The 72,089-nt window shown below is 36.2% G+C and overlaps 2 protein-coding genes across 3 annotated transcripts; both read left to right on the forward strand.

Moving 5' to 3' along the window:
* Positions 1–9,659: 9,659 nt before the first annotated feature.
* LOC117328136 lies at positions 9,660–16,828 on the forward strand. Of its 2 annotated transcripts, XR_004532870.1 has the most exons (5): positions 9,660–9,694; positions 10,536–11,205; positions 11,820–12,015; positions 12,379–13,918; positions 14,247–14,531. XR_004532870.1 is itself a non-coding variant. In XM_033885524.1 (2 exons), the coding sequence occupies exons 1-2, from the start codon at positions 13,643–13,645 to the stop codon at positions 16,731–16,733; spliced, it is 2,763 nt and encodes a 920-aa protein (XP_033741415.1). In that variant the 5' UTR covers positions 13,374–13,642; the 3' UTR covers positions 16,734–16,828. The 2 variants fall into 2 exon arrangements, 1 of the variants encoding a protein (XP_033741415.1); XM_033885524.1 differs by lacking the exons at positions 9,660–9,694; positions 10,536–11,205; positions 11,820–12,015 and having other exon boundaries at positions 13,374–13,918; positions 14,247–16,828.
* Positions 16,829–29,021: 12,193 nt separating this feature from the next.
* On the forward strand, positions 29,022–41,150 carry LOC117328137 (chromatin modification-related protein MEAF6-like). Its single transcript, XM_033885525.1, has 7 exons — positions 29,022–29,124; positions 32,036–32,151; positions 35,233–35,320; positions 35,746–35,782; positions 37,502–37,688; positions 39,063–39,093; positions 39,986–41,150. Exons 1-7 carry the CDS (start codon positions 29,044–29,046, stop codon positions 39,998–40,000), a joined length of 555 nt encoding a protein of 184 aa, XP_033741416.1. The 5' UTR covers positions 29,022–29,043; the 3' UTR covers positions 40,001–41,150.
* Positions 41,151–72,089: the final 30,939 nt, after the last annotated feature.

Raw genomic sequence — 72,089 nt, forward strand, 5'->3', positions numbered from 1 at the left:
TGGTGTTTGTAATACAAATATTCGGACCGTGGGGTTAGTAATACAAATATTAGGACCGTGGGGTTTGTAATACAAATATTTATTATTATTAGGACCGTGGGGTTAGTAATACAAATACTTGGACCGTGGTGTTTATAATACAAATATTAGGACCGTGGTGTTTGTAATACAAATATTAGGACCGTGGTGTTTGTAATACAAATATTCGGACCGTGGGGTTAGTAATACAAATATTAGGACCGTGGGGTTTGTAATACAAATATTTATTATTATTAGGACCGTGGGGTTAGTAATACAAATACTCGGACCGTGGGGTTAGTAATAGAAATATTCGGACCGTGGGGTTAGTAATACAAATACTCAGACCGTGGGGTTAGTAATAGAAATATTCGGACCGTGGGGTTAGTAATACAAATACTCAGACCGTGGGGTTAGTAATACAAATATTCGGACCGTGGTGTTTGTAATACACATATTCGGACCGTGGGGTTAGTAATACAAATATTCGGACCGTGGTGTTAGTAATACAAATATTAGGACCGTGGGGTTAGTAATACAAATATTCGGACCGTGGGGTTAGTAATACAAATATTAGGACCGTGGGGTTTGTAATACAAATATTAGGACCGTGGGATTAGTAATACAAATATTCGGACCGTGGGGTTTGTAATACAAATATTAGGACCGTGGGGTTTGTAATACAAATATTAGGACCGTGGGGTTTGTAATACAAATACTTGGACCGTGGGGTTTGTAATACAAATATTCGGACCGTGGGGTTAGTAATACAAATATTAGGACCGTGGGGTTTGTAATACAAATATTAGGACCGTGGGGTTTGTAATACAAATACTTGGACCGTGGGGTTAGTAATACAAATATTCGGACCGTGGTGTTTGTAATACAAATATTAGGACCGTGGGGTTAGTAATACACATATTAGGACCGTGGGGTTTGTAATACAAATATTAGGACCGTGGGGTTTATTTTACAAATACTTGGACCGTGGGGTTTGTAATACAAATATTAGGACCGTGGGGTTTGTAATACACATATTAGGACCGTGGGGTTAGTAATACACATATTAGGACCGTGGGGTTAGTAATACAAATATTCGGACCGTGGGGTTAGTAATACAAATATTAGGACCGTGGTGTTTGTAATACAAATATTAGGACCGTGGGGTTTGTAATACAAATATTAGGACCGTGGTGTTTGTAATACAAATATTAGGACCGTGGGGTTAGTAATACAAATATTAGGACCGTGGTGTTTGTAATACAAATATTAGGACCGTGGGGTTAGTAATACAAATATTAGGACCGTGGTGTTTGTAATACAAATATTAGGACCGTGGGGTTAGTAATACAAATATTCGGACCGTGGGGTTAGTAATACAAATATTAGGACCGTGGTGTTTGTAATACAAATATTAGGACCGTGGGGTTAGTAATACAAATATTCGGACCGTGGGGTTAGTAATACACATATTAGGACCGTGGGGTTAGTAATACAAATATTCGGACCGTAGGGTTAGTAATACAAATATTAGGACCGTGGTGTTTGTAATACAAATATTAGGACCGTGGGGTTAGTAATACAAATATTAGGACCGTGGTGTTTGTAATACAAATATTAGGACCGTGGGGTTAGTAATACAAATATTAGGACCGTGGTGTTTGTAATACAAATATTAGGACCGTGGTGTTTGTAATACAAATATTAGGACCGTGGGGTTTGTAATACAAATATTTGGACCGTGGTGTTTGTAATACAAATATTAGGACCGTGGGGTTTATTATACAAATACTTGGACCGTGGGGTTTGTAATACAAATATTAGGACCGTGGGGTTTGTAATACACATATTAGGACCGTGGGGTTAGTAATACACATATTAGGACCGTGGGGTTAGTAATACAAATATTAGGACCGTGGGGTTTGTAATACACATATTAGGACCGTGGGGTTAGTAATACAAATATTAGGACCGTGGGGTTAGTAATACAAATACTTGGACTATAGGGTTAGTAATACAAATATTCGGACCGTGGGGTTAGTAATACAAATATTAGGACCGTGGGGTTAGTAATACAAATATTCGGACCGTGGGGTTAGTAATACAAATATTAGGACCGTGGGGTTAGTAATACAAATATTCGGACCGTGGGGTTAGTAATACAAATATTCGGACCGTGGGGTTTGTAATACAAATATTCGGACCGTGGGGTTAGTAATACAAATATTCCGACCGTGGGGTTTGTAATACAAATATTAGGACCGTGGGGTTAGTAATACAAATATTAGGACCGTGGGGTTAGTAATACAAATATTAGGACCGTGGGGTTAGTAATACAAATATTCGGACCGTGGGGTTTGTAATACAAATACTTGGACCGTGGGGTTAGTAATACAAATATTAGGACCGTGGGGTTAGTAATACAAATATTAGGACCGTGGTGTTTGTAATACAAATATTAGGACCGTGGGGTTAGTAATACAAATATTAGGACGGTGGGGTTTGTAATACAAATATTAGGACCGTGGGGTTAGTAATACACATATTAGGACCGTGGGGTTAGTAATACAAATATTCGGACCGTGGGGTTAGTAATACAAATATTAGGACCGTGGTGTTTGTAATACAAATATTAGGACCGTGGGGTTTGTAATACAAATATTAGGACCGTGGTGTTTGTAATACAAATATTAGGACCGTGGGGTTAGTAATACAAATATTAGGACCGTGGTGTTTGTAATACAAATATTAGGACCGTGGGGTTAGTAATACAAATATTAGGACCGTGGTGTTTGTAATACAAATATTAGGACCGTGGGGTTAGTAATACAAATATTCGGACCGTGGGGTTAGTAATACAAATATTAGGACCGTGGTGTTTGTAATACAAATATTAGGACCGTGGGGTTAGTAATACAAATATTCGGACCGTGGGGTTAGTAATACACATATTAGGACCGTGGGGTTAGTAATACAAATATTCGGACCGTGGGGTTAGTAATACAAATATTAGGACCGTGGTGTTTGTAATACAAATATTAGGACCGTGGGGTTAGTAATACAAATATTAGGACCGTGGTGTTTGTAATACAAATATTAGGACCGTGGGGTTAGTAATACAAATATTCGGACCGTGGGGTTAGTAATACAAATACTAGGACCGTGGGGTTTGTAATACAAATATTAGGACCGTGGTGTTTGTAATACAAATATTAGGACCGTGGGGTTTGTAATACAAATATTCGGACCGTGGGGTTAGTAATACAAATATTAGGACCGTGGTGTTTGTAATACAAATATTAGGACCGTGGGGTTTGTAATACAAATATTAGGACCGTGGTGTTTGTAATACAAATATTAGGACCGTGGGGTTTGTAATACAAATATTAGGACCGTGGGGTTAGTAATACAAATATTAGGACCGTGGGGTTAGTAATACAAATACTTGGACCGTGGGGTTTGTAATACAAATACTTGGACCGTGGGGTTAGTAATACAAATATTCGGACCGTGGGGTTAGTAATACAAATATTCGGACTGTGGGGTTAGTAATACAAATATTCGGACTGTGGGGTTAGTAATACAAATACTTGGACCGTGGGGTTAGTAATACAAATATTCGGACCGTGGGGTTAGTAATACAAATATTAGGACCGTGGGGTTAGTAATACAAATACTTGGACCGTGGGGTTAGTAATACAAATATTCGGACCGTGGGGTTAGTAATACAAATATTCGGACTGTGGGGTTAGTAATACAAATATTCGGACTGTGGGGTTAGTAATACAAATATTAGGACCGTGGGGTTTGTAATACAAATACTTGGACCGTGGGATTAGTAATACAAATATTCGGACCGTGGGGTTAGTAATACAAATATTAGGACCGTGGGGTTAGTAATACAAATACTTGGACCGTGGGGTTAGTAATACAAATATTCGGACCGTGGGGTTAGTAATACAAATATTCGGACTGTGGGGTTAGTAATACAAATATTCGGACTGTGGGGTTAGTAATACAAATACTTGGACCGTGGGGTTTGTAATACAAATACTTGGACCGTGGGGTTTGTAATACACATATTAGGACCGTGGGGTTAGTAATACAAATATTAGGACCGTGGGGTTAGTAATACAAATATAAGGACCGTGGTGTTTGTAATACAAATATTAGGACCGTGGGGTTAGTAATACAAATATTAGGACCGTGGTGTTTGTAATACAAATATTAGGACCGTGGGGTTAGTAATACAAATATTCGGACCGTGGGGTTAGTAATACAAATACTAGGACCGTGGGGTTTGTAATAAAAATATTAGGACCGTGGTGTTTGTAATACAAATATTAGGACCGTGGGGTTTGTAATACAAATATTCGGACCGTGGGGTTAGTAATACAAATATTAGGACCGTGGTGTTTGTAATACAAATATTAGGACCGTGGGGTTTGTAATACAAATATTAGGACCGTGGTGTTTGTAATACAAATATTAGGACCGTGGGGTTTGTAATACAAATATTAGGACCGTGGGGTTAGTAATACAAATATTAGGACCGTGGGGTTAGTAATACAAATATTAGGACCGTGGGGTTTGTAATACAAATATTCGGACCGTGGGGTTAGTAATACAAATATTAGGACCGTGGGGTTTGTAATACAAATACTTGGACCGTGGTGTTTGTAATACAAATATTAGGACCGTGGGGTTAGTAATACAAATATTCGGACCGTGGGGTTAGTAATACAAATATTAGGACCGTGGGGTTTGTAATACAAATACTCGGACCGTGGGGTTAGTAATACAAATACTTGGACCGTGGGGTTTGTAATACAAATACTTGGACCGTGGGGTTAGTAATACAAATATTAGGACCGTGGGGTTAGTAATACAAATATTAGGACCGTGGGGTTAGTAATACAAATATTAGGACCGTGGGGTTAGTAATACAAATATTAGGACCGTGGGGTTAGTAATACAAATACTTGGACCGTGGGGTTTGTAATACAAATACTTGGACCGTGGGGTTTGTAATACAAATACTTGGACCGTGGGGTTTGTAATACAAATATTAGGACCGTGGGGTTTGTAATACAAATACTAGGACCGTGGGGTTAGTAATACAAATATTAGGACCGTGGGGTTAGTAATACAAATACTTGGACCGTGGGGTTAGTAATACAAATATTAGGACCGTGGTGTTTGTAATACAAATATTAGGACCGTGGGGTTAGTAATACAAATACTTGGACCGTGGGGTTAGTAATACAAATACTTGGACCGTGGTGTTAGTAATACAAATATTAGGACCGTGGGGTTAGTAATACAAATACTTGGACCGTGGGGTTAGTAATACAAATATTCGGACCGTGGGGTTAGTAATACAAATATTCGGACTGTGGGGTTAGTAATACAAATATTCGGACTGTGGGGTTAGTAATACAAATACTTGGACCGTGGGGTTTGTAATACAAATACTTGGACCGTGGGGTTTGTAATACACATATTAGGACCGTGGGGTTAGTAATACAAATATTAGGACCGTGGGGTTAGTAATACAAATATAAGGACCGTGGTGTTTGTAATACAAATATTAGGACCGTGGGGTTAGTAATACAAATATTAGGACCGTGGTGTTTGTAATACAAATATTAGGACCGTGGGGTTAGTAATACAAATATTCGGACCGTGGGGTTAGTAATACAAATACTAGGACCGTGGGGTTTGTAATAAAAATATTAGGACCGTGGTGTTTGTAATACAAATATTAGGACCGTGGGGTTTGTAATACAAATATTCGGACCGTGGGGTTAGTAATACAAATATTAGGACCGTGGTGTTTGTAATACAAATATTAGGACCGTGGGGTTTGTAATACAAATATTAGGACCGTGGTGTTTGTAATACAAATATTAGGACCGTGGGGTTTGTAATACAAATATTAGGACCGTGGGGTTAGTAATACAAATATTAGGACCGTGGGGTTAGTAATACAAATATTAGGACCGTGGGGTTTGTAATACAAATATTCGGACCGTGGGGTTAGTAATACAAATATTAGGACCGTGGGGTTTGTAATACAAATACTTGGACCGTGGTGTTTGTAATACAAATATTAGGACCGTGGGGTTAGTAATACAAATATTCGGACCGTGGGGTTAGTAATACAAATATTAGGACCGTGGGGTTTGTAATACAAATACTCGGACCGTGGGGTTAGTAATACAAATACTTGGACCGTGGGGTTTGTAATACAAATACTTGGACCGTGGGGTTAGTAATACAAATATTAGGACCGTGGGGTTAGTAATACAAATATTAGGACCGTGGGGTTAGTAATACAAATATTAGGACCGTGGGGTTAGTAATACAAATATTAGGACCGTGGGGTTAGTAATACAAATACTTGGACCGTGGGGTTTGTAATACAAATACTTGGACCGTGGGGTTTGTAATACAAATACTTGGACCGTGGGGTTTGTAATACAAATATTAGGACCGTGGGGTTTGTAATACAAATACTAGGACCGTGGGGTTAGTAATACAAATATTAGGACCGTGGGGTTAGTAATACAAATACTTGGACCGTGGGGTTAGTAATACAAATATTAGGACCGTGGTGTTTGTAATACAAATATTAGGACCGTGGGGTTAGTAATACAAATACTTGGACCGTGGGGTTAGTAATACAAATACTTGGACCGTGGTGTTAGTAATACAAATATTAGGACCGTGGGGTTAGTAATACAAATACTTGGACCGTGGGGTTAGTAATACAAATATTAGGACCGTGGGGTTAGTAATACAAATATTCGGACCGTGGGGTTAGTAATACAAATATTAGGACCGTGGGGTTAGTAATACAAATACTTGGACCGTGGGGTTAGTAATACAAATATTAGGACCGTGGGGTTAGTAATACAAATACTTGGACCGTGGGGTTTGTAATACAAATATTAGGACCGTGGTGTTTGTAATACAAATATTAGGACCGTGGGGTTAGTAATACAAATATTAGGACCGTGGGGTTAGTAATACAAATATTCGGACCGTGGGGTAAGTAATACAAATATTAGGACCGTGGTGTTTGTAATACAAATATTAGGACCGTGGTGTTTGTAATACAAATATTAGGACCGTGGGGTTAGTAATACAAATATTAGGACCGTGGGGTTTGTAATACAAATACTTGGACCGTGGGGTTTGTAATACAAATACTCGGACCGTGGGGTTTGTAATACAAATATTAGGACCGTGGGGTTTGTAATACAAATATTAGGACCGTGGGGTTTGTAATACAAATACTCGGACCGTGGGGTTTGTAATACAAATACTAGGACCGTGGTGTTTGTAATACAAATATTAGGACCGTGGTGTTTGTAATACAAATATTAGGACCGTGGGGTTAGTAATACAAATACTCGGACCGTGGGGTTTGTAATACAAATACTTGGACCGTGGGGTTTGTAATACAAATACTCGGACCGTGGGGTTTGTAATACAAATATTAGGACCGTGGGGTTTGTAATACAAATATTAGGACCGTGGGGTTTGTAATACAAATACTCGGACCGTGGGGTTTGTAATACAAATACTAGGACCGTGGTGTTTGTAATACAAATATTAGGACCGTGGTGTTTGTAATACAAATACTCGGACCGTGGGGTTTGTAATACAAATACTCGGACCGTGGGGTTAGTAATACAAATATTAGGACCGTGGGGTTTGTAATACAAATATTCGGACCGTGGTGTTTGTAATACAAATACTTGGACCGTGGGGTTTGTAATACAAATATTAGGACCGTGGGGTTTGTAATACAAATATTAGGACCGTGGGGTTTGTAATACAAATATTAGGACCGTGGGGTTTGTAATACAAATATTAGGACCGTGGGGTTTGTAATACAAATATTAGGACCGTGGGGTTTGTAATACAAATATTAGGACCGTGGGGTTTGTAATACAAATATTCCGACCGTGGGGTTTGTAATACAAATATTCCGACCGTGGGGTTTGTAATACAAATATTCCGACCGTGGGGTTTGTAATACAAATATTCCGACCGTGGGGTTAGTAATACAAATATTAGGACCGTGGGGTTAGTAATACAAATATTCCGACCGTGGGGTTAGTAATACAAATATTCGGACCGTGGGGTTAGTAATACAAATATTCCGACCGTGGGGTTTGTAATACAAATATTCGGACCGTGGTGTTTGTAATACAAATATTCCGACCGTTGGGTTAGTAATACAAATATTAGGACCGTGGGGTTTGTAATACAAATATTCCGACCGTGGGGTTTGTAATACAAATATTCCGACCGTGGGGTTTGTAATACAAATATTCCGACCGTGGGGTTTGTAATACAAATACTTGGACCGTGGGGTTTGTAATACAAATATTAGGACCGTGGGGTTAGTAATACAAATATTCGGACCGTGGGGTTAGTAATACAAATATTAGGACCGTGGGGTTTGTAATACAAATACTTGGACCGTGGGGTTAGTAATACAAATATTCGGACCGTGGGGTTAGTAATACAAATATTCGGACCGTGGGGTTAGTAATACAAATATTAGGACCGTGGTGTTTGTAATACAAATGTTCGGACCGAGGGGTAATTAGTAATACAAATATTTGAACTTTGGTGTTTATTTGACAAATGTTTACACCGTGGGGTTTATGATGCAAACATTCGGCCCGTGGGATTTGTAATACAGATATTCGAACAGGTTCATTAATTTTACATTGTGGTGAGTCTCAAGAAGGAAACTTTTAAAACCCCTGCCCGTTATATTTACTGCACTGGTGATATAAACGCATGGATTAAAGTGTTAAGTATCAATACTGAATTCAGTATTTTGGAAATATTTCCCCCATATATATACCTATTTTATCCCCCATATATGTCTGTTATCCCCCATATATGACTTTGTGTTAAATTTTGACAAAACCAGCTATTTCAGTATTACAGGAACCGGGACACTTTCATCCATGAAACGTAATCGCGGGGAACCGAAGGTTTCTGATTGCTATTATATATTTTGGTTATTCAATCAAGAAACATGTTAAAATAACATTTACCTGCTAAAAAAAACCCCGTAATTTGGCACGCCCCCATAACTGAAAATCCTATATCCGCCCCTGATACCTAGAACCTAAGTGAAATGAATTACTATCAAATTTTGTTAAAATGTTTTTAAAATTCCTCATTCAACCAAATGTTGCCATTGGCCTTGGATAACCACGAAGCATAGGAAGAATGTGTATCTGTATTAACCGCTACATAGATAAAAAATAAATCGTTGACAGGTAAAATCTCCTGACTACTCCAAATAAACCACTGAAGACCAGTTTCAACTCAAACAGTTAAAACGGAAAATTTTGTTTGCAGTACCGGCAATAATTCTATCAACGGCTCATTGATTTTCACGCTGACAATATTTGGAGCTATAAACTCTGTCTATATCAATATGGGCCTACCAAAATACATTGTCAAAAAATACAGTATTCCAACACTACAAATCAGATTACAATAGATATATCTTCGTTATTCAGCATTTGATGACGTCAGAAATATCTTATATTGTGACGTAAAGTAAATTATTCGTCTATGACGTCATGTTGCTATGTAATCATATAAACTTCTGTGCGGGGGAAATATACAGCAAGCGGTAAGTACGCATGTACATTTGTAACACAATGAAAATGTCTATACGAGCTTGATCAAAGTTGTGAATTCTGTTAACTACGGATCGCGTGGGAAGATGGCACTTATTTGATAAACAATTTATTTGTTTTCGGTTCGAAATAAGACAAAGTGAGTTAGCATAAGAGGGCGTTTGATAGATCTAGATTTGCATGGAATTTTTTTACCTGCTCCATCCCGAGGGGTTGAGAAACTGGTATATTTTCTCGTTTTGTTACATGTATATCACTTGTTAGAAAATGTTGAAGTGGTATCACCTATATTGAATACCTGACATCGGTAAGTAAAATGAGAATGAAGAGTAAATGCCGCCCGCCCGCGCGCGTATACGTTTGTCCACATTTATAAATTCGTTTCTTACTGCATCTTCTATACTCTCATTCGAAGCAGTAAATTACTATATGTTTGTATAACAGAATATAGCTAACCTTATTAACTGACGGCTAACCTTATTAACTCCCGGCCAAGCTTATTAACTCCCGGCTAGCCTTATTAACTCACGGCTAACCTTATTAATTCCCGGTTTACCTTATTAACTTACGGCTAACCTTATCTACTCACGGCTTACCTTATTAACTCACGGCTAACCGTATCTACTCACGGCAAACCTCATTACCTCACGGCTAACCTTATTAACTCACGGCTCACATTAGTTTGCCCTCTGTAAGATGACCTATCTACGTATATAAGGAATCACAAGATTCCTGTCTGAAAACTGCTCGCATAAAAAATCTCGTCATTATACGGACACTCTCCTGTAAATACGTATACTGCCTGCTGACGCCGATTTTTTTTATATATCACAGTTGATGAAATGGATTGACAACAGTATAGTATCTATATGGGAAGGTCCTCTGATGGGTCCATCCAAACTAAGATGTCCCTTATAAGAGGTTGTTTCGGGTACTGCAACAACTCGAAAAAATCAGCTGACGAGGCCTCAAAAGATAACAAAGGGTTGCCAACCATTCACAGGAAAGTAAAATGCACACAAAGAAGTGATGTATCTGATACAGCAGTTTGCAGATCGAAGAAAGCAAAGCAACGTATTGTGTCAAGAACCGAAGAAAGCACAAGATGGCGTCTTTTTAAAGTGACGGCTTCTGCATTTTTCTTACGAAATGTGAACGTAGACAGACAGTACTTCAAAGCGTTGAAGACCGAGGGCCTTCTAATGACCGTTGTATCGTCAGTCAAATATCCTGTTCTCAACATTGCTTGGTTCTTCACTGACGGCGAATTAACCAACAGGCACCAGTCATTCCATAGGTCGTTTCAGAAGTCTAATTGGGATATCGTCATATGTGAGGGGATAACGGAGGAAATGAAGACCAACTTCAACTACGATAAAATCAATGAGCCGATCTTAGACGGCATACCCTGTTCGTATTGGCTTTCAGCGATCGAACCGACTATTCCCATGATACTGGATCTATTCTCAAGGAGGCATAAAAAGACGAACTTGAGCAGACTAAGGTAGACTATGTTGAAATAAGATAATCTGTACTAGGTATCGTTAGCGTATGTACGTGGATACAATTTAATTCTGAAGTCCCTGTATTAACACTACCATAAGGAAATTGCAGCCATATGTTTGAAATGATAATACAATATTCAACGGGCCATGCGGTGATAAACGTATTCCACTTAGTAAAAAAGCCACAATTATTTGACAGCAAGAGGTCTTATTTCCCAACCAGAAAATGTTCTTACCGTCATACTGTACAGTTTGTTTACATAGAGCTGTTTATATATTTTGTTCTCACAATCTTTTGCTTATTCTCTGTGTTTTCCAAATTACCAGTAAATGGATTATAAGAGATGTACTTTGATAATTACACAAGAAGAAATGGGCCTCTCAAATATTTTCTGCTGCAATTGCCTATAAAGGGGGAGTTGTGTCTCATACATTGTCTATGGCTTACCGTTAGAATGTATTACTGTAGGGAAAACATCAGTCTTTGTTACTTGTATTGAGGCAAGCACCATATTTACACAAGGTAGATGTTAATCATCTGTTTTATCATGCATGTGCTCTGGCAAATCTCAAATCATGGTTATCATGCTGTGGTGACTTTTTGTTTTAACAGAGTATTTAACGGTTTATATGACGAGTTGATGACTCGTCATGGAGACACGTTCCTGGAACAACTTGACCCCGATATGTATGGGCCTCACCAGGTGCTGGTGAACAGGAGACACACCACATCTTTCCCTACAATGGAGCTTGGAGCTGCCGCTACCTTAGTGCATAACGCCATAGTCAGCAGGGAATATCAATTCCAGGTACGCTCTTCCTGATGATGGAAATTTTAATGAATACACGCACTGTAATGTGCACACGTCATACGTGTTCGTGTAAACTCTAGATACAGATATAATACCTTAAGGCATCAATTACACATAATTACACATACACGCGTGTACTCCGAGGAGAAACCTTATCTGTAGACAGTACAATCATGTGACCACGGGGCAAATATACTGCAAAAGTGTGCTTCATCTGGCAGTTATATAACTTCAGCATGTATTTACCACGTATACTATGGAATTGTAAAACCATCTTATCAACAGTTCGTAAAATACGCGTAATTTATCTGCAGGGTCTAAATATCCGATGACACATGGTCTTGTTTCTCTGTTTTTAAGGAACCATTCAGGTCTAGGAGACCAAACCACCGGAGCCGATGTACAAGAAGACCACGCCCACCTCCAAATTCAGGACACGGAAGGACGCCAGTTATCATTCCAGAGGATTCTGGCGATAGTCAAGCTTCAACTGCTCCTACGCTTGTTAGTACTCCAGGATACCAGGACATGATGATTGATCGTGATCCCCATTGGTATATTCCAGTTATCTTACAACTTGCCGCATTCTCCCAATCACAACTTCCCGACGTCGAAGAGAGTTCTGATGACGATGTCGCTGGTTGTTCGGGCATGGCAGCCACAAGTCAACAACTACAAACTGTCAGTAATGAAGGTTTCGACCAGATTATTGCTGGATGCTCGAGTACGGATATAGATAATTCCCCTTTGCACCCTCCCGGCATTAATGAAGATAACCCGGATGTTGCTATCGCCGGATGTTCATGGATGTGTACGGAGCCATACAGTACTGACGATAATGTCATTTTGTACAATGACAAAGCAAGCAGCAGATCTAACGTCGAAATAAAAAGCTCTGACAACTCTTTTAGAACGGAAGACCAGTTTCTGGCATGGAAAAGTTATTCTCTAAGTGCTGGTAGTGGTTTTCTCAACCACAAAAGCGAAATAGACGACGTTTTTTGTGTAGAAGAAAACACTGGCGAAAGACTTGAAACACTTCATGAGATTGTTGAAGAAGGAAACATCAATGAATACGTAGATTTCATTTTAGAAAGTGCTGTTTTATCCCTTAGCCCCATTCAAGTTAGCGCGGAAGAACATTCCGAGCTGTCACCACGGCATCTTGATGCTGTCGACATTAGAGAGCCTATTCAAACAGCATTTTCGCAGTCACCAACTTGTATGAGTTATGGTTCAAGTGTAGTTTGCACGTCAACACACGATATGGAGAAACAAACGGAACCTTATACTGGTGTGCCCTGTCCAGATAACTACCATGATGAATGTGTCGTCGATCAGATGGCTGTGATAAACGTAAATCAATCCGCTTCCCATTGTGGAAACACTGATTATCGTGATAAATGTTTGAATAATCTTAATCAGACTGGCCATATGCTTCATTTAGATCAACACTCTTACAAACAAACGGTGTTAGCAGTACCAGGGGAAGAGGGTGTACCAGAAACAGACCGTTTGAATAGGGATCTCGCTATTTTGAACGTAAACCAATCAGCTTTATTTCTCCATACACATCACCGGCTCAGAAACAGATGTGGATACTCCCCAGACACATGGTTATACGATGAATATGAACATGATTACAGGCCAGCAAGACTCCGTCCAAATGAAAAGACGATACATGCATGGAAAGCGTCAGTCAAGACGTATATCAGAGGAATGCCAGAGGCTCACATATGTCACCCTTCGGAGCCAGCAATTATTACGAATATTTGATGGCAGCCATGGTCCAGTGGCTCGGAGATTCTTTGTCCACTGCGCGACAGAATGTCTGCAAGAAATTGACGAGAAAGAGCCTTGGCGATGGATACCAACAAAACAGCAAACATGTGAATATCGGGTATGTATAGTCCGTTAACATCCATGTATCATTGCAGATAGTTTGTTGTTTATTATGATTGGCAACGGTCACACCACGTGGAAGTACAATATTACAGATGTAAGCTGTTTATATAAATCCCGAATATAACTTCGGGTCCACACCTATCCATGATCGTTAAACTACATGTACAATTGATATCATATGCAATTCAACGTGATAACCTTGATTCGCTACTACATTTTTCAAAACTCATGATATATAGCTAGTTTATTTTTATTTGTGATCACTTTTGTATTAACAACCTTCATCTGTTTGTACACTATATTTTCACAATTTCAAATTCCAGAACCGTTCTCAATTGTCTCCTTTTGGACCAGAAATTGCTTACAAAAAGCACAAATTGATGTTTGAAAAATCAAAGGGAAAATACGTAATCATTGCCGAACATGAACGGAGAAATTCTACAAAAGAGAAATTCTTGAAACATGCTCGCAAAAAGAGAAAAAACAAACAGCGAGATGTATCCCAAATCCCCAAAAGCAGCGAAAAGACTGAAATGTTCAGGCCAAACGATGAAGTAAATGAAACTATGGATGTTCTACGTGGAAACCAAACCACCATCAAGACTGACGTGAAAGAAAATGGAGTTTACCGGTCACATTCCCGAAGATATGAGAGTAAATGCCGCATCACTTCGCCGGGAAAGTGTGTAACAACAGAAAGAACACCTTCTACATGTGGAGTTAAAAACAATGATCACGGCATCAATGTTGTTATACCTTCCTCTGAAAAAGAAAGTCCAGAGGGAATGCTGAAAAGGCAAAAACAACAGCAAACATCAGCAGGAACAGATGAGAAACTCACCAAAGATATTGAAGTAGCGTTGGACGACCAACATGGTATCGGGCAGGCAAGCAGTGCAATGAGTTGCGGGTACGCTGTAAATCCGGATAAACCACGCGAAAATACGGTAGCTGGAGGAAGAAGCATAACATACCCTAAACAAGATGATGTGGAGGAAAGTACATCATGTTCCAACCGAAAACAACAGTCTCAAAGCACTAGCACTAAAAAGACATTTAAAGGTAGCGGTCAAGGTACAACTACCAATATAGGAATATCAACGAAGGAACAAACATGTAATCGACGCAGATCGATAACATGTGTGCGAGAATGTGAAAGAGAGAAGTCCATCAATACACAGTCATCGGCTTCTAATGAGGAAATGAGGGATACCTACAATTGTATTAATTTTGAAGATGATTCCTACACAAATAAAAAAGACATCTCTCATGAGATATTGTCGTCTTTGTCTAGGAGTCAACGACGCCGTGATGGTGACAAAAAATACACATCTTCTGATAATGACGCAGATTTAAGCTCGAGCGATTGCAACGAAGTGCCGAGAAGAAAATCTAAAGTACGTTACAAGAAAAAGAGGAATGTTAGCGCCCAAAGAAAGGAAACAACTGATGGTGCAGGAACAGGCTTTGATAACCCTGGCGTCCGCAAATGTTACCTTAGTAGGGAATCAAAACAGATTCTCGCAACTCTACAACAGCATGACACGTCAAACAACGTGCCATATGATGAAGGATCTTTCTCAGAGAAAGACAGCTGTGAGTTTACAAGTGTATGTAATGAGACAATGACATCATTAAATGTGAACACGAGCCAGGTATCCGTTGGCTGCATTAAGGATCAATCAAATGAAACCGTTGTTTGGGAATTTAGCGAAACAGATATGAGGCAATCAGATTGTAAAGAAGAAATTGACGAAGACAGTGATACAGACTACACAGATTTCTGTCCGTCATGTACTTCTCTTCGTTTTCAGAGGAAAAGTGACAGTAAAGACATTGTCAACAAGGAAGACATTGATTTTTCAGAAGAAGAAATGCTCGAAAGTAATGATTCATATTGGACTAAGGATTTCAGCTATGATACTGATGAATCCAGCCCTGATTCTCTCCTTGGTGATGAAGGTTACCTTATGGTCAATATGTCTGATACTTTTCACAGTGAGAGTGTTACTTCAAGCAGCTCTGAAAGCTTCACCAACCAATACATGGTCCGCTCAAGTCTTTCGGAAAATACACTCGGATCAAGGTCTTTCTGCTCTTCGGAATACTCTTCAGTTCACAAAGACGATTGTACAACTACGAAGAGCCCACCGTTGTGTTACAAAAGCACCGGGTTTTACTTTTATCAGAAGTCTGACACGTCTTTACACTCACAACCGAGTAAAAGTACATCGCTTGTGGACAATTCGTCAACCTATGGCATCCTTGATTCGAATAGGATTGTTAGTGGCGGCAACAGTAATGGAGAAACAGGCCAAAGCAATATCGAGCATTCACGTATTGAAAATAAAAGCAATAATGATCCAAGTCAAGATCCCATTCAATCTTCATCGATGGAAGTAAACTATAGAACGTCAGGGCAATCGTCAATTAACAATAAGAACGTTGTCACTGCTCAGCTCAACGGTACGCCGAGAAGTTTTGATCCAACGGATGTATCACATGGGTCGTTTGCAGAGATACAGGAACAGGGTGAAAGCAGTTCAAATAATGAAGAACGGCCCGTCAACTTAAGGGAGCACCATTTCCGTCGACATCATGATGTTGGTGACCGGACCACGTCCGTTGACGATGTCAGACGTCATCGAGAATCGAGACGCCAGAGGGGGATTCTCCAGTACCAATGGAATGGAATATATGCGCTTTCTCAAATGTATGAAAATCGCGTAGGACATCGAATACGCCGGTACAGGATATGGCTTCGTGCGTGGTTAGATCGACGTCGACAGTGGTTGCAAAGAAATAATTAATAATATCACTTGTTATGTTGTGTCTGTAACAGTTAATTTCCCTTGCTTATACCATAAATGTTTTCTATTTTAATACACTGAATAAAACACACATACACGTAGTCCGACATCATTATTTGTTTACAGTTTATTCAATACGTGTATCCCCCTGCAATGAAGTACATGTATATGGTGGTGCCAGACGAAAATATGACAGTCTGTCTGTCGGCACAATTTTGCCTACTCCTCCAAGTATTATGCATGGATACCAACGAAAATGTGAACATGTTATTCACGACAAAATATATTGTCTCCCTGATGGCAATAAAATCGATATATTTACCAGAGTTATGACCCTTGTCGTCCCGTGACTCTTGTTACAACTAACAATAACAGTCCTTGTAGTAATGCCTAATTATCTTTGAAACAGTCAGTATCAGTATTCATTTCTACATCGGAGTATTGTAAGCATAGATGTAAGCCATAACAAACTAAAGAGTTAATGTAGCCAAACGGACGTTACAGTGTTAGCAACTAAGTTAAACTGACCTTGCTCAAACGTATTTTTTCCCCAGTTTTTCCGCATACCCTTTATTTACAGTCGGTAGAATTGCATAAACATGGCAATAGAAGCATTTTACAACTGACTGTACTATGAAAACATTACGTATAACAAATAAAAATGATAATACAAACAGCTGACAAAACTGAACAAACCGTACCACAATTAATTATTTCCCTTAATAATCATGCAGTTTAGTAGTATATCACAGACATTTAGTAATTCAAAACATTGTATCTAAAAATATAAACGTATACTTGATAAATGAGACCGTATCACGCCATTGTTACAACAGGGTTAACCATACAGTCTTGTACAACATCACAGATAAGGGAGATAATCACAACTTTGTTACGAAATGATTACTATATACAGCATTGTACATGACATCACAGATAAAGGGAGATAAAAACACCATTATTACTTACATATTTCTACACAACATCACAGATAAAGGGAGATAATTATACCATTGTTACTAGAAGATTTACCATACAGATTTCTACATAACATCACAGACAAAGGGAAATTATCACAACTTTGTTTATCTCTTTGATTACCTTGACATTAGTGTACGAGTTACATTATTATACATATCATCACAATGGATATAAAATTTCTACTGGGTATTTCTTTTAGGACATCCTGTTCCATGCTGGTTCTACTTGCAACACGTATGCATTGCTTCCTGTTACGTAGGTACGTGTAGCTATGTATGATTTTTTTTTTTTTTTTTTTTTTAATTTTTTTTAAATTTTTTCAAGATTTTTTTCATAAATACAAAACATTTGAAACATATATGCACACACATTCTCACACTTACACCCACAGTAACTATAGTCCTTACTCATGATTCAATAACATCATCATCATCATCATCATCATCATACATAATCAAACATCATCATCATCATCATCATCATCATCATCATCATCATCATCATCCTACTCCTCATCATCATCGGTCCATCACCATCATCATCATCATCATCATCATCATCACCCTCATCACCCTCATCACCATACATTCGTCATCATCATCATCATCATCATCATCAAAAGAATCACACTTAATCATCATCGTCTTCTGTCATGATATCATCATCCATACTTAAATTATTATCATTTTTTTCATCACAATAAAACATTATCATCACACAAAAAACATCATCTTCATCACGATTGCTCAAACGTATTCAAGAGGTGCAATTTAGTAATACTTACATTTGCATGTATAGAGTTTATGGCATTAGATGGTTCCAGAACTGTTACTATGGAAACACAAGGAAGGCTTCTGAATGGCCAAAACTCAGATATTGTCCGATTAAGAAGACAAATGGCATAGAAATGTTTTGGGCGATGACGAATAGAATAGTACTATAATATTGTCCAAATCAAATGATGGCATTTGGTTGCAATGGTTACAAATGATGTGTGTAACTAACGATGATAGTTTCCTTAACATATCCGATTACTTGCCCGTTACAATTGTTTTTGAAGCATCATTATGTGTCAATAGACCCCATATTAATGTTGTTGATACGCTAGTAACACTTGTTCAGTACACCATTAATACGATGCATTAGGCTGCTAATGAAATTTTACCAATAAAGAGATACTGTCCATTTCTTAAAACATATTGGGACTACGGAAATTTCAAGTAATCATATAATGTTATGCGACAGTGCCGTACAAAGTGGGTACAAAGGACGACCAAGAGGACATAGGTATGTATCATACAAAATATATAAGCAGCCAAAACGCGATTTTAGAAAAGCACTGGACGATGCGCGGGAAATGTATGAAGATAAACAGTTGGAGGAGCTGTAAGTGGCTGCAGACATTGATATTGGAAATTCTACAAGGTAATCAGGGAAAAGAAATGTAACACTTATTCGTCAAATAAACTGCGTATTGGAAATGTGATCAGCCGCTATTCGGGTATCAACAGGAAACCATAAGCTGAACATTATAGCAACTTCTATTTATAATTAGCCCAACCAGCTACACAATCACATTCTGATGCTGATTTCAAACAGGAGGGAGAAAGCAACATCAGACAAATGTACATGAATAGATTAAGTAACCAGAATATTATATGCAAAGAACACATTCAATTTTATCAAAGGGATGGAGATATTATAAATGGGAAAGCAGGTGGACATAATAATATTATTATGGAACATATCCGTTTCGGGGGTGTTATGCTAAATAAAGTCTTAGTTTTACTATTTAACAATGTTATTGATCAGGAAGTCTGTCCCGAAAATATAAACAAGAGATCCCAGAGGGATCTTGGCGCCCACCATTGAATGATCTTCATAGGTTCCATGTCAGATTGATCTTTTCTCTACTTTTCCCTTCATTTTACTAATCTGTGCAAATTGAGACATCCCTACAGTACTTTTCAAACAAGGGAATCCTAGCTATATAAGAAATTTGAGATTTAACGATAATGGCTGTTTGTTTGCCAGGCTGTTTTCAGGACAGACTGGTCCAAAAATGCAATACAAGGGACCAAGGGGAACTTACTTATGAAATTTGAGAAAGATCCATTCAGTACTTTGAGAAATAGAGATAACAAACTTCAATTGTCAAAATCCAAGATGGCGGTCTGTCGGCCATATTGTTTTCCAATTGATCTCAAAATACAATAAGCATAATGAGGCACCAAGGGGAACCTACATATGAAATTTGAGAAAGATCCTTTCAGTACTTTCTCAGAAATAGCGATAACAAACTTCAATTGTCAAAATCTAAGATGGCTGCCTATCGGCCATGTTATTTTCAGATTGGTCTCAAAATACAATATGCATAACTAGGCACCAAGGGAAACCTACATATGAAATTTGAGAAAGATCCCTTAAATACTTTCTCAGAAATAGTGATAACAAACTTCAATTGTCAAAATCCAAGATGGCTGCCTGTCGGCCATGTTGTTTTCAGATTGGTCTCAAAACGCAATATGCATAACTAAGCACCAAAGGAAACTTACATATGAAATTTCAGAAAGATCCATTAAGTACTTTCTCAGAAATAGTGATAACAAACTTCAATTGTGAAAATCCAAGATGGCTGCCTGTCGGCCATATTGTTTTTTGATTGGTCTCAAAACGCAATATGCATAACTAAGCACCAAGGGAAACCTACATATGAAATTTCAGAAAGATCCATTCAGTACTTTCTCAGAAATAGTGATAACAAACTTCAATTGTCAAAATCCAAGATGGCTGCCTGTCGGCCATGTTGTTTTCCGATTGGTCTCAAATCGCAATATGCATAACTAGGCACCAAGGGGAACCTACATATGAAATTTGAGAAAGATCCATTCAGTACTTTCTCAGAAATAGCGATAACAAACTTCAATTGTCAAAATCCAAGATGGCTCCCTGTCAGCCATTTTTTTTCCAGATTGGTCTCAAAACGCAATATGCATAACTAGGCACCAAGGGGAACCTACATATGAAATTTGAGAAAGATCCCTTTAGTACTTTCTGAGAAATAGCGATAGCAAGAATTGTTTACGGACGGAGGGACGGAGGGACGGACGGACGGAGGGACGGACGGACGGACGGACGACGCACCACGGACGCAGGGCGATTTGAACAGCCCACCATCTGATGATGGTGGGCTAAAAAGTTTGAGAAAGATCCCTTCAGTACTTTCTGAGAAATAGCGATAACAAACTTCAATTGTCACAATCCGAGATGTCTGCCTGTCGGCCATGTTGTTTTCCGAAAGGTCTCAAAATGCAATATGCATATCAAGGCAACAAGGGGAACCTACATATGAAATTTGAGAAAGATCACTTCGGTACTTTCTGAGAAATAGCGATAACAAACTTCAATTGTCAAAATCCAAGATGGCTGCCTGTCGGCCATGTTGTTTTCCGATTGGTCTCAAAATGCAATATGCATAACTAGGCACCAAGGGGAACATATATATGAAATTTGAGAAAGATCCCTTCAGTACTTTCTGAGAAATAGCGATAACAAACTTCAATTGTCAAAATCCAAGATGGCTGCCTGTCGGCCATATTGTTTTTCGATAGGTCTCAAAATGCTTTATGCATAACTAAGTACCAAGAGGAACCTACATATGAAATTTAAGAAAGATCCCTTCAGGACATTCTGAGAAATAGCGATAACAAACTTCAATTGTCAAAATCCAAGATGGCTGCCTGTCGGCCATGTTGTTTTCCAATAGGTCTCAAAATGCAATATGCATAACTAAGCACCAAGGGGAACCTACATATGAAATTTGAGAAAGATCTCGTCAGTGCATTCTGAGAAATAGCGATAACAAACTTCAATTGTCAAAATCCAAGATGGTTGCCTGTCGGCCATGTTGTTTTGCGATTGGTCTCAAAATGTGATATGCAAAACTAGGCACCAAGGGAAACCTACATATGAAATTTGAGAGAGATCCCTTCAGCACTTTCTCAGAAATAGCGATAACAAACTTCAATTGTCAAAATCCAAGATGGCTGCCTGTCGGCCATGTTGTTTTCCGATTAGTCTCAAAATGCAATATGCATAACTAGGCACCAAGGGAAACCTACATATGAAATTTGAGAAAGATCCCTTCGGTACTTTCTGAGAAATAGCGATAACAAACTTCAATTGTCAAAATCCAAGATGGCTGCCTGTCGGCCATGTTGTTTTTTGATAGGTCTCAAAATGCGATATGCATAACTAGGCACCAAGGGGAACCTACATATGAAATTTGAGAAAGTTCCCTTCAGTACTTTCTGAGAAATAGCGATAACAAGAATTGTTTACGGACGGACGGACGACGGACCACGGACGCAGGGCGATTTGAATATCCCACCATCTGATGATGGTGGGCTAAAAAAGGAATCGTTATCACACTGGTTGAAGGTGGGATGAAAGACCGTCTGGACAAGAATAATTACAGGGACACTGAGCAGATACCAGTGCTAAAAACTATTTGAATAGATCATATATCAGCGTATTTCAAAAATTGGATTTCCACACAAGCTACAATAGGGATTTCGACCACAATGTGGTAGCATTACAGCCGTATTTACAGTAAACGAACCAATCTGCCACTATCTGGAGAGCAATTCAAAAGTGTTTGCAGCTTTCCTTGACACCGCAATAAAATTCAACAGTGTTTGGATAAATGGGTTGTTCCTTAAAGTGTATCAATTAGGCATAAATGGTCAATTCTGGCGGATTCTGCATTGTTCGTTTGCTGGCGTGACTACATGCGTTCTTTATGATAGGGAAACGGGCGATGTAAGGGGATCGGTCAAGGCGGACTCTCTCTGTTATGATTGTCAAATCGGCGGTTATATTGGAAGAAGCAAGTCTTGGGTATTTGTTCAAAGCATCCACATTTCGTGAGTTTTCCTGGCTGACACTTTACTTCTAGTTGCGTCGATCTGAAATCTACAAATGCAGTTTGACATCGTTCACGCATATGGAGCTATGGAGGTTTAACTATAACTCTATAAAACCATCATAGATGCAATTTCTCAAATCGGAAAAGACCGCGATGTGTTGTAAAGGAAACGTTCTTTAGGAAAGACACATATTGTATGGGCAACATCAAAAGTGTACGCTGGGAAAACATTATGCCATAACCTTTAACCTGATATGCAAATCGCGACTTCGTGTGGAACAAGCGGTATAACCGTTAATGATGACGTTAAATTTGATTTTTTTTGGAAGAAGACGATCAGTTGGGTAGTTTCCCCAGGTCTTTTTCATAATTCTCCTTTCGGTTCACGATGTCGGATACAGTAGTCTTTCCAACACCATACTTTTCACTGAGCTGTTTGTATGTAAGTTTTGGCGATGGTTAAAGTATAATGACACCTACTGTTTTTATGAAAATTACGTTGTGGCATGATACATTTTCATTGGCCAGTATTTGTTGTTTGTTTTGTCATTGTTTTCATGCAATTGCAACTCAGTCGGGCTGTCCGTAATCCTTGCTTTTTACTCATCACATACTATCTTCACACTGTAATTTCAAAGATCTCTTCGAATGCTTTGGTGTCAGCTTCCATTCTTTAACTTCCTTCCTGATCATGTTGTTCTGGAATTCCAAATAGCATTAGTTTGTTCTATCCTCGTTTTATTTCCTTGACTTTCGTGTTAAGCGTTGTTTTGTTTACGTTTATATGTATCCCCGATTTACTGCAGTATGGTTTCGCTTAAGTTCAGCGATTTCGTAGTCCGCCATCATTTCCTTACGATTTCGATTTTTCTTTTTTTGTTTATCAGAAGAATGTTTTTTTTTTTCAACTGTGATTGTACATGGGGAAGAGATAAGATGTCCTGGGTTTGCGCATAAAAGTTCAAGCAACGTATGAAGACGTGATCGTGACATCGATTGTATTCTAGGAATTGTGTTACCTTTTCTACATATATATCTGAGCTTAAATTTAATTTGCTCTGTTGTCCAAGGACCTTTGAAAAAGTGGATTTAAACCGATATGCTGTCTTCTCCCTTATCTTTTGACTTCTCTACCAGTTCTAACTTATCCAGATCCACCTGAGTTAACCATATGAACTCCATTCTGATGCTAGTGGACATGGACTGGCAGTTGTACTCTATCATGAGCAATGAGGACAGAAACGATTGGTTGCGTACGCCAGTAGAGGATTGAACAAGTCAGAAAGGAACTATGCAGCGGATCAAAATGGAATTCCTAGCGTTGTAGTTGGCATTGACTGACAAATTCTGCGGCTATCTTCATGGAGCAAAATTTACAGTCGTAACACATAACAACCCGCTTACATGCGTGTTGACTTCGGCTAAATTAGATGCGAAGAGACACAGGTGGTTAGCTGTTCCCAGCTCGCACGGTTTCAGTCAACGAGGCAGACACGTCTGGGAATCGCCAGTAAGAAAAGTATGACCGCAAAGTAAAAGGACTGTAGGATAACTACAGGTAAGTCATTCCAAGGCTTGATGGGTTGGGTTGGGTTTATTTTGTTTATGTTCGTGTTAAGTCTCCTTGTGATAGGCCGGAACTCTTGCCGATTTATAGTGCTACCTCACTGAAGCATACTGCCGAAGACACCCAGCAGCACACCCCACCCGGTCACATTATACTGACAACGGGCGAACCAGTCGTTCCACTCCAAATATGCTGAGCGCTAAGCAGGAGTAGCAACTACCATTTTTAAAGACTCCGGTATGTCTCGGCCAGGGGACAGAACCCAAAGCCTTCCTCACAGGGGCGAACGCTCAACTAAAGGCCAAAAGTGAGGCATTGTCAAGGGAGACATTAGGATAAGAAAGTTGTTAAGAAAGAAGAGAAAAGATAAGATCCCAAGTTTAGTCGCCTCTTACCATCATGCAATGGGGGCAGCAGGTACAATTCTTACGCCCTACCTGTAGGGCAGAGGCTTGATGGTCTTTGTCTTTGTAATAGTTCTATAAAGGTAATCATTATATTATGGTAGTATGCGTTATACAGTAGATGTTAAGTAAAGTATAGGTGTTATTGATATTGAAAATAAAATATTATTGTTGTATTCTTATTAGAAAAATATTCATGCGAGAATTTTAATATTTCAAGAATTTGTGAGGTCACGAGATAATATTGTTATGTAAAATATTATAATTAAGGAAATAACTAATGTATAGTCTATTGGTAAATGACATTGTTTTAATAGTTACCTGATTTCGTTTAGACATACACTGGGTTGTCTTAAAGTATCTAAATACCCAAGAATGAAGTTGGCGGGACAATCCTTTCCCATTCATGCAGGGTATGAACTGTACTAATAGGTGTCATCCAAAGAGTGTTATTACTGTAATACATAATACTTGCATTTGAGATGTAAATTGAATATATACACCTAGTTGTGATAACGTACACAGTCAGTTCTGTGTGAATTACCATTATGTTGGATCATTATTATTTATATTCAATATGAAGATAACTGCATTCTGTGAACTGCATCTATAAGAATATACGTAATGAATGTGGTATCTTTAAACTATATAAGTGTAAACGTGGCGCGGAAATGATGAGTGGTTTCTAGAAATCTGGTAATTAATCGAGTAGGTGTTATCTACCTTGGTGAGGTGTGAGTGGTTGTGTGGAATTGTGTGTAACTTTGTTCTGTAATTGTAATTTGGGGGTTTTTGCTCAAGTCGAGGAAATAAATACCATAAAATAACCAGACTGGGTCGTTTGTCATGATTTGGACCCGGTAACACAGATATCAGCTGGACAAATTTGAATGAAGAAGGACGGTTCCAGTAATACTTTTTAATAAGTCTTTGACGAATATCAAAATATAGTGGACAAATGAGAAAAATGGAACTCTTCCTCTGTTTGGTTTGGTCACAGTAACGGCATAACCTATTTGTCTTTGTGATATTACGATACCGACCCTCTTCTATATAAAGTTTTATGCGATGAAAGTCTAAATTTCGTAACTTTGTAAGTTTACAATACGCATCAGGAATAGACTTTAATTAAAATTGCAATGTTAGACGGTCTACAATGAATTTATGCAAATAACATACAGATGACCTTTCAGTAAATTAATTTCTCTTTCATTATCAACATAATGAGTTTAGCAGACACTACTAAAACCAGAAGACATTTTTTTTTAAAACTTAACAATGCCAATTACAATTTTGTATAATATCAGTCCTCCCTGTCTTCATACACTGATTTTAGAACAATATTTAAATCAATTTCAACCAAGATATAATTGTTCGTCATTTTCTAATGATATGTAATAGCAAACGTCCTAATTCCAAATACGTAAAATAGGGTGTTCTGCTTTTAACATTAAGCCTAGGATCCTTCTGAAAAATCACCATGTTTTTTTCTACTATGTCTGCAACATGGAAACCCCATGTTTCACAAACGTAATTAAGAATAGAGGGGATGCAAAGTGTTAACATAATAAAAAAAAACATTCAATTTAGATTCTACATTAAGATATATTATTACAAATTTTCAACGAATTATACATGTACATACATTTACGGCCTTGTTAAGTATTGTTAACTTACCGTTATGGTTAAACACCACACCTACGTTGCCATTGAAGTAAAATCTTCCTCTATTACGATATACAACTCGGTAATGACTGTCAATTGTCGCTGTAATAGAGTAATGGAAGGGAGATAACCCCTCCCTTAGCACATACAGATAATTCAGACTTACATCTAACCAGAGACTTGTATATCATCATGATATATACGTCTCTGATCTAACACACGATTAAGACCTTAATATAAAGACTTCAAAACATTTAATAATTTTCCTCTGATTCCGCTATTGAAAACATTGAAAAGTATCCTATTTCTATTCACGCTATGAAAAGCCTTACGATAATCAACAAAACAGCAATACAGTTTACGATTGTTTGAACACATTTTCTTAATCAATTAGTTCCAAAACCATGTTTAAAACCAAATTTAGCATCAGAGACGGTGTTATACTATCTCGGCTAATCCAGCAGTCTATTATTTAAAACACTAGTGAATAATTTATATAAACAGTTTACTGGAGTTATTCCTCTGTAATCGTATCATTAGCTCACCCTGAACAATGGGAAAATGATACCTTGGACCATATTGAAAAGGAGAAAAAAATTGGATGAAACTGGAGCAAATTAATCTTTTTTTCACAAACAAGAGGCCAATGGCCACATAGCTAGTGTTTTTTTTAATCATGATTATACATTTAAGAATGGACAAGATGAAAAAAGTTCCTTATATCATCTAGGTCCATTTTTTCCCAATCTTGTCGTGTATTAAAAAGACAGGTCGTTATTGGTTTTTAGGTTTGAGCGATAAAAATATATATATTTAAAAAGTAGATAGACAAATAAATAAATAAATGATAGAAAAGCACCATGGCCATCAATCTGGTTTTGATATTTTCGTTTATCGAAACAAACATTTCTGTATAATAATTGTAGGTTTGTAAAACCATGTAATCAATAGAAGTCTATGTTTCAGCGTATAAATGCATGAACAAGAGGTCATACCAAAATTGATACTAGCAATCTAACTTTCGGTGTATTAAAACACACGGCACAGTCCACCCGTCTAAATTCCAATATTCTGTTGTCCCCATTGTTTTCAGACTCTGTGTGTGACGTCACATTACCACCATTGACTAGGAAACGGACAAGCCCCATGTGTTATGTCTTAATACTGGAAAGGTATTAGCAGTCTTGGAGGATGGAATGATCCTAGATATATTTTGAAGAAAAGCAGCGTGGAAGAAGTTGAATAGGTTGTAACCCATCAACGAGAAATCATGCCAGTGTGTGTGCTTATATGTGTGAGGAATTTATACCAAAATCCTAAAGGACAGCCAAACATGGGTCACAGATGGGAATAGGTGTAATAAATGCACCAAATAAATCTTTATTATCTGTGACATATTAAACATTCATATTGATATATATATATATTAATTTTATGTCAATAAATCATAGGAATAATATTGAACGATATGACATTTTTGTTCACAGCTAGGTAATGTAAGCACACTTTCAATTAACAGTTAACATGATGGGGTAAATAAACAATGATCCTCAGAAATCTGGAGATTTGAACCATGAAAACTACCTGTACCCTGTACCTGTCACATAAATTTGCTGTAGAGATTAGTTAGCTGGTGGTCGCAGTGTCAGAATGCTTATAGTGATACTGTTTATAGAACAGCTCTATACATATATACATGTATATACAAGTATGTTGATGAGGAAAAAAGCGAAAATAAATCAATCAAATATTAACCGTTTATCACTCAATTTTAAACTTAAAAAACAATAGCGATCTGTCTTTTCCATACGCGACAAGATTTGGAAAAGATGAAGACACACAGATCCTTTGATTTTTAATTATCCTTTCCACAAGGCCTTTCACCAGACGTGATAGCAGAAGCCGTTCGCCCACCATCTAAAAAATAATTAAGAATTATTCACCAATCCCAGGAGCTTACCCTTTGGCACCTTTTAGAACACTAGGCCCTAACAGATATACATAATATGAAAATATAGAGACCGGACAGAAGTATTCAGACAAAATGACGTTGCGTTATAACGTGCGGTATAGTGTTGCCTAAATTAAAACCGCCATATCTGAAAAACCTGTTTGTTTTACTTACTTAATATTTGGTAATATTGCCCTTTGCTTTCCTGACTTCCTTCAGACGGTCTGGGATTGTGTTATATAAACTCTGGATGTATTCCGTGTCCAACGATCGCCACACATCCGTGATAGCCTCGTACAGTTGGTTTTTATTGTTGATGTTGTGTACCATCGATTTAAGTTTTATTTTAATCTTCAGCCACACATTTTCAATTATATTTAAATCTGGGCTCTGTGGAGGCCATTCTACTAGGTCCCGGTCCCGGTCTGGTCGCTGCATTTTCCCTCTCCTGATACAGTATATAGGTCTCTGGTTCAGCTACTAGGGTCAGTTCAGTCAGAGACATATATCTATAAGCCTTATAACTATGTTATGTCTCTGGTTCAGTACACAGAACTGGTTGTAAATAAATGAAAAATACAAATTAGGGCCTAGTTTCGAAATCTTCCTATTAAACTTATATATATATATTTCTATTTATGGTGGCTTAGATTCATCAATATCCCTTAGCTTAAGAGAACTCCTTCGTTTGAAAATCCCATCGGAAAGCCTTCAGAATTATAATTTTTATATTCGAGTTATGGTTCTTGTCTTCATTATCCAGTAAACTTTTTAGCCAATCAAACCCGTCGTTGCTTGCTCTGCAATTGTTCGCCATGGCCGGCAGTAAAGCTGCACAGTCGATCAATTCAAGAGAAGAACTGAACGAATTGGTCCGAAGAAGAACGGAAATAGCGGTATAGAGAATCATATCATGTCATTTGTTATTGCCTTAACTGTTTATGGTGGTGTATATTTTCATATTTGGCGAAGAATGCAAAATTTCTTTCCATTTGCTCCGATGAACGAAATCAAAGATGGCGGATAACTCACCAAAACATTGTGAAACCGAAGGCCCAGAACATTAAATTTCGGTTTTGCGTCGTTTGGGTGAATGTCATTGTAACTTTTACACTTGTGTACTATTTTCTTATGTCCAAGTTTAATATGTAATTCCCAATTTTCATAGAAAAGCCTTTATTATATACTAAATACAGAATCTAATATAGCTATATTGCATAGCTCGAATGGCGCCAAATACGAATACGAATATCCTTCGATTGAATTCTAAAACTGTTATCCTTAGTTACCTTTTTAATTGATCTCTTTAATTTTATCGTAAAACTAGATCTTAAATAGTTACTGTTTCTATTTCTATTGCATCTTATCATGTTGCAGAAAACCGCAAACTTGCATATATAAGAAGTAATGCATATATCAGAAACTCGCCTTTTATTTTTATATGCAAGTTGGATTATGGATTTGTCACTTAAAGTAGCTAAAATTGCTTAAACATTTAAATTTGCCATATATTTTCTAAAGTCGCATTAATTTATGAACTACTTACATGTAGATGCTAATTAGAACCTTGATGCAGAGACATATATAGAGAGATTGGCTATATATACTCTCTATTTGCCCCTATGTGTACGTGGTGGCCCCTGACCTTCCCACAATCCATTGCGGTCGCTTGGTTCAGTCTTCACCTGACGCCATGTTGGAGAAAACTTGAAAACCAGACACATAATTATCGATAATTTCTATTTGAAAACAAATGATGTGCTTTAATTTTATTAATATCAAAGTGCAGAAGTGTCATCAAAATTAAATATATCACAATTTGCTGTCAAAGTGTTTTCATTTTGGGTATGAAAGTCAAGCACACCGCAGGGAAGATCGGTGGGAATCTCCCAATTTTCGAAAAGTCCCTATATATATGGGGTTTTCGAAAATACGGATAAATGACAACAATGTAGTATGACAGTTTTTAGATAATGAAGTAACTTTTGTAGTGCCCTACATAAAACGATGTGCTTTTTGTGTGCATTTAAAATTGACAATGTTTTGGTCTGACATAATGGCGACTTAATTACAAAACTAGGATATTTCGAATAGGGCGCAATGGATTTTCAAAAATACGGATTAATGACAACAATGTGCATGATCAACAAGGCCTTATCCCATAAGTATGATAGTTTTTGGATAATGAAGTAACTTTTGTAGTGGCCTATATAAAACGATGTGCTTTTTGTGTGTATTTAAAATTGACGATATTTTGGTCTGACGTAATGGCGGATTGACCAGAACATGTTGGATAAGTTCCGGTACTTCGATACACACGTGCGCAAATCCCGATATACCTGTGCTGGCGTGTGTTTGATAGGGGACAATTAAGGCGTTCTTGATAAGGGATATGCTTGAGTGGTCACGAATAAAGAGAGCCACCACTTGTACCGGAAAATAGCGATGTTTCTTATCTCTGTATATGTATGTCTCTGCTTGATGTTACATCAATTTTTGGTGCTTTCCCACCATTGAATAAATTTTATTTTTGCATTTTTATGATGTTTCATGATATAATAAATGCAACTTAAATTTTATAAAGTTATGTTTAAAATGATTTTGACTTGTGCTGGAACGTTTAGCAAACGTAACAACCGAAAAACCAACTGCATGGGCTAACCAAACTAGCTGGTCTATGGTGTTGAACTAGAATGTAAAAATATATTGTTGTACAGCTATTGCAGCTATTGTTATTCATCACACACTGTTTCATGAATACAATACACTGAGACAGATATTACTAATTGTTAATTTCATTCAGGTTTATAATTATATGTACGTACATGTACTGCCAGGAAACTGACAACAATACTTTCGACGCTACGTGAACAAGTGTAACATTTCCTAGCTAAAAATCTTTCATGTAGCTCTAATGTGCATCCTATATCTGTGCATAAATGACTTACATTAACTCATGCTCACTCATATATGCTTACATGGACAGAGAGCAATCATGCTGCCAACAAGTGCTAGCTAAACATAGTTTTTGAGTCGACCAACGCTCGTAGTGAGAAGTTTAACAATGTTTATGTAATACAAAATATGATCTTGGCTGCTAAAATTACATCACCAGTAAATAGTTTTCAGGAGAACACTTATATTGTATGGATGCAGAGATTTTAACAAGGGAGGTGTTGTTTGGGGAGCCTTTTACCATAGAGGACACTAATTAATGGCATTTGTCAGGTATTTCAAACGGTAACCAGATAACACTTCCAGGGGGATGAAACGGAACTGTGAACCATATATCCGGTTACCTGTTTCAGGAGGACAAAACGGAACTGTGAACCGTATATCCGGTTACTTGTTGTGGCACTTACTGATTTTGACTATTTTTAGTAATAAGGCTATACTTTACTTGGCATATATAGTTTAGTTTGTGTATCGCACATGTATGCAAGTTGGTGGTTTTCCCCCTTATATGAGTGTACCGATTCATCATTATGCTGATCCGATAAAATCTGAATGCACAAAATATATTATATGAGACTGCATGCTGGTTGGTGGAATTATCATCTTAACATTTTTTTTCATTTGAGGATCATGATTATATCACAAAATCTTATTGCAAGTGAGTTAAGGGGTTGCAAGGAAAGCTTCAGTATCACTATTTATGCATGCTCAAAACTTGATGGTTATAATATTACATGAAATGATTATAATAATGTAAAAATCAGCTTAGAATTTCATGGAGACCATCTTCATGTCTATATTTAACTTATAGTAGTATATATTTTTATGCATATGTATTTTCTCCCTTTGTAGGATACTCTCGCCAATTTAGAAAGACAGATTTATGCTTTTGAAGGAAGTTATCTTGAAGACACACAATTGTATGGGAACATAATCCGTGGATGGGATCGCTACCTAGCAAATACAAAGTAAGAACCTGAGAAATGTAATATCTTGTGTCTGAAGGTCTGTTCCAAAATCATTTTGTGAGGGAGGGGTGAGGAACATTTTTTGCAGAAACTCCATCACCTCTCAAATATTAAGACTTATAAGGATAATCTGAAGGTTTCTGATGTTTTGAATTGTTGGCCTTTTAAAAATCTTATTTGGGTCAACCAACAACAGAACTCCTGGCAAATTTCTAGATACTTCTTGCATTGGTAGTATTTGAAATGACTGTTCAAATGACCTGACAAGATCTTGTGTGATACCACAGAGCAATCCTTGTAACTGTGGTCAGAGCGGCACAGCCATACCCAGTGTTGATAACACAATAAAGCATTCTATACAGTATATACATATTTATTTACAGTATTTATAAGGCTATTATATATGCAAAAAGCACACACACTCCCACTCACACTACACATAAAGATATATACAGCCTTTTGAAAAGTTCTGTCCTCTTCCCTTCCAATCAACTCCTCTGGTCCTCTGTCCTTATCACGTCACATGAGCTACCAGCTATGAGCGTACATGTAGATACTTCAGTATCTCATAACACTTCAGTGTTAACACAACAATCAGCCGATATCGAAATCATCATCAATGCCACATGGAAACCACACAGGTATACATGTAGGTCGAACTGTTGACCACTGACTTATATGAGTCAACTGCATCACCGGGAAACAAGGCTGGGTTATACCGCCACTGACTATCACATGTAGATGACCCTGTCATGGTCAAAACTGTTACTGTGTTGGCTGGTCCATCTCACCCAGTTCCCTTGATAATCCACGGTAGAAAGCTGGTAAATACAGAAAATAGGACATAGTTTCTAGAAATCCGTAATATTCCAGGTAGTTTAAAAGTCTCTTCGCGTATACAAAAGCTAGATATTTATTTCACTTACGCGCTTCCATACATTTACACTCCTAACAAACTGGGGTTTCCAGATATACAATTATATATAAATTCATGATAATTAAATAACATTACTTAAATATTACTATAATTACTGAATAATATAGCATACTTATGCGAATTACCAGTTAGGTAAACATGCGGGTCCACAGCGTACAATAAATAATTACAGTCTATCACCTATGGGCCTCCATACCTATAGAAAACGCATACGCTTACTTTACACTAAATACATGACAATAACTGGCCCGTATACAACTAATACATGACTGATATACCAAATAGCTTGCTTATACAGATTATTGATACTATAGTTACCATTATAACATATAGATAAACAATAACTAGTTATAGAAATTCAAATATACACGTAAACAACTCAGTCACGCACGAGTGGACCGCATCAACTATAAATGCTTGACCGGTCTCCTACAGGTAAATACTATAATCCAATTGGATAAATACATGGGCAATATAAACCAAAAAGGGGCAAACAAACACTTACCACAGTCAGCTTTCTGTGCTTTCACTCATATGAGACAAATATAACAATGTCTCCAATACCTCGAACGATCCTCCGTCCAGAGCGTGCCTTACCGATCGTCCGTCCTCTGGTATCTCTCGCGCCTTATCGAAAATACTTACCTGACAGAGAGGTCCGACTTATAGGTAGCGCACCACTAAATACAAACCCTACATACATACCACATAGAAACACCACAAAATACTTACCATAATTACCAATCTAGTTATGCGAGCGTGACAATCCTCATGCTGAAAAAAGTTTCAGGTGAGACTTAAATTCATGTATTCACTGGTATATGTATGGTCAGAAAAAGGTTCAATGTTTTGATATATATGTGATTTCTGTCTGCAAGGATATTGAATAGATACTACAAAGTGCAGACTCCAGGGAGGGTGGGTTTTTCCCCTCTTTTAACTATGGGAGGAGTCTGATGTTAGCCGACATGCGGCCATCTTGGATTTTGAGAATTGAAGTTTGTTATCACTATTTCTTAAAAAGTACTGGAGGGATCGATATTCCTCAAACTTCACATGCAGGTTCCACTTGTTCATGTTATCAATATTTTCAATAGGAAAAAAAGAAATGAGGGAAAGTAAATAGATCAGTCTGATATAGAACCAATCAAGATCATTTAATGGTTGGTGCCAAGATCACTCTTGGATCTCTTGTTATAGCAGTTTCTGACTCTTCTTTTACTTAACCATCCCAAATATAAGATGATGGTCTGTATACGTGTAAACACTTATATGGCTGTTCAATGCAACATTTCCATTTTCATATCATTTACATGTGAATAAATCATCATTGTCAGTCATTTCTAGTCGGTGCTTGTTTTTGAAGTGATGCCCCATCATTCTTATTACACACTTTATTGATTAACTGTACCATTGCTAAATGCACTACCATATAGGCATCAGACTTGACGCAGGGCCAGCTACTGTCAGACTAGTGGACAAGGCTAATTTGTTGTGTCAGACTAATTGTGTTACTCCTCCTTTGTGTACATAAACAAACCACAGCCCTAGTGGCGGTCTGAGCTATGACCAAGCAGGTGCAAATTGAAGATTTAGTGAAAAGCAGGTCCCGCCTGAGTTATTGTTTTCAGACGGGTGATGGGTGACTTGACAGCTGGTATGTCAGTGATAGGGGAGAGTCCCCTGCAGTAGCTCAAACAGTAGAGCAGCAGACCATGAGTAAGCCAATGGTAGTGAATTTGATCACCAGTGGAGGCACACAGTAAAACTACTCGCTTTCCTGTTAATGAATTACATGTTTTGTTTTTTAATTTGTTTTACCTATATGTACAAGTGTATATACCGGTATTCAATGTACTGTAAAATTAGTAGATATTGAGGCAGTCTTGTCTATATCATTAATCAATGATGTGAGTTTTATATATAAATCCTTGTGATATATGTTATGTTTTGGGTTCTGCCTTGATAATGGGCTGCGAAAATTCATTATCATTATTGTAAATGTACCTACATGACGTTTATTGCTTGAAGTCATGAATTCAAAAACACATAGTGTAATGAGAACGTCTGACTTTTAAATCAAGTTTTTAATGATAAGATGAATTGATCACAACATCTGTCATAATGTTTCATTTTTGTTGCAGAAACACAAACAGTAAAGCTGACAAAAGGAACAGAAAATTTAAAGAAGCAGACAGATTGTTTTCAAAGTCTTCTGTCACTTCTGCTGCAGTAAGTAACACTCACACTGCATTGTGAAAGAAGTGTAACATTTTGATAACAATTACTGTAATGTCAGGACTTTATGATTGAGAGGCAGCATCTCTACCGAGTCGGAGTTCAACTTTCTAGAACACACTTTGTATTTGAATGAATAATTTTACTTTACTGAATACCAGAATAATTTCTTTTTATTTTCAAGACATGCATGCCTTGTTTTAGAGTACCATTATTGATGATTGCAAAATCATTTACATGTAGCAATGTAATAGTAAATTCTCTGAAAACTAGCAGATGTCATTTCATGTAAAGATTGTATTGATGGCGACATGTTGCTACAGATTAGCCTGGGCTATAGGGGTTACTGGTGATATTGTTACATACGTACGTACACCAATGTTTTATCTCAAACTATTTATTTCACCTTTATTGTGCAGGCTGTAAGTGGATTAGCAGACAACAGTGATAAAAACAGTAAGTATCTGTTTTAAGCCTATTCAAATCACATTTCTTCCTTCTGGTCTGTCTGGCTGTCCATCTATAAGTAATTCTTGTTATCACTATTGTAGATTCCCCATTGTCTCCACTGGTGTATTTTGAATTTTGAGACTGACATGAAACAAAATGGCTTACATATGGCTATTGAACTTTGACAGTTTGAAGTTAGTTATTACTATTTCTATGTAAATACTGTGTGGATCTTTCTCAAATTCATATTGATGGTTCCCCCAGGTTCCTGGTTGTGCATATTGAGTATTCACACTGATTTGAAACAAAAGGGCAGACAGGTAGCCGTTTTGAATTTTGACAGGCTGAAGATTGTTATCATTATTTGTCAAAAGTTTTTAATGGATCTTTCTCAAATTTCATATGTAGGTTCCTTTAGATTTTAATTGACTCCATTGGTGAATATTCAATTTTGAGGCTGATTGGAAAATAAGATGGCCAACAAGTGGCCATTTTGTATTTTGTCAGTTAAAGTTTGTTGTCACTATTTCTCAGAATGTTTTTCATGGATATTTCATTTAAATTCCATTTGTATTAGTTGAAGTTGGTTAACCCCGTGTCATAGAGAGAAAATTAGAGAGAAGATCAGTCTGACAGCTACAGATCCAATATAGGTCTTTTGATGGTTGGAGCCAAGATCCCTCTTGTATCTCTTGTAAACTTTTAATATTGTAATCATTTGCATGTTTATAAAACATGTTTTACTTGTGATAGTTCATTTGTGGTTGTGAAGTAAACATAATTAGAGGTGACACACTTGCATTTGCACCTGTACATAGTAATTCATGGGGGCATCGATATCTTTATTTTGCTGTATACAGTCCCCAAACAAATTTACTGAGTAATCCTGTTAATTTTTCTTTCTGATATTCAAAGGTTGTCACTGAAAATTGAACAAAGTGCTAATTAAAGATTTTATTAATCGCTGAGTAATTGGGTAATTACATTGATATCAATGGAAATCCCTGCCAAATAGAAATCATCAATACAACAAGATATAATTCCAATTAGGCTCCTGTATCAGACTCCTCAATCCCATAATTTGGTGCAAAAGCAGATATTATAATGTAAACAAATATGGTCAAATGTAAACATGCTTGATTAATGAAAGAAAACATTAACATAGTCCATCACAAATAAAAGAGTAAAGATTGACAACAGAAAGTATCCCAAACTAGTTTTAGCAGGAAAGATCATTTGGGAATGTCATCAAACAAGAAATGGAGATGCCTGCAAGCTATTTGATACTGTATTTAGTGTACTTGGTACAGGTGGATAAAAGTCTACCTTTTGTGTAAGATATACCTTGTCTCACATCGCCTTCTCATACTTGTGCTATATGAACTTGATATTTTGAAGAGCTAAAGAAGGAAAATCAAATTTTTATCAAAAACTAAATTAAACATGATTTTTGATAAAGCAGATAAAGGCAAATGAATTTTATATTTGATATTTTCATGATATTTTATTAGGAGTGTGATGACCATCTGTAAACAATGATTATTTTAAACCAGGAGAAAATGAAAAAGAGAAAATCTTGTATAAGTAAATGCCATAATTACAGAATTTGTTTTTCTAACTGAATCAAATGTATTTGATAGTGGATATGAAATGAAAAAAAATAAGTTATTCTCTAGTTTGAGTTATCTCCCCTCCCATTTAATTTTTACCTTGTTCTTTTTGTAGGGGACCGAGAACCACCATCTAGCCCAGACTCCCAGAATAATCAAAACAGTGCCAACACACCTCAGACCAATGGACAGGGACCAGGATCCCCAGGGGGCCACAGCAGTTCACAGAGTCACTCGGGCAAGATACACAAAGGGGGTGGCCCTATCCGACACAAAAAGGGCAAGAACAAGTCTCGCCACAGGTATTCGGTCAAAATATTTTTGATAACATTTCAAAGTCATAAAGAAGTACTTGGCACACTGCTCATTCAAGTAAATGAAAATCGAGCAGAGAATCTTTAAGAAAATACTGCATCGGTTATATTGGGGTTGTCTTTACTTTTGCAAACAAAAAACTATATATATATAAAAAAGGTGAATTCATTTGCAAGTATCACAGAATCAAAACTTAACTGGCAAACTTTATTTCAGGAAACATACAATATAATTGATAAATTTAATAGTTCTCTCATTTTGCATTTATCCCAGTGAGACCTAGTTTGTGGGAATTCAATTTTGCACATACAACGCCTTGTAGAAAATCTGTATGAAACTCTTCTATTCACTTGTTTGTATATTCCTGCTATATATGATAACTGCAAATATACTGAAAATAAATACCCAGTGTTCAATACAGGATTAGCACCAAGACTTGGAGGGTAAGTCATGCCCACAGTGTTAAAATAATTGGGGCAATTTGAAAGGAAAGGGGGTCGCTGAAACATCCCGAATCGACATAAAAAAAAAAAAAAAAAAAATAGGAAAACAACTTTAGTTTGTTTAATGAATGGAAATGGTACCTTTTCTGAAGCAATATCAGTATTATTTTAACTGTATTAAAAGTCTGAAAAATTGTGGTTTTAAGTCATTCATCTATTAACAATGACATTTTGGCATACTTATTTACCCAGATAAGGATATAATTAAATGTTGAATTATAAATGTGAGAAATATCTGGCCTGAAAAATTGACATGTCATCAAAATTCATTGTTTGTTTGGTACTGATGAATGCACCTACCTTTGATCTGGGTCTGGTAGGGTTCTTCTGACATTTTCTGTCTTCGTAGATAAAAAAGGAACCATTAATTATTCTGATATAGTTGTATTACACCTAAGTATTTCACTATCAACAACTTCCCCTTGACTGTGACTGGCAGTCAAGCGGCCTTTTTTGTTGGAAAACTTTTCAACTTTCTTGCATCTTTTGTCTATAATAGGGTAAACTATAGAGAACATTGAAAGTAATGACATGAGAACCAAATTAATCAGAAGTATTATTTTACATTCATTGTCGAGAAAAAATTTCTGTTGCATGAAGCTTTTATCAGTGCGGCATAAACCTTAGTATTAACCACTTTAAATATGACCCACCAGTGTAAAAGAAACTGCCCCTTTTGTATTATAATAGGGTTATTGGCCTGGATTGAACACTGAATACCCAGCGAATATTACCAGCTTATACAAAAACTATTATCCTTAACTAAAATTTACTCATGGGAACTTATGAATGGATGATCATAAAACCAGGACTCGAAACAATACAATTGAATTCACTCTGACTTTTTGTTTGTTTTAGAGTTGATGCTAAGCTGAAGAAAGGAAGAGACGTAAGTTTAAATTTTGCTTGTATTTGCATCAACTTAGTAGCATACTGTCACCTGGTTAATTTCTCTTTTAACACTATTTGCATTCTTTATAAGATATATATATAGATAATAAGGAAATAATTATAATTTGATTTTTTAAAACTTAGTTGATTATCATTATTTCATTTAAAGGGACAATTTATTAAAAGTTTTTTAAAAGTCAAAATATTTCATCAAATTTTAGTTCAGTACTCCTTATGAACAATACATGCTGACATATTGATGCCCGCTTATGTTTTTCAACCAATTTTTGATTTATTTTAAAGAAACCCTTAATCTTATAAAACAAGAATTTAAAATAAAAATCGAAGCAAATTTCATGATTGTGGGCAAAATCAATAAAAGCTGTGCTTGGTCGAATTGTAAAGAAAAAAATATCACAGGTTCTATAAACTATACTACATACCACCATACCTTGAAACATATTTCATTAAAAATTCATTAAAGAATAATATGTGTGAACAAACTTATCAATGTCATTGCCCTGTTCCTCCACCATATGGTTTTGTTTACAACTTTTAATTTGTTCCCACCATTTAATGAGTTGGCCCGTTTGTTGATAATTGGTTTTTTTGACATTGATTTTCCAAAACTGGCCACAATGGACATTGGCTACCTGGCATTTAACTATTAACTACAGATAATTTATTCTGGATGTGTATTTTTTCAATGTTACTTGAATGAAAAGAAATGGCAGATGACTGAATGATCCATTTAAATATACTGAAGATGTCGCACTCATATAAAGTAAACAGTAGTTACTAGAATATATAAAGGTATCATCAATGTATTTAGAGAGAGGAACTTTGCATGAATTGTAATAAATGATTTACAGAATCTTATTTTATTTCAGGCTATGGGAGATTAACACAGTTTAGAAAAGTGGAGAGAAGAAATGATTTTAAAGTCCCTTTCTTAGTTGATGTTGGAGTATATTTCCATGATGTATTGAGGACCACCATTATCAGAATACTTTTCAAAATATCTTTTACCTAAAACATTCAGAGATGCTGTAAGTATTTGTGAACAAAACGTTTTAAGTATTAGTTGGAAAAGATTCTACATCCGAGGAGCAAGGTTCAACAAAAAAAAGTGAAGCAGTGTTTTTGAAACTTGCATGGAGGCACTGTGCGTCTTAACTATAAGGGAGAGTTCTTAGTGACCACTTGACCATGATCTCTGGAATGACCACCTGCTGGACGGAGTGATTATCCAGTGACATAAAGTGGTCAGTTGACCAGTCGTGCCGTTTGACCTGTTGAGCCGTTTGACCGGTTGTAGTTCCTGTACGCAAGTTCCTGTTTAGAGTACAGGTTTAGTCAGTCACTCATCATTATTGTTGTGCAGTTATAAAAACTGAAAATTGTGGTGTCCAGAACCTGCTTTAAAGTCAAAAGAAATGTCTTGATTTGTAGCTCATAAGGCTTATCCTTGTCACATGTACAGTTGTATGTCAGAGTATCTTGATTTCAACATATCAGTATTCAAACTGATTAAATTGTTATTGACAGTGTAAAGTAGGAGAATGCATGTAGAAATGCATACATGTCATTAGCTCTGTTATTGATATAACAACTGGAATAAAAAGATACTCTATTGGTATTACAACTGGAATAAAAAGATAGCGTTACATGAGTTATTATTCAGCATATGGAAGTGAGCATAAAGTTTTTAAAAAATTATTTACATGTTTCATGATATTCTCATAGAAAATCATACATAACCATTTATTTTTGATCAAATGAAAAGTTTCTAAAGCACATAATTTAGAAGTTTTTGAACCATAATTCAAAGAAAAAAATGGTTCTAATTTGCAATTGAAAATTTTGTATATGTAGAATGTTGGAGCATGTGGTTGTTGTAAATCTATGTGTTACACGTATAAGACAAGGTTTTCATGAATTACAATGTGTCGAAACATGTGTTTGTGATATTATAGCTTAAAATGCTCCCTGTTTTAATTTAAGAAATCATAATTATTGAAATCGCTATTAAGAAATAAAGACATCCTGCAATTTCTAATGAGTTTGTGTTAAAAGTTTAGTTGTAAACAAATGAAACGTGATAACATTACTGTGTATAACCTGCCATCAAAATGCCAACAGATGAGATGTGATTTTCTTCCCAAACAAATATGCACCCTCTGGCAGCTAAAAATATGGGATTTCCTTTGCCAATATTTAGCTCGCTAGGATAATGTCAGTAAAGATATTGCTATGTCATTAGTAATGGTGTCGTCCATAGACAGCTAGGAAACAATTTTTGGTCGCCTGCAAAAAGTACAATCACTGTCTGTCCACAGATTTCGGTAAACTTCCCTTAGGCCGCTCGAAAGTCCTTTCTTGGGATTGCTTTTCAGGTGCAAAGCTCAAAAGCCAAGATAACTTATTTATTTAAATTCCTTGTGATAAACTGGTTACGCTGATCCTATCAAATCCAATCTCATGCAGTTTTTCCCTTACAACGAGTGCTTGTATGCGATTTGTTTTTTACTGGTTGGAAGGTCAAAAGGCAAGGTTACTGTAAATAGAAAATCTGTTACTAAAATAGAAAATTCGTTTCCTTCTTTCCCGGATTGTCTTGTTATTTAAAGTAAGAATTAACCGTTTTATAAGTGTGAAATCTTAAGTTATAGTCGTTGTAACATCCAAATATTTGATATTGCTTGATCTGGTATGCCATTCTGTAATTTTGTTTGGCTTGTTTTGCAGAAGACATGGTCATTCATTTGTTCAAAACATTGCTATTTCCGGCTGCTATGGTCATTAAAGGACGGCATAGGAAGTGGAAATTATGAGTTAACAGGAACGGGGACCATTTTAGGACCAAATAATACGGTCACAAAGCACATCGATGGATTCTGAATGATTTTTCGGAAAGCAGGTCCATGAAATCTGAATGATTTTGCAGAAAGCTCATCTATGGAATCTTAATGATTTGAGAAAGTAGTAAATCCTTGGAATCTCAATAACTAGACAAACACATCTATTGAATCTCAAGTGTTTCTGAAAGCACATCTAAGAAATCTCGTAATGACTAGAAAAATTACGTCTTTGGAATTTCGCATAAAGCACATCTATGGTACGTCAGCGGTTTGGGAAAGCAAAGCCTTTGAATCGCAACGATTTCAGAAAGCAATCTGAGAAATAAAATCTATGGAATCTGTAAGATTTGATAAAGCACAAATATGGAATCTCGATATTAACGATTTGAGAAAACACATTTATACAATATTATTGTGACTCAAGAAAGATCATGTATGGAATAACAATTCGAGAAAGCACAACTACGAAACCTCAACGATTTGAGAACACAACTTGAATCCCAACGTTTCGAGAAAGCACATCTTCGGAATCTTCCGGAAGCAAAATTATCTTATCTCAACGATTTGAGAAAGGACTTCCATAGAATCTAAATGATTTGCGAAAACATAACTGTCGAATCTCAACGATTTGATTAAACACAACTATGGAATCTCGCAATGATATGAGAAAGCATATCTATGGAATCTCAACGATTTTAGAAAGCACATTTATTATAGAATCTCAATATGAGTTGAAAATTCACACATGACATATTGATTTGATAAAGCACAACTTTGGAATCAGAGAAACACACCTTTGGAGTCCCAATGAATTATGGATACACATATGTTTAATCTCATTACTACTTGAAAAGTACATTTATGGAATCTCGGTATAATTTGAGACAGGGCATCTATGGATTCTCGGTATAATTTGAGACAGGACATCTATGGAATCTGGGTATAATTTGAGACAGAACATCTATGGAATCTCGGTATAATTTGAGACAGGGCATCTATGGATTCTCGGTATAATTTGAGACAGGACATCTATGGAATCTGGGTATAATTTGAGACAGAACATCTATGGAATCTCGGTATAATTTGAGACAGGACATCTATGGAATCTCGGTATAATTTGAGACGGGACATCTATGGAATCTCGGTATAATTTGAGACAGGGCATCTATGGAATCTCGGTATAATTTGAGACAGGGCATCTATGGAATCTCGGTATAATTTGAGACAGGACATCTATGGAATCTCAACGGTTTTAGCGATCACTCCTATGGAATCTAATTACGATCTGAGAAAGCATATCTATCGCTATGAGAAAAAATATCTAGACAGCAATTTTAGTTGTGATGATTTGAGAAAGGACATCTATGGAATCACAATAATTTGAAAAAAAACACAACATTTATAGAATCTCATTATGACTCAAGAAAGTACATTTATGGGCATCAGCGATTTGAGAAAACACACCTATCGAATCTTGTAATGATTTGAGATTTGAATCCTAAATTTGAAAAAAAACCTGTTTTAAATCTCGGCGATTCTCAACTATTTGAGAAAGCTCAAATGTGGAATCCCGACGTTTTGAGAATGGACCTCTTTGGAATCTAAACGGTTTGCAAAAACATAACTGTCGAATCTCAACGATTTGAGAAAATGCAACTATGGAATATCGCACTGATTTGAGAAAGTATATCTATGGAATCTCATTATGATTTGAGAAAGCAAAAGTATGAAATCTAAACAATTTTAGAAAGCACATTTATAGAATGTCATGATTTGAGAAAGCATACATGTAGAATACCAACGATTTGAGAGAGCAACTTTATAGAACCTCAACATTTGAGAAATCAAACATATGGAATTGAGAAAACACACTTTGGAATATCAACCTTTAGAGAAAGCACATGTATGGAACTCTTGATTATCTTAGAAAAACTTCCATAAAATCTCGTAATGATTTGAAGTCTCATTTAAAGAAGCTGTATCTATAGAACCCCATCCGACTTTTGAAAGCACATACATTGAATCGCATAATGAATAGAGAAAGCACATCTTTTTCTCATTAGGAAAAGAAATCATTGACAAAGCATAACTTTTGAATCAAATAATGAATTGAAAAAAACAACAACAAAAAAACAACACATTTAACGAACCTCATAGAACATTCGAGGAATCCCATTAAGATTTTAAAAGCCCATCTATAGAATCTGAACGATTTGAGAAAGCACATCTATGGAAACTCATAAAATGACACATGGTAAAGTATATCTATGTAGTCCGATTAAGAATCTCAATTGTTTCAAGCGATTTAAAAGGGTGGTACATTTGTATAACAATAGGAACAATAATTAGTGCCATTATCTACACCAGCTTTGTCTTTCTGGTGTTAGTGTTGGGAGACGTACTGTACCCACTTGGAAGCTGTAACCTGGAATGCGAGTGTCTTATGTGTTTTATCATAAAATAAAGCCCATTAAACACATCACAGAATTACACTGACATTCACACGAACAAGCAGAGCGCGTGCAATTGCCCCATGAAACAAGAATATACCTATAAGCATCCCCTCTTCATTACAATATATCAGTCGGGTTGCTCGCGCGCGTAATTTCGTTCCTGGACTGATTTAGTGTGAATCAATGTTTTGCCGTACACAGTACGAAAAACGTGATATCAATTTGTTAGCGTTTTTCATTTATGTGAGACATATAAGAATTTCCATTAACCTAACGAAAGTTTTTTATGATATAGTTCTGTACTAGAAGTACACATATTTTAATAAATCAGTCATTGATTGGCATAAGCGGAATTTGTGTATCAGTGATCGTTGGTTTACTGGGGAAATTGGAATCATCAAGGGCAGACATTGCAGTACAAGTCGTTAATGCCAATTTAAGTTTTCTCTAACCATTTCGTCAACGCTATCTTACCTCGGCATGCTTCCAAACAATACAGAGCGACACCTAGGTGTATTTCAGAGTAGTTTGAGTAGTCTACCGCCATATCACAGATCCATTGAGTAGTCTCTGATCTGACCACAAAACCATCGAGTAGTTTACCACCAGAATATCAACATTGTGTAATTTACCCCCAGATCACAAACCATCGAGCAAATTACAACCAGGCAAACAATATATATATTGTTATATGACCAGAACACAAACAAATTATCTCTCACCATACCACAAAAATCATTGAGTATTTTACAATCGGACGATAGAACCTTTAATGTATCTATCACCATGCCACAAAATTGTTGAGTAGTCTATCACCATACCACACAACCATTTATTTGTCTTCAGTCCGACCATATAACTATTGGGTTGTCTAACACTAGATCATAGAAGCATTGAGTTGCCAACCACCAGACCACAAACAACTTTTAGTAGTCTATTACAACACCACAGAACCCTCGAGTAGTATTCCATCAGGCCATAGAACCGTTACGTAGTATTCCATCAGGCCATAGAACCGTTACGTAGTATTCCATCAGGCCATAGAACCGTTACGTAGTATTCCATCAGGCCATAGAACCGTTACGTAGTATTCCATCAGGCCATAGAACCGTTACGTAGTATTCCATCAGGCCACCAAAAACCATTGAGTAGTTATCTAGCATCACAAAAAACCAACAACAAAACATTGAAGAGTCTTATACCTGACCACAAGGCATTGGTGATATTGCGGAAACATCACATCAACACACTATACGTAACCACCCAAAACGTATCAGTGCATACTAATGACAAACATGTGAATTAAGAATTTAAAACAGATATGGCCTATACCAATTTCCGTGTATCAGCCATTTCCAGCTGAGTTATCTTTATGACCCATATTAACATCCAATAAGGGACAGAATGGATAAAACATGGTCGCTAAGACTTCATGTACATATAGTGATGTTGCTATGAATATATGCGTCTTGGAAAAGCTGACTGTACACTTTCATACTATGGCCGAATTGTGAACCTTTGGTTTGGTTTGATTTATTTTGTTTAACGTCCTATTAACAGCTAAGGTCATTTAAGGACGGCCTCCCGTGCGTGCGACATGCATGCGTGTGTCGAGTGCGTATGTGTGTCTTGGGAGGCTGCGGTATGTTCGTGTTAAGTCTCCTTGTGATAGGCCGGAACTTTTGCCGATTTATAGTGCTACCTCACTGAAGCATACTGTCTAAGACATCCAGCAGGACATCCCACCCGGTCACATTATACTGACAACGGGCGAACCAGTCGCCCACTCCTCCTTGTATGCTGAGCGCTAAGCAGGAGCAGCAACTATCATTTTTAAAGACTCTGGTATGTCTCGGCTAGGGGACAGAACCCAAAGCCTTCCTCACAGGGGCGAACGCTCAACTAAAGGCCAAAAGTGAGGCATTGTCAAGGGAGACATTAGGAAGAAGAAAGTTGTTCAGAAAGAAGAGAAAAGATAAGATCCCAAATTTAGTCGCCTCTTACGATCATGCAATGGGGGCAGCAGGTTATATTTTTGTGTTGTGTATAGCGAATTGCGCATGCTATTATATCATTCTATAATGTTTTTTTGTCAAAGCGTGTATCACTATGTAAGGATGTAAACCCGAGTGTGAACGAATTTTCTTTTCTTTCTATGTTGTTTGAGATTTATGTATATTTTGTGTTATTTCTATTGCTCTTCAAATTTGGAGGAAATAAAGAAATAATAATAGCTCGCAAACTTTTTTTTCAATTGAAGTTTATGATGTTTGAAGATTGATATATTTAAAAATCATATAAATGCCAAACTACAGAGGAATCTCATCCCAAACATGAGGTAGATCTTAATTGAGAGAAAGGTTTAGCTGGTATGTGTATAGTCTGTGGTCCTATTGGGATTCCGTAGACGAATAGTATACAAGATACAGACAGTTCACAACAGATTTTAACATGATTTGAGCTTTACTTCTTCTTATATTACAGTTGATAAATAGTTGAATACTCGACGAACAGGTAACGTTTCCTGTCGTATATAAGGCGTTAGCATTCGATCACCCACGTATTATTTGTAACATTCTACAGAATTATGACACGGGCTAATGTTATTTCTCGCCCATGTCATCTCAGTTTTAGAAGGTGATTGAACGCTTGTTTCTGTAATGACAGACGATCCTTTCAAGTAAATCACTTCAGGCTTTAATCAATGAACATTTTAATGTTAACACTTTCTTTTCGAAAAAGATAAAAACAATTATTTTTGAGGGAATTTAAATATATATATATTTTTTTTACATTTGTAGGCAACATTTAAAGGGACATAATGGTTAGATTTCAATAGTTTCTTCATGCATTTGATTTCCGGAAAGCGTTGTGATACTTGAAATTAGATTCTTTACAAAATTATGGCACTTTTTGTGAAATATTGGCAATGTTTATCAACTTCGAATTTTCGCTGAACAACACTGGAAGTTGTATCTGTCGCCATTTGCTGTTTATATCGGAGAGAGCCGAGTTCGTCACATGATTTCAGTATCCTCATAAAGTGCATAATTTTTTACATCATTTTAAATCGTATACCCTTTTTTATATATCATTTAAGTGAAAATGTAGCCATTTAGTCCTTTTAAGGAAACGGTATGTTCATAATGAAATACCGGTATATGAAGGGAAAAGGATTAGTATAAGTTATACCAAATACGCCCAATCTCAAATTCCATACAAGCAAAATTTTTTTTAAATCAAATCAGTTAATCAATACTTTTTTTACCCTTAAATTTTACGCACTAAACAAATCGTATGCCGTCTCCGCAAAATTAGCCTATAATTATCGTTTCAACATCCCATGATAATTTATGTAGTACAAAATAAGTTATTTACGCAAATCAGGATAAATTATTTATAGTAAAACATGAATCACGAAGCCCGGATTTTCGAAGGGGGGGGGGGGGGGGGGGGGGTCCAGTAATTTAGTGATAATGCGAGCGCCGTAGGCGCGAGCCGATTTTTTTGTTTTGTTTTTGTTTTTGTTTTTTTTTTTGCAAGGGGTCTGGGGGGCGCCCAGCGGGTGGTAGGGGGTTCCAGGCGGAAAATGAATACAGCACATTTGCAATCATTTGGGATCAGGCGCGGAGCCAGGATTTTCGAAAGAGGAGTCCAGTAATTAAGTTTAAATTCAAATTTATTCCTTAAGTTTTACAACTTATTGGATAACATAATATCATTTGTACATACATTTAAGGACAAAGGCATCCACTTAATTCATCATTCATTCTACAAAATTCTTCTTACTCTCTTCACATCTACAGTCAACAACAATAAATCTTACAACAATTTTAAAGAACAAAACAAAAATATATCATTAATCAAATAAGTTGAAAATGAACATAAGTGTATTTTAATTAAGATTTGATAACAAATCTTTCCTGCGTTTATTTGCTAGTGATAGGTATTTTCCTAAATTGTTTAGTTCTTTTGTATTTTCTACTTTGAGTAATTGAATAAGTTTAAACATACTAGGGTTTTTGAAATAATATGGTTTAATCAAATTAAGACGAATGTCTGCGTAACACTTGCATTTAAAAATAAAATGGTATTCGTCTTCTATATCAATTTCATCACATAAAATGCATTTTCTTTCATGCCTTGGAATATCAATATATCTTCCACGTTCAATAGCTAGATCATGTGCAGACAAACGAATCTTTGAAATAAGTTTTTGGTAATTAGAATTAACTGGTTTATAAAGATACGACTGAAGTTTAATATCAACAACTAGATTTTGGTATAAAATTCCTTTTGACGACAAATTTACTTTCATCAAACATTCTTGCTGGAAATTATCGAAGAGACGCTGTTTAAACACATTACTATAAAATTGATCTGAACCGTTACTGGTTTCTTCAAACATATACCCAAGACCGACAGAGAAAAGTTCCTGTTTTAAATTAAGAATCCATGGGTCATTATGTTCCAACATCTCATCATACATGTAATATGCTTTGAGTACACAATTATCTGAACGCTTTAATTTCAACCAATATTTAAAAATTCTTATTTTTCTTAATATATACAAGGGAAATCTCCCAAGTTCAATGTACAAAAAAACATTATTTGTTGATTTTCTCAGTCCAAGTAATGACTTGAGAAATGAAATATGAAGTTTCTCAATAGCAGGGGCTTTATGATGTCCCCAGATTTCAGAACCATACATCAAAATACTATTTACATAAGTGTCAAAACAGAAAGGCGAGATTCAACATTTAAAAAGTTTTTTCTGCAAATATTATTAACGGCATATAAAGCCTTTCGTCGTTGTTCTGCAAGTTTATTTTGAGCTTTTGTAAATTTACCGTTGAAATTTAATGTAAGACCAAGGTAATTAAATTCATCAACAATTTCAATTTCCTCATTTGCATAGACCCATTTCTCGTTATTACGTATTAATCCACCATTCCTGAAGATGATAATTTTCGTTTTACTAACATTAACAGTTAAGTTCCATTTTCTACTATACTTTTCTAATGAATTTAACGATTTCTGTAAATCTTCCGTTTTTTTTTAGTTTAAACATATTTTTATTGCTTCAATCTTTAAGCATGAGGATTGGGCACAAGTTATACAACTTATTAAAGCCCTCTCCTCCCAAAAAAATTTACAACATGTGACACAAAACAATGGACATTTACATTAATTTTACGATTGACAAATTAGAAAACTAAAGAGAGAAAGTGAAGGGAATACAGATAATTATACAATATTTAATTTATGTCTAACAAAAATATTTGACTTACACACTATAACATAATATCTGCCTGGAACAAATTTAAACTGACTACATATGCACGCTCCTTCATCTTATCACTGTCCTTTTATGCTCATTCCTTAATCGTTCTCCTTTAGATAATCAAGCTCCTGCTAGGTAACTTTTCATTGTGCCAGGCAGAATAATATTTACAGAACAAATAAAAAAATTGGTGGACAGTTTATACAAAAATATCAATTCGTAACGTTCAAGAAAGGACGGTGATAGAATTGTGTAGGGAATTAATAGAAAGACAGGAATATAGGAGATGGAATACTAAGAGCATTTGTATGATATAATGTGTTTAAAATAGTCTCATAGTCTCACCTATTCTGCAGGGATATATTTAGAATCTATTACTAGCATGAATGCATTCTCGGACACTTTCAAAAATAATTTTGTTATGTTCCGGTTTCAGATAGAAATGCCCATACAGGAGAGTATCCAGTTGTATTTGTTAACTTTATTAACATATCGTTCCTTATATTATTATATATAGGACATTCTAATAAAAAATGGTACGAGTTTTCACATGGATAACCACAGGTACATGATGGTGAATCAGTTAAATTTATTCTATAAAGATCATTATTTAATGCACTGCAATTATGTCTTAATTTAGTAAGAAGAATATTGAGATAACGAGTTCCACAATTAAAATATGAAGGGGGGCTTTCATTTTCTATATGTATATGTTTTTTAAAAGTATTCAGAGATGGCTGATTTCTGTCAGTTTCCGAGAGATTGTTCCAAAGTCTAGTCGTAGCTGGTATAAAAGATGATCGAGTATTTGTTAAACTATAAAAGGGGATAATATAGTTGCTATTATTTCTCAATGGATATGGATTTCTTTCACCAACTAAACCAGGTAATAAATTATAGAGGTATGGATGAGTCATTTTATTATGCATTTTATAAAATAAACTAAGTGTTCTTCTTTCTCGCCGACTTTTTAAAGTTTCCCAACCAGTTTCATAATAACGTGATTGTTTGCTAGCATATCGAGGCAGTCCTGTGACAATTCTAGCTGCTTCGAGTTGAATTTTTTCTAACAGATCTATATGATATTGAGTACACCCACTCCAAAGTTCACAAGCATATTCCAAGGTTGGAAGTATGAAACATAAATATATTTTACTAAGTATTTTTCTCTTTACCAAGAATTTTAACTTTCTCAATGCATTGACTTTTTTTAACGCTGAATAATAGATGTTTTCTATATGATCATTCCATTTGGCATTTGAACTAAGCGTAACACCTAAGTGCCTATGGTTTTCTGAAAATTGAACCATAGGCACTTAGGTGTTACGCTTAGTTCAAATGCCAAATGGAATGATCATATAGAAAACATCTATTATTCAGCGTTAAAAAAAGTCAATGCATTGAGAAAATTTTCCGGTGTTTCAGATAGAATCACCATGTCATCTGCATACATAAGTAGGAAAAGATTAATAAATGTAGTTTGAAGTTCTATCGACGAACAGTTACTTTTTATAAATTCAATTTCTAAATCATTAACGAAAAAGGTAAACAGAAGAGGTGACAAAATTTCACCTTGAAACAATCCACAATCACATTTGAAGAAATCACTGGTACCTTTGAATTTAACACAGCTTCTTACATTGTCATACAGACTTCTTATAATTAAAAAAAAAATTCCCCTCAATCCCTTCCTTAATCATTTTATACCACAAGTTTTGGCGATTAACAAAGTCAAGGGCTTTCTTGTAGTCGATAAAACAACAATATAGTCTGCGACGGTTTCTTAAAGTTCTATTAATCAAAGATTGTGTAACAAGAATAGCATCCACTGTCGAAAGGTCTTTTCTAAAACCAAACTGAGCATCTGTAATCACGGAATAAGCTTGATCAATTTTAATTAATCTCTCATTAAGAATACATGTGAAAATTTTCCCAAGACAACTTACCAGTGTAATTCCCCTATAATTATCCGTTATATTTACATCTCCCTTTTTAAATAATTGTATAATGGTTCCAATATTCCAATTTTCCGGAAATAATGCGAGCCGATTTTTTTTCCCCATTTTTAAGGCTATACAAAAATTTCCTCCTCCGAACATATAAATATACCTAGAATAGGTATTCACTTTAAAACCTTATTATATTTCCTTAATAATTGACAGGTTTTTAACTTTTCGAATCAAAAAGATATGCGCCCCATGCCCCCCCCCTCCCCCCCCCCCCCCCCCCCCCCCCCCCCCGCTTCCTACGCCACTGCAGACGTTCTCCTGATGTACTCGGCCGGACACTCTCCTGATGTACTCGAATTGATTGATGCTATCCTGATTTACTCCTTTTTAATTCTAATGTATATAGATATATATATAAAAAAAAAAAAAAAAATTATTGATAAGGAAATATAATACAAAATCGTTTCCCATTAACGTTAGGAAACGCAAGCAATTATGTAAATGTAATTTGAACAATTATTCTTTTTTTTATACATATATTTCCGTGATCTTACCTCAATGAAGACTACGATTAACAATGATGTAGTTTTTAAATGAATACGATAAAAGTACGATAAAATGTGATGTTTGAATAACAGGACTAGGATATTGACGAAAATGCAATAGATTCCGCGGTAAAGAATTTAGAATTAACGAAGGCATCGACACATGATAACATTTTGAATGGGTATTTTATCAGGTCCGAAGAGGCTTTTGATTTGTACTTTTAAACAATAATTTTAAATCTGGCAATTACCCATTACAATGTACTTTGGTCACATGGAACCATTTGATATGTTTTTAGGATATGAATGATACCAACAATTATAGGGACATTACACCAGTCAATTGTTTGGGAAAGCTTTTTACTCCTATTCCAAACGAAAGATCGGCCAGGGTTGATAAAAGTTATAACAAGATTTCAGTTTGGTTTTAGAAATGAATGTTTACAGTTGATGCAATTTTCGCCCTGAAGTCATTATTTAATAGATCGCTAGAACGCAAGAAAAAAATAAAAATGATATGTTATTAATGAAAGCCGACGACATGGTAATATAAGCAACTCTAGAAGGGCTCCAAAAGATTTTAGACTTCTTATCAAAATACACACAGAAATGGGATATTACAGTTAACAATTTTCAAAACAACTAAAACAGTAATATTACGTAATGGTGGAATTATAAGAGCAAATGAATCGTTGGTACTTCTATATAATGGTTGTGTGTTGTGAAAATTGTCAAGGAATTTAACTTTCTCGGAGCATTGCTAAATTATAATGGTAAGTTCAGTAAAACACAAAAAAGCGTAACCGAGCAAAGGAAATAAAGCATTATTTGCAGTAACGAAAGTATCTTGTATCAACTTTTTAACCCTGAAACACAAGCTTCAGTTTTCGATACAAATGTAGTATACTCACTAACGGATCTGAAATATTGGGGCTGCATCAAGTGCTTGATGTAGAGAACAAATCATTTATATTTTTGTAAAATATTACTAAATGTTCGTACAAGTACCCCTCATGTTATGGTCTATTTTGATCTTGGTAGATATCCTTTACATTACACGTAAATGTATAAAAATGGCTTAAATTAAAAAACAAACAAACCAATAATTGCAGTTAACATTCATGTTACAGAAAAATGGTGCAAAATAACGAGTTCTGGGTAAATAGTGTTGAGAATGAGTTATATAGATCGGTATTAAGTATCTTTGAGAATTACACCATGTGGACAAAACTATACACCCTATTTATAAAGACAGGATGGCATTTGACGTTTTTCGTCAAGAGTGTAAAGAAGAAATAAAGCCTTTGCCAAAAGGAAGTTTGTATATATTTCTTTGTAACGAAGTTTGCATGCAAGAATTTTTAAGGTAGTCACATCAGAAATTAAAGTTAAATCGAAATTAAACAAATATTAGAATACGATTAACTTCACTCATAATTAACGTATTGAAATTGGGTGGTTTATTAATGCAGAAAGAAGTCATAGGTTGTGCTCCCTTTTTTATGATGAAAAACATTAAAGATGAATTTCAATTTATCTCAAAGTGGAATACATTGTATTTTGATTCAATATGAAAGAACTTCATTAAACCTGATTATATTAGAAATATAAGCATTTTCAAATTAGTTCAGCTTTTAACAACAAACAAAAGAAAGGGATATCTCAAGTATTGTGAAATACTTTTAGCTTGTAAGACGTTTGCATTTAATCATTATTATTGAATCTCTAACTACGTACCGATGCAAGTGGTAAAGAAATAGATACAAAAAAAAAAAAAAAAAAAAATCCCCGGGCGTTCTGTCTATATCATTCTCCGTCCCAGTCACATTAGTTCGGTCGTACCGGTGACCTAGCGTAGACATATATCGGTACATAGAGATCATAGTGCCAGGGCCAATTCGCCTTTAGATGGCAATTACTGGGACTATTGTACATGATTTGTCCATAACGATCGGAGCGGGGACCCCACTCCGACTCTTGGTTCCTGTCAGACGGATTGGGGCTAAAGGTGGAAGACTGTATCTCCACATCAGTTATATATAATGTCCAGTAATAGTCGGATTCCTCTCCAGTGTCAAGCGTCATGTCCACATGGAATTGGTCCAGACAGCCAAAACAGGTCAATCTCGCATACACAATTCGGCTTAACGGTAAGGTGGTTTTTCTTTTCCCCGAAGCGATATCAGACCCATTCTTACCTTTCAGGAATAAACAACCCCAATCATTGCTACAGAACTATCAGTAAAATTAGAATAGCTTTTGGTATTGAATTGCCGTAACGTTACTCCAACAATATTAGAGGATAACATATGGCGAAGATACGTATGACGAGCACGGTGTAACCTCTCAAAATTTTTCAAAGTTAGGATTTTGATTACATCAAACAACTACATTACAATTAAATGTTTAACTGTGTCATGCTATTACCTCTTTTTCACAAATCCATCATTAAATCCACAAAAATAGCAGTCAAAGACACACAATCACGATTATTTACATTTCCAGGCTTCATTCCGGTAACAACTCAGATTAAAAATGGGGGTCCAGTAAATGCAAAAATGAAATATAAAGGAGAAACAAACTACAAACTATCTGTTTCACTTGTTACACATCCGTACTTTTTACAAACAATGCCGCCATGTACGAAGTAGGTTATTTGAAGCGGTGGAATGGTGAAGCAATGTGTTTTGTGTAAGTATTATTAATTAGGTGTGAATTAGTGATTGGACTGTTTAAATGGGATATGTAATATCTAAACTGTAAGTACACACCGTTGTAATCAAGTTTAGACTTATAAATACTGATTTTATTATCTCTTTCTTTCAGCCCTGAAATCAACTTGTGCAGTGTCAAATATGATTAGGCTGCTAAAAGGTCTGTTGGCGTCTGAACCAAAAACATAGCCAGGGACCTTTAGTTATATCATAGCAAACATAACGGTTCAGTAAAATAGTACGAGTTGTCTTTCCCTGACTGATAACAATCGCGGCACCATTCCACACTTACAGAAGGTCGATATATAACCACGATGTGTGTTTGGGGTTATAACGTCCTATATCATATCAGGGAGACTTCGACAGAGAAAACCAATGAACAGAAAGACAGTGCAGAGAAGAGAGAAAGGAAAAGGACAGCATATTTTATGTTTATTTCTCCAATGCCTCTTAATTAAGATACACTTAAGAACCCCCTAATAAGCAAGGGATGTAACAGAGAAGGAGGAAGGGAGCTTTTAATCGCCATGCACCTACCATCACCATCTTGTTTGGGGGCTCTCCAATATTCACTGTACAGAATGAAGATGTTAGATTGTCTACAGTTGATTTGGTCACAACAGGAAGCTCCTACACGGTGAAGTTTCTTATGTAAATATAGGACATTTACAATGTACGAAGATTTTCGTAACTAACACCCGAAAGCTGGGTGTGGAAATCATTATGTACTTATATGCAGAAGATTATGATAAAGAGGTATGGTGTATACAGGCCTGTCTCGACCTAACGGCCTTAACATTAAAGCTATTTTGTATAAATAGTCTTACTTGCGAGAAATGTGTTTGTTTGATTGTAAAGTTGTATCATCGGACTACTTGCAACTTTCGAGTGGGATTTCCCCGTACTCAAATCATGTGTTGACATCAAATGCATCGAAAGACTAACTTTTATAATGTCTGATGTTATTCTACAATCATATCCTAAACAGTAATCCTCCGATGCACTGTTATCGAACAATTGAAAAAAAGTAGTTGATGGAATATTTTGATGACGTAATCTTTACATTTTTGTAAGTCCGAATTGCTCATATAGTAGAACCATCGCCAAGTAATACGTGTATATGTCACCTGCCTTTATTCATGTTGAAAACTTGCTTAATATCTGTTATTATACTGCCCGACAAAAATTCTGTGATATTTTAAGTATGTCTTTCTTATTATGCATTTTATCTTTGTTTGAACTGTGAGGAACTGTGAGCCTTATGTCTGGGATATTAAAATCTTATTTTAAGTTAAAAACAAAAACAAAAAAAACATCGCCAAGCAACTCGAAGGTTCCGAGTTCGAATCACCAAAATGTATCTTTGTATTTTGTTATTTTTCATAACACCATTTAATTTTTCTTATTCGTATTTGAAAGATATTTCAACATTATATGCATATTGAATATAAAGTATTTAGTATAAAGATAAGGATGTTGAGATAGAAAATTTTCACTTCGATAAAAAAGAGTGAAATAACCTATTTACTCGTAAAATGTAAATGAACAGCAGCGTCGACAACAGACATACATGCTATCAATTTGACTTTATTTCATATGGTATTGATTGACTACATATATGCGGAAAACGACCATACTTCCTTACATTACCAACCCCCTTTAAATCTCTGGTACGACCTCGGCTAGAGTATGCGATCACTGGAGTTCGTATCTAAAACAGATGAAAAAGATCATTGTCACTCAAACCAATGTTCAAAGGAGACTAAATCAGTCAGAAACGTATCAGAGTTGTCTTCAATCAGAAAGATCCAGAACAGAAGAAAACGATACGATATTATCAAAGGGTATACAATCCTTAAAGAGCATGATGGAAATTCTGCACAACTACGGCATTTCAATCTCTTGTAGGAAGCAGAACAAGGAACATCCATTCCCAGTGCGAGTTATTGACGATTGGAACAGTCTGCCGACAGAAGTAGTCAACTCATGATAAATCAATTCATTTAAAAGCAATCTAAATAAATACTGAAAAAACCCATGAAACCCAAATTAAATTCTGTCCGTCTTGCTACCATGAATAACCCGATATCAGCATACATGCAAACAGAAGTATGAGGAACAAATATGTATCTGGCGTTTTTGTAAAAACTTAGGCAGATATTAGTAATAATGATGTTTAAATAGACAGAAAGATAAGATCATTAGTAAATAAATAAAACACGCAAACCAACAACAACAAAGCGAAAATAAAAAGAAAGATAAAGGTAATAACGCCAATGGTTGAACCTTCAGAAACTTCCCTTCTTAAGAACCACTATGCCAACATGCGTGATATATAGATAAAAGAATAAAGCAATTGACATAGATACATATGTGTACAGAACGCAGTTGGTGGCCTTTTATGCAGCTCCTTGTTGTCATCCAGGGCCGACTGTGTTAGCAATCGGCTTAAATACGGTGAGTTTCCTTTAGTAATTTTGTGTTCTTAGGTTATTTCTTTATTTGCATTCCACACTGTATTTTTGCTTCCTTTTTTGTGTAATGAGGGATTTGACTTCGTTCATCACTGTTAAATATTCTTTGTATTTCAGGCCCGATTTCGTCTTGATATATCCTTGCTAACGTGTATACTTTTTAGTAGCACTTACAGTATGTTTTGTTTTTGTTTTTGTAGTGAACTTTTCGAGATAATCCCACCACAGCTTGTTGAATTCCCAGATTTCTCTGTATGTATGGTTTCTTCATTTTCTGTTATAATTTCATTCTATTTTACTTTCTGAATTTGTCAGTACGTTGTTTACGCTCGCAGGTTTAAGTTTCCTTTCCATGATTTAGCTGTTATATGTTTTTGATACTTTTCCTTTGTCCTCTAATGATCCAAACATAGCAAATATCGACATTGGATTTTCCATTCATACTGTACCATTCCTTTTATTTTCTTAATATCCTTCAGTTTCATTTTGTTTAGTTATCAGATAGATAATGAGTCATAATCTCTTTCTCGTCGTCTTCTTGATCTGTTCCATTCGTTCCATTCCTTCCAAAGATAATGATGCTATTTTCCCTGTCTGTTCTCTGTTTGATTTCCATGATCATACTTAATTATGTTCTGCCTTACCTCTCTATTCTACTGTTTTTGTTGCAAATCATTGTGACTTCTGCAAATTGTTTTTCTCTAACTTCATTTCTTTGACGAACTTCTCCAAATTCCTTATTTGTTAGTCGTAACTTTGCGTCATCCCCTTTACATATCCTCTGAATTTCAAACCTCCTATGTAAATTCTTCCTTGTAATGGCTCTGCACGAATGCAGGACCAGAATGAGTAACATTTTGTAAAAAATATTGTACTCGCTCTCGCATGGGTGTCCGGATCCATTTAGGGTCGCATCCTGAAATTTCTTTCATGGCCGATTCTGTTCCTTGGACCCTGCGATTCTTATTCCTTTTCAGTTTATACTATTGACAGCTTGTTCTTTGCCAAAATTCTCAAATGTTTTCATCTTTAGCATGAAAAGCCCACATTTCCCTCCAATTCCGCGAAAAATAGCGTCCATCGCCATTTATTGCTCCATTATCGCTCTTCCCTTCACCACGTTTCATTTCCATGTCTGATACATGCTTTCCCCATGAGTAAGCGCAACATCCAAAGTACTAGGTACGTTATTAGTTTGAATCAGGTTGGTTTGTCTAATGTTGGAAAAGGTATGAGTCTCTAACTGATTCTATATTTACTTCTCCTGTAATTTCCTTGTTTCATAAGCGTCCAATTTCGCAATTTTCAAGATGAGCTCTCCCATTATGAGCAAGTGTGATGTTCGTTGGCTGAAAGTGTTGGCTATCCGAGTATTGACCTCAGAGTTGTTTTCGTCCTAACTATTAGGTCTTCAGTACATATATCAGATTGTTAGTCTTTTGCCCCCATGATGATTTATTTTCACCGATACATATTCCTTAGATGATCCACGGCTACCTCTTTTAGCTAGTATCATATCTCCCTCTTGGTATTACTCTGAGAATAACTCGTCCATGTGGTAATTGCATATCTCCTACAAAATACCGATGATTCAAACTTTTTCTCTTTTAGTTGTTTGTCTTTGTTTGTCCATTTGTTTGCTAATATGTCCTCATTTAGTAAACAAGCAGAGATTTCTTTAGCGCTACCATGCTCTGTCTGGGAAGCAAGAGATCCCATGCCATCATTTCCGTGCAGGTTGATTAACAATTCTTTTCCAAAATAACTGCTTCTGTGGACTTTTCCTGCTCCCTCTAAAGCTTTTTGTCTTTGGAATGATTTCGGAAAGAGATGGTACCTTCACTGGCCCCGTACTTGACTGATTATATAGTTAAAACACTGAGTCTCAACTCACTTAAATTATAAAAGAGCGTGTGGATGAACAGTTTCACATAACAAATAATTACACACTCAAACGGAACATCTCCATTCCAATGATTAGGGTATCTAGACCTATTTTGATATCGGACAAGTAGATTTAATGAAATATATTGATATAATTAGCATATACATTTATGTAGTTGTCCGTGGTCCTGAATATGTAAGTAGATAATGTTAGTAAATATTTTCTCTTAGCATTTCCCCACCCTTCTTGTACTCTCCATCAACATACAACAATACTTCATATATCGTTTTGTCGATGTCACATGGGTTCCTGTATGAATGTATACTGTTTACGAACTGTAACACTTAGAAACTGTCCTATTATACACAGACGTGGTGCGGTCGAAACACCATTGGAGAGATTCTGCTTGAATACACACGTGATTGCCATAACTGTAATTCTGTCGATAGAGCCGGCTGATAAGCTATATATACACTGACATGTTTTATTTCTTAACTCGATAGAGACAATTATCAAAGGTATAACAAATGTGAAATAAATCGTCACTGAACAATGCTGGAAAATTCCCTTGTGACATATATATTTAACAATGAAATATGGCTGATTTATACATGGTGGACACACTACTCGGAAAATATTTATCAAATCAATGCAGATTAATCCACTTCCCGAGAGGAAGATATCTCCATATATAACTCATGGATGATAAATGGTCCGTCTTTGTCTGGTGGCGATGAACCTTGTCGAGGGTTCCGAACTGTCAGGCTGGAAGGAGGTCAGGGATTTGTCGTATATTAATTGACTAGTGGAGCGGAACTTACGAACTGCCGACTTTATATAACTTATAAAACGTTTGCAGATCCTGTTTGGATCTTTGTTAATGTTGCTATGGTATATAATGACAGACATTTCTCTCTATCGCCACAGCAAAGAGAGAAAACCACCTGTTTACTTCCGTATATCTTTCTCTGAGGAAAAGAGACACGATGTCATGTAGCAAAATGTAAAATGATGTTTCTTTTCAATTCGACATTTGAAACTATTGTGCCAATATATTTAATATTTTATGGTTTTATTTTGATATAATAATATATTAACAAGAATATCATCTAGGTAAATATCAGTTACTTTTTATATAGGATAATTTACGCAATAGCGGGAAGGATCGAAAACATTCCAGGCATCCATTGAAACATATTAATATCAGTGCAGACGGCGGGGAAACACTCTCAATGTAGGATGACGTCCTCATGTCCTCAACCTGAAAGGTATGTATAGGTAGCAGTCTACAGTAAAAATGCTCAATTCTGAAGTATGAGGTACATGTTTAAGATATGTAAACATAGCCAGTTAACCCTACATAGTACCTGTACTAATATATATATATTTGTAATCTATACAACCTTTGCAATTTTAAAACAGCTGTGAAGAATAAGTAAAGTTATGTTCTCTATGTTTTTCAGACCTGTAAATACCATGGTAACCACTTCAAAAAACCTTAAAAAATGCAAAATATCATGATATTTTACGCAAAAATGACACCATTCCGTACACATTTAGTTTTCTGAAACCTATTTGAAATTAGATATCTTTTATCCCGAAAACAGAATTAATCTTGATCGACATAATGTTCATCAGTATGTTTTTTCTGCTATCTTACCCTATAAGCAAAGCACCGTTTTACGCTTTATCCAAAACTAAAATTATGCGTATCATGATTCACCTTCGGGACACAATTGTAATAATAGCATACTGTAGAAATATTTCCCTCCTTACACAGTTAGGGCGTGTCTTAATCAGTTAGGGCGTGTCTTACACAGTTAGGGCGTGTCTTACACAGTTAGGACGTGTCTTAATCAGTTAGGGCGTGTCTTAATCAGTTAGGACGTGTCTTAATCAGTTAGGACGTGTCTTAATCAGTTAGGGCGTGTCTTAATCAGTTAGGACGTGTCTTAATCAGTTAGGACGTGTCTTAATCAGTTAGGGCGTGTCTTAATCAGTTAGGGCGTGTCTTAATCAGTTAGGACGTGTCTTAATCAGTTATGGCGTGTCTTAATCAGTTAGGGCGTGTCTTAATCAGTTAGGGCGTGTCTTAATCAGTAAGGGCGTGTCTTAATCAGTTAGGGCTTGTCTTAATCAGTTAGGGCGTGTCTTAATCAGTTAGGACGTGTCTTAATCAGTTATGGCGTGTCTTAATCAGTTAGGGCGTGTCTTAATCAGTTAGGACGTGTCTTAAAGGACACGAATCTGAAAAAAAAATTAACCGGGGAGAGAACGGTAAACATCATATTGGCAGGATCACCATATCACGTCGTATTTACTCTCTGAAAAGCCAATATCTGTTTTCTGATGCAAGTACGTGTACCAATGTGCGCCTCAACACTACAATTTTGAAATATTCTATTTCCTTATGCGATATGAAACCAGGCGTGTTTGATGCTTGTTGATAGTCTAGTTGTTCCGTCGTCACCATCCTCATTCTCATTTGAAATTGTGACAAGCCGTGGGTTTCAGCACCTTGTATTAAACTTCTCGGGTAGAATATCCTTATCCTACAGGTATATACATATACATAAACGGTCATATTCTTTGTAGTTATAGTGCTACAAAATCTAAAGAATAAAAAGAGTACCATAAGCAATCAAGTTTCATTACCTTTGTAAAAATATTTGTTACTTTAGCCAAATCAACATTGTGTTGAATTATAAGCGGGTAAGTTCTCCAGAGAAAAGGTATGCAATGCTTACAAACGTTTTTTTGGATCAATTCCCGGTTAAGATTATCAAATGTAACTGATAATATACAAATAATGTCCTGCCCCGACAGAGTCACAAAATGTTGTTTTTTTTTAAAAATGTATATGCAATATTTAAATTTCTTCTTAACTTGGACCCTTTAAAACTACCAAATTGTGACTGTTTCGTTTGCCATGAATTTGACCAGATTGACATGGCCTGTGCGTATGAATACGTACGTAATTTCATAATATCTAACCATTTATAATCCATAATAATAAGTTAAAAGAATTTGGTATTATCAGTTTTCAAAATTAGAAGAATATTGAATATCGAATTGATTGTGTAGTAACCATACTGTATTAAGACATGCAATGCATTAATTTGTTTTATGTTTTAAGTAAATGCCGGAATAGTTTTGTATACATTTGCGCAAGTTCTAACATCCAGTTATCAGTGACAATCTTATGAAAGTACACACAGTTTAAGACAAACTATTGAATTGAAAACTAAGGACTGTATCTTGTTTAGCTATTACATGGGTTAATGGCGCCCCGTGAAATCAACACAATACCGGATTTATTCCTTATATCCGTACCGGAATCGCAACACTGGGATGATTTCTATATCGATTTTATTTTAATGACAACAAATCTATTCAATCCGATAGGAAATGTTACGACTCTGTTAGTTGATATTCTCTATTACATGTATATAAGGATATTATCTGGTATGTATAAAGTCTTGCTTCCCTGGTGCATACTTATAAAGTAAGAGTAAACAATCGCCTTGACGACAAGTCCAAATATAGCCCCGATCCTAGGAATTTCCAATCAATCTTCTGATATTCTAGATAAGTGTTGCCTGTATATGTATCTACTTTCCCCGATCGATTTACAACCACTGTTAGGGTAATTTGTTGGAATTTAAAGTATTATCCTCTTGTGCCATGAAATATGTTGGAACGGGATTTGGTAACCACGAATGCAGATTGATATTTTGATAGACTACATGATATTTACTGATGTTATTCCCGGTGGTAGTGAACAGAATAAGGAAAGAAAACTATTTCTTTTCGGACATGCTGCATGAGATAGCTTGGAAATAACGTTAGATAGAATGTATCAGTCTTTATAGTAGAGAAATGTTTGCTGTGGGTCATTCTACATAACAAGGTCAGTCAGCTCGCATGCAAAACAGACTTGGCTGTAACTGTACCTGGTCAAAATAGTTGTCTATATGCACTCTACCTGGTCACATTACACATTTGTTTTCTCTTAGTGATGAACCTGGTCACACCAGTTTTCTCTTAATAATGAACCTGGTCACCCTATTTTTGGTTATGCGCTGTACCTGGTGACACTATTTCCCCCTATGCGCTGTACCTGGTGACACTATTTCCCCGTGCGCTGTACCTGGTGACCCTATTTCCCCCTATGCGCTGTACCTGGTGACACTATTTCCCCCTATGCGCTGTACCTGGTCACACTAGTTTCCCCTATGCGCTGTACCTGGTGAAACTATTCCCCCCTATGCGCTGTACCTGGTGAAACTATTTCCCCCTATGCGCTGTACCTGGTCACAATAGTTTCCCCTATGCGCTGTACCTGGTGACACTATTTCCCCGTGCGCTGTACCTGGTCACACTAGTTTCCCCTATGCGCTGTACCTGGTGAAACTATTCCCCATATGCGCTGTACCTGGTGAAAATATTTCCCCCTATGCGCTGTACCTGGTCACAATAGTTTCCCCTATGCGCTGTACCTGGTGACACTATTTCCCCGTGCGCTGTACCTGGTCACACTAGTTTCCCCTATGCGCTGTACCTGGTGAAACTATTCCCCATATGCGCTGTACCTGGTGAAAATATTTCCCCCTATGCGCTGTACCTGGTCACAATAGTTTCCCCTATGCGCTGTACCTGGTGACACTATTTCCCCATGCGCTGTACCTGGTGACACTATTTCCCCTATGCGCTGTACCTGGTCACACTAGTTTCCCCATGCGCTGTACCTGGTGTAACTATTTCCCCCTATGCGCTGTACTTGGTCACACTATTTCCCCCTATGCGCTGTACCTGGTGACACTTTTTCCCCCTATGCGCTGTACCTGGTGACACTATTTTCCCCTATGCGCTGTACTTGGTCACACTATTTCCCCCTATGCGCTGTACCTGGTGAAACTATTTCCCCCTATGCGCTGTACCTGGTGAAACTAGTTTCCCCTATGCGCTGTACCTGGTGACACTATTTCCCCCTATGCGCTGTACCTGGTGACACTATTTCCCCCTATGCGCTATACCTGGTGACACTAGTTTTCCCTATGCGCTGTACCTGGTGACACTAGTTTCCCCTATGCGCTGTACCTGTTGACACTATTTCCCCCTATGCGCTGTACCTGGTGACACTATTTCCCCCTATGCGCTGTACCTGGTGACACTATTTCCCCCTATGCGCTGTACCTGGTGACACTATTTCCCCCTATGCGCTGTACCTGGTGACACTATTTCCCCCAAGCGCTGTACCTGGTGACACTATTTCCCCCTATGCGCTTTACCTGGTGACACTATTTCCCCCTATGCGCTGTACCTGGTCACACTATTTCTTCATGCGCTGTACCCGGTCACACTAGTTTCCCCTTTGCAATTGTTGTGTTCTTAATGAGGACTAAGGGCCTGTATGTGTTTGTTCTTTGACGATTGCGAAATATAAATATGCCTTAAGAATTTCATTGCAGTATTTGTTTTGATTGATATGTTAACATTTAACTTAAGCTAATTCATTGAGCTGGGGTTTATTTGCTGAGTCTATTCATCAGAACTATGCGAGTTCAAATGAGTTTAATGAAGGACATTATTCCTATAATCTATAAACGACAGAGGACTGAGTCTTCGGAAAGGTCTGTTCATACAAGAACAGTTTTAGTTTCCCTCCTTCTGATACAATGTTGTTGGTTTTGTCCCCAATATGTTTACGCTGAAGTGTGTCGTTCACTTTATCAAAGCTCTCGGAAAAAGTCAGTAATTGATAGTTTTTTAATGTATTTCGCTTCTCTAAATTACTCGATAGGCTTTCAGCAAACCCAATTAGTGGGCTCTCACATGACTGGATGGCACGATGATACAGCCTTTATCAGCATGACTCACGATGTTAGTAGCGATATGTTTAGCAATATTCAGAACATTTAAAGACATTGTGTATTATGGAAAAGGGGGCAGGGTTCTCCTGGTTTCTAGTCAGTGGTATTCTCATTAGGGAATAAATCAAAATAACAGGTAAAGGTTTATAGTAATAATGTGTCTGTAGGTGTTATATTCAATGAAGCCGATGGTTATTTAATTATTTATCACAAGGCAACCGCCACTCTACACAGTTACTATCAAGAAGTCTGCTTACGGCAGAGATTATACAAGATACGTGTTTTGAAAACTTAAATATGATTTGTATGACAGACAGCCTTACTTACCTTACATGTCGCGCTACCAACAGAAAGGCATACATGGAGATATTTAGTTTATTTAATATGCACCTCGTTTACAGAATCTAAACCAGCGCCTTGTATTGATTGTAAACTTATTACAGACAGATTTATAAAAATAGGAAAATGACTATCGGCATTATTTCTTATTATCGGTTTTCAATTGTATAATGCTTTGTTATCACTATATTGGACGTTTTGGGTAACTTGATGTTTTTACTTCAGAATGCTATATACTCCGTTACAGTGTACATTATATGTATTATAAAATAAATGTATTAATAAAGGATACTTACTTAATAGTTGATATTATCTGTAATTCCTATGAAATTGTCTGCATACTGTAGTGACATTTACTGTCTTTCGTCATGTTTATTTTTTAAGTTATTATTAGGTACGGGATTGAAAACGTACACAAATTCAAACTCAAAATCGATAAACAAGAGGATAAAATACGCACAGGATATAGATTTGTATGGATAAACATAAAACATAACCCAGGATATATATTTGTATGGATAAACATAAAAACATAACACAGGATATAGATTTGTATGGATAAACATAAAAACATAATCCCAGGATATATATTTGTATGAATAAACATAAAAATATAACCCAGGATATAGATTTGTATGAATAAACATAAAATCATATCCCAGGATAAAGATTTGTGTGGAAAAACATAAAAAACCAGGATATTAAGACCAGGTGTTTCTGAAGGGTAAACGTATTCAGCTTCATCAACGATACGACACCTGTCATCTCAAAAATAGTTCAATTACCTGTTGTATCACATCTACAAGATGTCTAATAGTGACATAATGTTTGCGACTAAAAGTGCTCCATTGTCAATCGCCCAGTTACCATCGCTCGCCACGAGCTGTTATTTTCGCCTCTACAGCCGACATCTCTCATATTCGCAGCAGGTCCACGTAGGTTTTTTATCACCTGGGGCGCGTAAACATCATCGCTAAGGAAGCATGAATATTACTTTTTTAATGATAATAAAATACTTATAAAATAAAAATGTGTTAAAATGTACTATAATTGTACCCATTTTTGCGCGCTCATCTTTTAATAGATTGATGCAATAATGCATTGGTAATTTTCATACATACATAGAGCGTGTTATCGGGAGAAGGAAGGAGTCACCTGAAAGAACAAAAACTATAAAAAAAAAAGAAGCTATAAAAACAGAATTTGCGTTTCTAGGGAACAGAAAAGCCATTAAGTGGCAGTTTGGATAGCACGAAGTTTGGAGACATTTTTACATCGTTACATTCTGACATCGAATGGCTTTCACACATGGCCGATTCAAATATATTTTTATTGTGGAGTTACCTAAAGGATCGTGTTTTTCAAGTCAGACATAAGGAAATGTGAAAAAGGAACTTTAGAGAAAGAATAGGATTAGAGTTTAGAAGAAAGGTTGTCATTTGGAGCACATTATCAACTAAAGTCATAATGACGTTATTTACAAGTGTGTCGTAATTTGCCACACATAATGGCCTTTGTTATGTTAAGGATATGACGACGACGACGACGACGACGACGACGACGACCACCACCACCACCACCACCACCATCATCATCATCATCATCATCATCATCATCATCATTTATATGTATCCTCATTTCATTGTCACTATCCTCGTGTCATCATATATTCTGTTCCTTATTACAGCCTCATTATCATTCATACATATTTTATATCCTTTTAAATCTCATATAACTTTTACACCTGACTTTATTTACAGTACACAAGAACTTTGGGGTGAAGTACGAGGTAGACTAGAATGATTACGTTTGGCCAAGGTCTCAGAACGGCCTCCTTAATATTACATCTTTAACACAATAACGTCAGCGCTGTATTGTGATACTGTTTACATTAGCAGTATAATTAATGGAGTGTCAAAGATCCTTTGATTAACCATGAACATCCGATCATATTTTTTTTAAACAAAACGTTTTCTTTTTTTAACACCACCATTCTCCTTTCCAAATTTAAGGAACGCCTTCGATTTCTAGTGATGAGAGCTGCCACTTCCAAGGAAGACGATCAACGTGATAAGTGCATTGTTATGAACTGCTGGTATAAGGAAGTACAGTTCCTACGACTAGAACCCATCGAAATACATCGAAAATATGTCGACCGGGCATACCATGTAGAACTTGAAATCAAGGAGACTATACATTCGTCTACATCGGTCGCTTACCTCGATCTTTACTTAACGTAGCTGGCAGGGGAAGCTTACAGATTTAAGATATGCGTGACGGATTTCAATTTCTCAGTAGGTACTTTTCCATTTCTTGATGCATTGTAGTAAAATCCATGCTTTCGCTACCCTACAGTGTTAACATGTCCCAGCTGTTTCGATAGTCGAAGGCTTATTCTCATTATCACAATTTCAGATGTCGACTTCTGACAGATAAACAACACAAGGTTTCGAGAGATGCAAGTTGATGAAGACCATGATATTCGACAACGTGATCTCATCTGGAGATATCCAGACGTTTTCGGTGCTTTGTGACAGATCTAGTGGTTCTGTTGTCATCATCCTAGTTCTCATTTTGAGAATGTGGATTAACCGTAGATTTCTATGGCAGGTGTAGTCTATAAAACAGACGACGCTTACCTTTTCCGGAACATCTGGTCTTATTCTCCTTGTGCGTTTTCAAGGGTCTCCTTTCAAATCCATTTTTTTTTGCACTAGTTCTATCTATTTTGAGTTTGAATGTTGACATTCATTCTCTGATGTGTTTGACCTTAACACTCATACAGCAACAAAACGGGCTCAAAGGGTGATATGTCGAAGATGCCGGAAGAACACACGATCGGTTCTTTACTTAAGAAACAACAGAGAATGTCGACTAATAACAATATAATCCATTATACACTGTACGTATATTAGGATATAATTTGACCTAGATTTGTGAGACTCTCTGTCTTTATTCGATTTGATTATCGAACAAAAATATTATAATTGGATTTAGATATCTAGTTTTTGAAAAACAGAAGAAAATTAACACGATGCATTATTTTCGCTGACATTGGCTATCAAATCCAGTTTGAGCACAATTCTTCGAGAAAGACAGGAGGAAGCATTTATTTCATTGACATTTTAGCTTTGTTGTTAACAATGTGTATCATTTATTTATCAATTTGTTGACGATTGACGATCAATCGATTTGTTGTCTTTACTTGTGACATATGCAAAGAATCCACTCCTGTGAATATGTGTTATCATTCAATATATCTATACAATAGCAGATATAGTATTATTTACTTTATCGAGAATGAAATATGACATTATTCAATGTAACTATATCAATATGAATTGTTATCTAGTTGTTTTTAAAGGCGCTACACGCACATTCAAATATTATATTGTTAAAAGCAAAAAAAACTTAGTGATTTTATCTCTGGATTTGCATTTGACAGATAATCAATCTCAGCAGCTGTTATTGTTAGGAGTCACCGAGAAGCAGTTCAGACTTCTGTAGATAATGGCGGTGAATTTTTTTTTATGTATCAATTTATCATTTTTTCATACTGTCAGCAATACAGCTAGCAATAAAAAGATGTGATTTATTTACATCTAGCAATGATTCTAAAAGGCTTTTCAACTCAGTTAGGTGATGTATTGTGTTCATGCATTGGAATTCTGTTGTATTATTGAAACTTTGCGAAAGTTTTGAAGTGGAAAACTCGATAGATAATAGGGACCACAAAGATGAAAAATTGACAAAAAAGGACGAATGATTTTCATGTACACGCTTGTCTTTATCTTCTACGATAATTGTGTTTTCAGAGGACTTGTTCAATCTGAATTATGGCATGGGATCGTTGATCAACAAGTTATGCTACATAGTCGATAATTGGAGTCTAGTTCGGCTTGGAAGTTAAGTAACTTCCCGGAACTTCTCACCGATCGACAGTCTATTGGAATAAATTGTTGACACCCCATCGTCGTTCGGTCAATACGACAATGAACACGCACGTGTCAGTTCGCCTCGTGATCGATTGCCACTCTGCACCGTATATACCCTAGTTTACAATTATCATAGGACGCAAATACAAATGGAGATCAATTCTTGAAAAAAAAAAAAAAAAAAAAGAAACAAAAAAGAAAAAAAAAGAAAACAAAAAACAAAAAAGAAAAAAAAATTGGTAATGGGAAACGCATGTTTTTGTTGTTTTGAAAAGAAAAATGTGCAGCGCAAAAAAGACATTGATATTGAAAAAAAATTACTTTGTCTCAATCTCAATTTCAACACTACTTCAAAATCACAACAACATCTCAACTTTACATCAGCATTACAGCATCTCAACTTTACATCAACATCACAACAACATCGCAAATTTACGTCAACATCACATCAACATCTCAAATTTACATCAGCATCACAACATCTCAACTTTACATCAGCATTACATCATCTCAACTTTACATCAGCATTACAGCATCTCAATTTTACATCAGCATTACATCATCTCAACTTTACATCAGCATTACATCATCTCAACTTTACATCAGTATCCCAACATCTCAACTTTACATCAGCATTACATCGTCTCAACTTTACATCAGTATCCCAACATCTCAACTTTACATCAGCATTACATCATCTCAACTTTACATCAGTATCCCAACATCTCAACTTTACATCAGCATTACATCATCTCAACTTTACATCAGTATCCCAACATCTCAACTTTACATCAGCATTACATCATCTCAACTTTACATCAGTATCCCAACATCTCAAATTTACATCAGCATTACAACATCTCAACTTTACATCAGCATCACAACAACATCTCAACTTTACATCAGCATTACATCATCTCAAATTTTCATCAGCATTACAACATCTCAACTTTACATCAGCATCACAACAACATCTCAACTTTACATCAACATCACAACAACATCTCAAATTTACATCAGCATTACATCATCTCAAATTTACATCAGCATTACAACATCTCAACTTTACATCAGCATCACAACAACATCTCAACTTTACATCAACATCACAACAACATCTCAAATTTACATCAGCATTACATCATCTCAAATTTACATCAGCATTACAGCATCTCAAATTTACATCAGCATCACAACAACATCTCAACTTTACATCAACATCACATCAACATCTCAAATTTACATCAGCATTACAGCATCTCAACTTTACATCAGCATTACAACATCTCAAATTTACATCAGCATCACAACAACATCTCAACTTTACATCAACATCACATCAACATCTCAAATTTACATCATCATCACAACATCCATCTTATAAACATCAAGACAACATCGTAACTTTACATCATCACAACATCTCAAATTTACATCAGCATCACAACAACATCTCAACTTTACATCAACATCACATCAACATCTCAAATTTACATCAGCATTACAGCATCTCAACTTTACATTAGCATTACAGCATCTCAACTTTACATCAGCATTACAGCATCTCAACTTTACATCAGCATTACAGCATCTCAACTTTATATCAACATCACAACAACATTTCAACTTTACATCAGCATTACAGCATCTCAACTTTACATCAGCATTACAACATCTCAACTTTACATCACAACAACATCTCAACTTTACATCAGAATCACAACATCTCAACTTTACATCAACATCACAACAACATCTCAACTTTACATCAACATCACAACAACATCTCAACTTTACATCAGCATTACAACATCTCAACTTTACATCAGCATTACAGCATCTCAACTTTACATCACAACAACATCTCAACTTTACATCAGCATTACAGCATCTCAACTTTACATCAGCATTACAGCATCTGAACTTTACATCATCACAACATCTCAACTTTACATCAACATCACAACAACATCTCAAATTTACATCAGCATTACAGCATCTCAACTTTACATCAGCATTACAGCATCTCAACTTTACATCAGCATTACAGCATCTCAACTTTATATCAACATCACAACAACATCTCAAATTTACATCAGCATCACAACAACATCTCAAATTTACATCAGCATCACAACAACATCTCAAATTTACATCAGCATTACAACAACATCTCAAATTTACATCAACATCACAACAACATCTCAACTTTACATCAACATCACAACAACATCTCAACTTTACATCAGCATTACAGCAACATCTCAACTTTACATCAGCATTACAACAACATCTCAACTTTATATCAACATCACAACAACATCTCAACTTTATATCAACATCACAACATCTCAACTTTACATCAACATTACAGCATCTCAAATTTACATCAGCATTACATCATCTCAAATTTACATCAGCATTACATCATCTCAAATTTACATCAGCATTACATCATCTCAACTTTACATCAGCTTTACAACATCCATCTTATATAAACATCAAGACAACATCGTAACTTTACATCAACACAACATTTCAACTTTACATCAGCATTACAACAACATCTCAAATTTACATCAGCATCACAACAACATCTCAAATTTACATCAGCATTACAGCATCTCAACTTTACATCAACATTACAGCAACATCTCAACTTTACATCAGCATTACAACAAC

This window comes from Pecten maximus, chromosome 5 (genome assembly GCF_902652985.1).
Source record: "Pecten maximus chromosome 5, xPecMax1.1, whole genome shotgun sequence".
In the NCBI taxonomy this organism is placed as follows: Eukaryota; Metazoa; Mollusca; class Bivalvia; order Pectinida; family Pectinidae; genus Pecten; species Pecten maximus.

What these genes read in the sequence shown, in the direction of transcription:
- LOC117328136 (XM_033885524.1), top strand. Translation starts at nt 13,643, where the DNA reads ATGAATATGAACATGATTACAGGCCAGCAAGACTCCGTCCAAATGAAA. An exon ending in AGCAAACATGTGAATATCGG is followed by an intron (nt 13,919 to 14,246) that starts GTATGTATAGTC and finishes TTCAAATTCCAG; the next exon opens with AACCGTTCTCAATTGTCTCC.
- LOC117328137 (XM_033885525.1), top strand. Translation starts at nt 29,044, where the DNA reads ATGGCCGGCAGTAAAGCTGCACAGTCGATCAATTCAAGAGAAGAACTG. An exon ending in GAAGAAGAACGGAAATAGCG is followed by an intron (nt 29,125 to 32,035) that starts GTATAGAGAATC and finishes CTCCCTTTGTAG; the next exon opens with GATACTCTCGCCAATTTAGA. An exon ending in CGCTACCTAGCAAATACAAA is followed by an intron (nt 32,152 to 35,232) that starts GTAAGAACCTGA and finishes TTTTTGTTGCAG; the next exon opens with AAACACAAACAGTAAAGCTG.